At 36.4% G+C, this 72,089-nt stretch overlaps 2 protein-coding genes, 1 long non-coding RNA gene, 1 other non-coding gene and 2 pseudogenes across 5 annotated transcripts; 3 read left to right on the plus strand and 3 right to left on the minus strand.

Annotated features, from left to right (window-relative positions):
• Positions 1-12,586: 12,586 nt before the first annotated feature.
• On the plus strand, positions 12,587-14,865 carry LOC132642353 (actin-depolymerizing factor 10-like). Its single transcript, XM_060359585.1, has 3 exons — positions 12,587-12,735; positions 13,626-13,891; positions 14,532-14,865. Exons 1-3 carry the CDS (start codon positions 12,733-12,735, stop codon positions 14,680-14,682), a joined length of 420 nt encoding a protein of 139 aa, XP_060215568.1. The 5' UTR covers positions 12,587-12,732; the 3' UTR covers positions 14,683-14,865.
• A 620-nt stretch (positions 14,866-15,485) lies between these two features.
• Positions 15,486-16,171, minus strand: LOC132642352 (kiwellin-1-like). The gene has a single exon (XM_060359583.1). The coding sequence runs from the start codon at positions 16,165-16,167 to the stop codon at positions 15,583-15,585; it is 585 nt and encodes a 194-aa protein (XP_060215566.1). The 5' UTR covers positions 16,168-16,171; the 3' UTR covers positions 15,486-15,582.
• A 1,748-nt stretch (positions 16,172-17,919) lies between these two features.
• On the plus strand, positions 17,920-18,960 carry LOC132639272 (kiwellin-1-like; annotated as a pseudogene).
• Positions 18,961-20,244: 1,284 nt separating this feature from the next.
• Positions 20,245-49,772, minus strand: LOC132642354 (uncharacterized; annotated as a pseudogene).
• LOC132643032 (small nucleolar RNA R71) lies at positions 45,570-45,676 on the plus strand. The gene has a single exon (XR_009583489.1). It is a non-coding gene; the product is annotated as a small nucleolar RNA R71 (small nucleolar RNA).
• A 13,508-nt stretch (positions 49,773-63,280) lies between the features above and the next one.
• On the minus strand, positions 63,281-68,930 carry LOC132642355 (uncharacterized). Of its 2 annotated transcripts, none has more exons than XR_009583116.1 (5): positions 68,798-68,930; positions 68,078-68,143; positions 67,715-67,823; positions 67,474-67,560; positions 63,281-63,599 (listed from the first exon to the last, which is right to left on the minus strand). It is a non-coding gene; the product is annotated as an uncharacterized LOC132642355 (long non-coding RNA). The 2 variants fall into 2 exon arrangements; XR_009583117.1 differs by having other exon boundaries at positions 63,283-63,599; positions 67,780-67,823.
• Positions 68,931-72,089: the final 3,159 nt, after the last annotated feature.

Here is a 72,089-nt window from a genome sequence, read left to right on the forward strand (position 1 = left end):
CTAGGAGAACTTTTTTTTTTTAAAATCGGATAGGCTAATTGGACGTTATTTAAGTATAATATAGAAAATATTTTGATTCATTTCATGACCCTAAGAAGGCTTTTAATCGGATAAGTTAATTGGGACATTATTTCAGTATAATAATGGAAACGTTTTTTTAATTCATTTTGCAAAGTATTTTAGTGCATCTTTGAAAAGAAAAGTAAGTTTTCAATGTTGTGAAACCTTCATTTTCGCCAAGTGCTTAAATTTAACCAAGGAAAGAGTCTTCTTATCAAGTTATTCATTTATCTTACCTGATCACTCAATATATTTCTAAGTCGTTAAAATCAATTGGTACCTAGCCTATAATTTATATTTTTTTTAACTTATAACCAAAATCTTTTCTATAAACTACTGTTTTATTTTAAGTAGCATTCTTATATTTTCATAACACTTACAAACTATTTTCTTAAAATATTTAAAATGCTATATTTGTATGCTTTTTTAGTCTTAAATTAATTAATTGTAAGTCCGATCGGTTAACCATTGTTAATGGGTCTTAGAGGATGCCTAATACCTTCCCTTTAGACTAATTGAACCCTTACTTAGATCTTTTTGGTTTCGTAGACTTTAAAATAAAATCAACTTTAGATAATTATTTTAATTACCTTAGGTGCCCTAATTCACCATATAATTAGGTGGCGACTCCTTAACTTTAATTAACCCCGGAATTACCGGGATGTTATAAACTATTTTGACTTCGGGTAAAATAGGGTATAACAACGACCAAACGGGTCGTTACATGCGATTTAGAGCAGATATACCCCTCATTATAAAAGTGGTGTATATTATACCCCTGCCGTTATAAAATGGTGCAAATATACTCTTGTCGTTACAAAATGATGCAAATATACCCTTTTCGCTGACGGGAGTTCTTTTAAAAATCATTTAGATTATTTTTTATTTAAAAAAATGTCATGTGACTTTAAAAAAAGTCTACCTATTTTTTTTTAAGTAGATATATTTTTCTAAAGACATGATAATTTTTTTTATTGGTCTGTCGGGTATGGTTCGTTTAAAAAAATATCGCTGTAACTTTAAATAAAAATAAGTCTACCCATTCTTTTAAACGAACCAGACCTGACCCATCAGGAAATGTTTTTACTATGTGGCCATCTAATATAAATAAAAACATAGCACACTTAATGATTAGGATTTAAACCTAAAAACAAATATAGATTTAAGATCCATATTTGATTAGGATTAATACCTTCAGCAAAGAAATTATGATTATTTTATTGGCTCTGATACTAATATGGTAAGAAAATAGAACCTGACTTAGGTAATTTAACTCCAAAACATAGTTCATGAAGTAAGAGCCTAGTGGTGGTGGTAGTTCATGGCGGTGACCTGTAATTGTGGGGGATAATATTGTGATAGCAAATAATGGTGGTGAATGATATGGTCGTTAGCGAGATATAGTAGCTGATGTGATGTTGGTGATTGATGATAGTGATTGATGGTTGTGGTAATGTTGATTGGTGGCAATGATTGTAAATTGTGGTTAATGATGATTGCGGTTGAAAATGGTGGTTGTGGTTCGTGGATTATGATAGCTGATAATGGTAGGCTCAACGGAGGCGGTTAACGGTGAAAGTGGATGGAGTAGTGGTAAACATTTATTTTTGTAGAAATCCTTGAATATATACATTTTAATAATATTAAGATTTTATTATAGATATTAATCATTCAGATCTATTCAGACTCATTAAGTGGTTATTTAATATAAATAAAAATATAGTGCACTTAATGATTAGGATTTAAACCTAAAAACAAACATAGATTTAAGATCCAGATCTGATTAGGATTAATAGCTTCAGCAAAGAAACTAGGATTATTTTATTGGCTCTGATACTAATATGTTGAGAAAACAGAACCTGACTTAGTTAATTTAACTCCAAAACATAATTCATGAAGTAAGAGCCTAGTGGCGGTGGTAGTTCATGGCGGTGACCTGTAATTGTGGTGGATGCTATCGTGATAGCTAATGATGGTGGTGAATGATGATGATCATTAGCTAGATATAGTAATAGCTGATGTGATGTTGGTGATTGATGATAATGATTGATGGTTGTGGTAATGTTGATTGATGGCGATGATTGTAAATGGTGGTTAATGATGATTGCGGTTGAGAATGGTGGTTGTGGTTGGTGGACGATGATAGTTGATAATGATAGGCTCAAATGAGGCGGTTAACGATGAAAGTGGATGGAATAGTGGTAAACCTTTATTTTTGTAGAAATTTAGACTCATTAAGTGGCCATTAAATATAAATAAAAATATAGCGCACTTGATGATTAAGATCTGATATGATTAGGATTTAAACATAAAAACAAATATAGATTTAAGATCCAGATCTGATTAGGATTAATACCTTCAGCAAAAAATTAGAATTATTTTATTGGCTCTGATACTAATATGTTAAGAAAATAGAACTTGACTTAGTTAATTTAACTCCAAAACATAGTTCATGAAATAAGAATTATCCTAAACTATAACGGGGGTGGGGGAATCAGTCCCAAGGATAAGGATCGGTGACTTGGATGAGGAATGGTGAAATAAATATTCAACAAGTTCGCTCAAGTAATAATTTCACTGATATATTCACTAAGGAATTGAAAACTTTAACATTTGAGAAGATGATACACAAGATATGAATATGCCGTCTCCGAGACATAAATTGATGTTTTCATTAGGGGGAATAAAATACACGCTGCACTCTTTTTCCCTTAATCAAGGTTTCGTTCCACTGAATTTTTCTAGTAAGATTTTTAATGAGTGAACAAGTAATGCGTACTAGGAATAACTGTATATACTTTTTCTTTCATTATAATTTTTCTTTGTGAAAAGAACATGAATACTCCCTGCATGCAAACTATTTACACACTCATACCTCTTTACTTTTGATGTCACCCAAAATATTTACGTCTTCTGTGTTCCCATTTTCTATTCTCTTTTTCGGGTTGATGTCATCATGATGTCAGCGCTGCAGTAGTTGTCTTTTCACGTGTAGTGTTTTGCTCGTTGCTTTTTGTCATTTTTTTTTTCAAAAAAATCTTTATACCTCTTTGTTACTTTAACTTTTTGTTAATTCTTGTCCTTTCTTTTTTTTTTTTTGTCTTTTTTCTTTACTTTTTAAAAATAAAAATAAAAGATAAAAATAAATACACTAATAACTACTTTTAGACTAATAAAAATATAGAATAATTAAATAATTAAACTACAACAAGAAGTAATTAAGAAAAATACTAAAATCACCACCTTATTTATTAAACCTAAATTCATAGAAAATATATTTTTATATATCAAATATTTCTTTTTTCTCCTTTTCTAATTTCACTAATTCTTTTTAATTTTTTTTCTTTATTTCCTTTTTTCTATAATCTCATTCTACACATCTTTTGGCTTTACACACACACACACACAAATAATTGCTATGGTACATTTTTTAAAATATATCTTTCTAATATCTCAAAAAACAACTTATTTTAGCATATAGTATACCAAATCAGTAGCAGTTAAAGTATACTATTACAATATACTTTGATATTCACATGGTATATATTATACACAGACAAGGTAACATAGAAGATTCGGTCATTTATTCAGAAATTACTACTCAGTCCTCTATGATATCACATAATATATCATATACTGATAGAGTATCGTAGAGGGCTGCCAGTTCAATCCTTCAAAAAAGCATTCAGTCCTTTATGGTACCCACATGTTATATGCCATATACTGAAAAGGTATTACAAAGGATTGGTCCAAATTTTTTTAAAAAAATTCTCCAGTCTTTTATGATACCTACGTGACATATCATATACCGATAGAGTATCATAAAGGATGATAAGTTGGTATTTTACCAACTATAATCTTAGATTTTTGCTACGTTTGATTGGTAAAGTAGTGCATTTAATATCATTTTCTTCTATTTTACAGGTTTATGTGATTTAGAAGTGATCGGGAGAGAAAAACAAGTCAAAAGAGGCCAAAATTGAAGAAAACGAAAAAAATTGGGTTAGATTTGCAAAACTGAAAATTAGGGGCTTATTTTGTCATATTTTGACTTTAGAAAATTGGGGAATTATAAGAGGAAGACCTAGGGAAAATTTTCCACATCTTTGGCTAACTCTTCTAAGCTTGGAGCAAGAAACTCCAACCACACCTAGGGTTTTAAGATTTGGTGGCACACAATGAGAAATTCTTTACTCATTTCTTCAACTCTTGTTATGTATTGAATATATTAGTGTGTAGTATTCCATTTCAATACTTGAACCTTGTTTATGGAAGAATACATTGTTAAAGTTTGGATTGAATATCTTGTTTTGCTTATGTATTAAACGATTTTTATTTCTAATGAAGCAGGTTAATGTTTCTCTATTTACTCTTCAAGCTTTAATGTCATTTAGTGGTTGCAAACACTAAGGCTTCATTTGTTTGCATTTAATGGAGGTCTGAATCTTAATCATTCAGATCTCAGTCATTAAGTGCGTTTGTTTTTTAGGTCTGAATTTTAATAATTCAGATTCAGCCCATTAAAGTGCATTTGTTTTTTTTTTTCCTTTTTAAAAGCTCTTAATAGGTCTGAATGAATCAGATCTGTAACAAAGTCTGAACACAATTCAACTCTTAAAATAGATATGACTTTATTTCCGCCACATTTCATGCCTCATTGTCTTCTGCCTTGCAAAAGAATTTTACGCCTCCCTCTCCTCTCCAACTATCAATCAGCAACCAAACTTTTTTCCTCTTGAACTGATGAAATTCTAAACCTTTACAAAGTCAACCAGATTGTTTGGTTGATGTGTATCTACGACTATTACTTAGAGCCCGTTTGGATTGGCTTACAGCTTAAAGCTGTTTGCAGCTTATAAGCTGAAAAAAATAAGTTGGGGTAGCCCAACTTATTTTTTTTGGCTTATAAGCTGTTTTCAGCTTATAAGCTGCTTTAGATAAACTAAGTCAAATGGGTCCAATTATTTTTTTGAGCTTATTTTAAGCATAAAATGACTTTAAGCTGGCCAGCCAAACACTCAAAAAAGCTGAAAACAGCTTATAAGCCAACTTATAAGCCAATCCAAACGGGCTCTTAATTATATTGCCGCCATGTGTCTGAAAAGATCTTCATGCCATTTTATTCTTCATCTATTTTGCTTATGAATTGATTTCTTTGTTTCATTTTGGCTGAAGTACAGAGGAGAAAACACTACGATATATTATAATTTCTCAAAGTTAAGAGTATCCTTGTCAGTAGTCACTTTCATAAAATTTATTCTCTATTTGTATATATTCGAAATATTATTTCATATAAAAAATAATTTTATATTGCTAAAATGAGATATTTTATAATACTATATTGATATAATATTTAATTCCTAATTTTATTTGAATTTTATATAGATTATGTTTAAAAGAGAAATTATGCACATCCAGATATTGAAAACAAACAGTCTTAATCATTCAGTATTCAGATGTAGAGACAATATCTTAATATTCAGATGTGTATTCAGATTTAGACATCTTAATCTTAATGCACATCTTAATATTCAGACGTGTATTCAGATTCAGATATCTTAATCTTAATGAAAACAAATGAGGCCTAAGTGTGCCTTTTTGCCTTGGCTTTGCTTGGAAAAGAAAGTTAGGGTTAAGAAAAGAGTAAATAGCAAGGATTTGAGGCTTTAAACCTCATCTAATTACTTGAGCTAGAAATAGAATAGTTACCTTGAGGTTAAATTGATTGTGCTTAATATCACACTCTAAGGCTTGGAAAAGCTTAGAGTGAAATTCATTGATTTAGTTGGAAGACTTTCAATGAGATTTGAGAAATCATTATCTGTTAACATAAACTAGCTCTTAGTTGTTAGATTATAAAATACATTGGATCGTTACTTGAGAGTAATTTATCTTGTTTTCCTTTGCTTGTGACGTCATCGATCACTTTACCCGCTTTCTAGTTAGTTTTATCTTTGTTAGTATTTTTAAATAAAATATTGAAAAAGTATTTGACTTAGCTTAGTTGGTGATAATCCTTTACTGTCTTAATCGCCTTTATATTGTTCTTTGTGGATTCGACCCCGAATCATAGTTGGATAAATTATATTGCGACGACTGTGTGCACTTTCTCTTGAGCAGTGGATTTGGACATTATCAAATGACAAGTTCATTACTTCAAAAGAAAAAAGAATTTATAAGAAAATACAAACAAAATAGAGATTAAGCTTATTTTTGATATTTTAATTTTTATATCATTTTTAGCAAGTGTTACTTGTGAAAAAAAATTAAAAAAATAGAGTCAAATTTTAAATATAATTTTTTTTTTTTTTGTAAAAGAATAAAATTATAATACATTTTCTATTAGTTTAGGTTTTAATAAATAAGTTAGTGACTTTAGCATTTTTCTTACTTCATATTATAATTTAAATATTTAGTTTTTCTATAGTTTTATTGGTTTACAAATAGTTAGATACTATATTTAATTTTATATTTAACAAAACAAAAATAAACAAGAAAAGGACAAAAACTAGAAAAGAAAAGAATCATTTTACCTCTCACTCACAACTGCTTGGGTCACTCACATCATCATTAAGCTGCTTCGGTCAATGCAGGTGCACATCGGGTAAATATTTTGTCCCGTGCAGGTAGTAGCTATAATTAATTTTACGGTGGTAAATTTGTGTAAATATTTATCTTTTAATGGGTATTTGGTGTAGTTTTTTCCTTTTTCTTTTACATGGACATTCAAGGGGGAGCGTTGTGAATAGTTGACTAATGGATATCCATGTTGCCCATCTCTACAATCAGGAGCGAAGGGGGCCTAAAGCCAAAATCTAATGGGGGCCTTAACTTGAAAAAAATATATTTATTGATTTAAAATCTATTTTTTTAAATTCTGAGACGCAAAATAACTAATACTTTTTTATAATCAATATATATATATATATATTTTCAATTCACTGTATAGCTAATCTGTTTAATATCTCTTGAGATATTATTGATCTTAGGTAAGACTTATCAATTTCAATTTTGACAAACTTCTTTCGGTTAAGGTAACCGTAAAGGGAGTTGTCTAACATTATTCTATAACCAATATAGGCGTTTGAAAAAGAATCAAGTCGTTTTATCTGATTGTGTATATCAACTAGAGTATTAGCTTCTACTTTTACTATCTGCCTTAACACTTTCAATTAAGAAAATGAATCTAATCATCAATGTTAGAGTGATTATTATGCATTAAGGAATATTCACGATTAAAACAATGTTTTTTCATATTCTCATCACCTAATGATCTCAATTTTGACCACTAAATAGAAAATTAAAAATATTAAGATATTATCATACATACGTTTTGAATGGATCGAATCTATTTTGAAGTGAAAAAATAGCTTAATCAACTATTTATAAGAAATAATCAACTCTAAAAAGATTCTTTTAGAGACTTTGAGATTTCATTATCAACATTCTCGTCGAATTGTCAAGTTCTATATTCAACTCAACAATTTCCTTAGGAGAAAATATAACAACCCCTTCTTTACATATTTTTTTAGAAAAAGAAATCAAACTTAGTTGATTTATGACAATATCAATATGCATATCTTTTGATTGTAAATTTTTGCTAAATGAATTAGCAACGAACAATACACCCTGCCAAATAGTCATATCCAATAGAAATTCAAAATTTTCAAGTTGTTTCTAAACAGTTAGCTTCACTTTTAGTTTTTGGATCATCATTGATTTTCACTAATTTCAAAAAAGCATATCTTATTTGTGGAGTTTGAAATCATATCGCATTGATACTTTCAGTACAACTTTTCCAGCGTGTTTGTGATAATGCTTTAAGAGCTAGGGATTTAAGATACTTTTAGTGCGACTTTCCCCTACAAAATAGTGGCTGGTCAATTGATTTTGAGCCTACAAAAAATGAAGATTGAAGACTTGAGTTGGAAATTGAAGAAATAAAAATCAAAGAGAGCACTGAACGAGATAGGTTTTGTGTTTGATAAGTGATTAGTATTGAGAAAAAGTTAATAATGTAACGACCCGCTAGGTATTTTGAGCTTTTCGGTTGTTTTTCTCGGAAATATCCATCCCATTCTCTAAAATGATATTTGTGACTTGCGGGGATAGATGACGCGGTTATTTAATTGACGGATAATTTTTGAAATATATTTATTTAATAAGTATGATTAGTTTATTCATAGGAACATTATTTGCATTCATATAAGATATAAGTTGGTAAATAGAGTTTGGCGGAGTGAGTAAATTTTTAAAGTGCACAAAGTAGTTAAGTGAATTGGGAAAACTATTGTGATAAGTTATTGGGCTAGACTCACTTCTTATGACCCATACATCTTGGTGTCCTAGAGTTCTAAAATAATGCATTTACTTTTGCCATAAAAAAGAAAGGAAAGGAGAAACACTTTGGGACTGTCACGACCCAACCCCGTAGGCCGCGACTAGTGTCCGTGCTGGACACTCACACGTACCCAATAACCCAAACCGGCATATTAGCAGAATATATAGATATAAAAGTCAAATGGCGTCACTAACTATCACAGATGAACAGATATAGCAGTAGAAGCCGATAAGGTTATCACAGATCATATCAACCCAAAGCATATACAGAACCCACATGTACGTCTACAGACCTCTACAGAACACATCAGAATCATAAGACGGGACAGGGCCCCGTCGTACCCCTGAATAGCATATATATGTACACTGGCAAAAGACTGTACCAAAACGTAGGCTCCGAACAATAGAGCACTCCAAGATAGCAGAATATAGTCCTAAGCAGGCGGATCAGCAAATCTGTCGTCTGTACCTGCGCGGCATGAAAACGCAGCTCCCGAAGAAAGGGGGTCAGTACGGAATATGTACTGAATATGTAAAGCCTGAAGTACAGAAACGAAATCATAATCAAAACAGAACTTGCAGAAAATGAGCGTAATATCCAGATTATCAAATGCATATTTTCAAAACATAAAGAACGTATGCAGAAACATATGCCATATCATATCCGGCCCCCGTCAAGGGACACGGTGAACAAATCGTGGTCGCCACCCCTACAGTAGTGCCACAACACATCATGCTCCAGAATAGGGAATAACCCCGTAACATAGCATATCATATCAGATGGCCATATCATATCATATCATGTCATATCAGAATGTGTGTACATGGCACAACATACTCCACAACCCATGTACAAGTAAACCTGCCCCCTCACATCGAGGCACGGCGAACAATGCAGTGGAATACGCTTGACAACATATCCTGGCCCGGGCTCAGTGAGGGAAACATTGAGGCATCCACGAGTGGAGTAGTGAGAAAATAAATGCAATGTAAAACACCATACATTTCCAGAGACTCAATAAGACATATCGAATGACAAATCGAAACAATGAAATCGGTTAGAATCATAGTAAGTGTATTCCGGATGTCATAATAGATTTTGCGAAAATAACCTTCCTGAGTCGTTTCCATATCCCAAAATAGTGCACAAGGCTTAATATAACATTTAAAGTAGGAGTCATTTAGTAGTTAGAAGGGTAGTTAAGACGTTTCATTTTATATTGTTCAAAAATAAGACAATAATACAATAAAAGACAAGTCGGGGATAGTAGGCCCACCTCGGGTCAACTGAAGCGATAGGCGCAAATTACGTATATTAAGTCTATAGAGTCACCTATGGAGGTCCTAGGGACATTCCCTAACCTTCTAGGCAATTTGTGAAAGCTTACACAACTCTTTCAACAAAACATACAAATAGGATTCAATTCTATTGAATGGAAAAAAGACATTTTCAATCTCGAGTTTCTATGAACAGAATACTTTCCGAGGCTCAAATCCAACCCTAGTACACCTAGGACATGCCAAGAGAAGGAAAGGGACGACTTTACATACCTTTTTCGCCCTTTACGCTAGTCCAACTTCAAATCCCGTTTCGTCTAAACTCTTCAATTGGTCACATTTACCAAATATTAATCATAAGGCTTCAAGAATTCAATCTTAATTCATAGTTGCCTACAGAAATTTGGGCAGCATCTCCCCTATACATATAGCATCCCCGAGATTTAACTCGGCCCCAAACATCAACAACCAAACCAACAGCAATACCAACAACATCAATAATCGACGAGAAACGCATTCTAACATAAATAGTCTTCTTTTCCAATAATGCAACAACTTCCAATCCAATTTGCATTTTCAAGTCAATATCACATTTCCATATACATTAACAATCAAGATCACTCCAATTCCACTCGGGAGCATTTCCTCTCATTTAACACAATATTTACAAAATATACCAAAATTTCCATAAAACCATTCCTTCAAAATTTCAAACTTTCAACATAAACATTCCTAACACATTTTTGTCACCTTATTTCATTAACAATAATCATGATTTACACCTTAACACTTCATTTTCATATTATCATAAAATCATTCTAAAATGACATAACCTTCTACGATCAATTTCAATGCCAACTTAACCCATTTAACCTTCATTTACATTATAAAGATCACAACAACACAATTAACATATTAAACAAGATTAATTCAATCCCATTACCATCTCCACACCACACGGCCATGATCCCTACTTCCAACTTCAACTAAATTTATTCAACTTCCTTTTTCCAATATAAGGTCCACCACAACTACAACTAGAATACAACATAAAATTCAACTCATCATATGTATACAACATAGCATACACACGGCCACATACTTACATACACACCCACTTTGCAAACTTCCATATTTCCATAATTTCTACTCATTTCTACATACTACAACACAAACAAACCTTCATAATATAATAAAAAGGAATTGATTCTTACCTTTTCCTCCTATCTTCTTCACTTGACCAAGTTGTTATATTGAAGAAGCAAGCTCCCTATCTTCCAAAATAACTACACCAAGTTGTAAAGGACCCTTAAATTAGTGGGATTATCACAAGACAATAATTTTAGAAGCAAGATTTTTGAGGGGTGATTTCTTCAAGCTATGGCCGAATGGCCTTCAAGCTTTTGCTCTTCTTTTTGTTATTTTTCTCTTTCCTTGTTTCTTGAAACTTCTTATGGATAATTGATGAATACATGGTCCCTTTTATAAATTTTAGCACATGGCAATTTTTTTTAACTTTGTGGGCTTGGACCTATGTATGGCCGGCCACCCCTCTCTATTGGGCTTGAATTTCCATCCATTTTTTTTTATCCCAATGACTTATGGATCACATTTTGTAATTCCCGAAACTAATTTCCGAAATTCCAATTTTTCCCCTAGCCTTCCTCAACACTTCCATATTAATTTTCTTTCATAAACAACTCATGTGTTAAGTGAAATCAATTATTACCTTATTCCTTACAAGCCAAAATTATTTCCAATTTTCCCGAATACACGAAAATACGGGATATAACAGGGACAATCAAATTGGACGACAACTACTAAAGAAATCGTAGACTAAAATTGTTGGGGCACTATATATATATATATGATCTTTAGGAAAGTGAGGCCTTCAAAAAGTTGGGACCCCACACCATTAGTGCCCTAGTGGCCTACGCTGTGCATGCTTATCTTCGCAAGGTACTTCATACTATTGATGATTATAAATAACCTTGTATTTTAGATGGTATAACACGCTTAAAGAAAGAAAAATAAAGAAAAGTTTCACCTCTCTTTCTATTTTTCTTGCTTATATTTGCAACATTGCTTATATTTTATAATAATACCAACTTAATTGGATTATTCTAGCAACATCTTTTTATTTGGTATTAGAGCTCTAAAATTTCTTTCTCTTTTTTTATTTATCTTGAGTTCTCTTCTTAATTTGCTCTTCTAAAGTATGTGAAAGTCAATCGATCTTTTATTTATCAAGCATCAATCAAATACAAGCGACTTATTTTGAAATGTCTCATCCTAATCTATTTTGTGTGCAAACCAAAACATTTATTGAAGACAACTATTTTCAAGAAAAGGTGTGTATATGCTAATTGAATAGATTTTGTATGGTGTGAAAGTAGTTAAATACTATTTTCTAATTCTATTTTATTTGATAATATTTCTTTATTAATCCATTCCAAAAAGAAATACACATTTATTTATTTGGAAATAGTAACTTTAAATTAGCCATCTTTTGGAAAGTATCAACGTAAACCGTGAGTCATTTTTAATTTTAAAATAAAATGGAAAACTGGTGACAAAATTATCGATATCCTTAACAAGCATGAGAAACTAATGACGCAAAACCATTAATACTCTCTTCGGTTCAAAATAAATGAATTTGTGAAGTATATATGGCAAACCCCATAATAAAATTAATTAATAACACTAATAAAAAGGTTATTCGAGAATCTTGTTTAAAAACTCTAACACCGTAGATAAAGGATACTTTTGATTTAAAAAAAAATAAAAAAATCTAAAAGTTAAATAAACTAACATTATTGACGGAACAATATGATTCATCCAATTAATATTAAACTTGTTTTGTGCAAAACAAAAACTCCCTGAAAAAGCTCTCAGCCCTTTGAACATTTCTTAAGCACTTACCAAAACTTCAATTCATAATTCAACAATCCAAAATCAAGGATCTCTTTTCTCTTTCTGTTTCCTTGTCTTTCTTTTGCAAAGTTTGCTTTGTTTCTATCATTTTAGAAGCTTCATCGCTCGCCACTTACCCAAATGGTACGTTATGTGCAGTTCCTTTAATGCATGGATTTATGAGATATACATATTTGTTCATTTATTCTATTCTCCCTTCTTTTTCCTTCTTTTGTTTAATTAGTTGTGTGAGGGACATTTAGTGTCTTTTTTTTTTTTCAAACATATTGGTGTCAAGGCAGTTTGCGCACACCTCTATCTGGTAACTCCGACCACGGGCGGAGCTACCCTTGCCCGAGAGGGGTCAAGTGACACCCCTTCGTCGGAATAGGTGAAATTTTGGTTTTATAGGTATGTATACAAGTATTGACACCCTTGATACAAGTTGAAGGCTTAGTCAATGGCTAAGGAGTTACAAAAAGTTCCTAAGGTCATGTGTTCGAACCTGGGAAGGATTTTGTATAAGGGGATATTTTAAAAAAGAAATACTAAAATGTAATAGTAGGGATTCGAACTTGTGACCTAAAGCAATTTTTGGACGCCCTTTGTGACTATATCAGAATTATCTATGTCAAGGAAATTCAACAATTTATAAATTATCAAAAAAAAAAAAAATTAGTTTCACCCCATTTGGGAAGTTTAATCTGTTGACAAAAAGAATTTAATCGCCCTTGCCGGTAACTCTGCCCACCAAAGAGGCTTAGGTAGATGAAAACGTCACATAGTGTTTTTTGTCTCTACTGGGATTGGGGGGGGGGGGGGGGGGGCGGATAAAATATCCGCCCCGTTCATATTTAACACAGATAAGAAATGGGTCGGATTGGATTGTTACTAGTATTTGTTTTAACCATTTTGCCGAGGTACATTTCCGGTGCATATTGGACGTGAGTAGGGAGGCAAATATGTTCATACATTATACGTCTATAACATGAACTGAATTTTTTATTTTTTTCTCTTTTGTGGCATTTGCATAGGCGAATTCGGCGTCAGGGATAGCAGTGAGTGATGAATGCAAGCTGAAATTTTCAGAGTTGAAAGCGAAAAGGGATCACAGATATATAGTATTCAAGATTGATGATTCAATGTACCAAGTTGTGGTTGAGAAAGTTGGGAGACATGACGAAACTCATGAAGATTTTGCCAACAATTTACCTGCCGATGAGTGCCGCTATGCAGTTTTTGATTATGATTTCACCACAAATGAAAATGTCCAGAAAAGCAAGATCTTTTTTGTTGCTTGGTAACACTTTCTTACTTAATTCCATCTAGTTTTATGCTAATGATTTCATCATGTTGATCTCTATTCACATATATGTTCTTATGGCTCTGATTATTTCTTTGATATTGAGATCCCAAACTTTTCACATTTTGGAGGATAATACATTTAATTAGATTTTAATTGTTTAAGTTATGTATGCTGATAGCGTAAAGATTATTTTTACAGTATCAGTCTAGTTTAACTTGTGATAGTAGTTAGTTACCATTTTCACCGGTTTATTTCTAGCGATTCACCCCTTTCAACTATCTCAAATAGTGCACGATTTCTTTCACTTTATTCACTGTTAATATCAATCTATATTGAATGACTAACTCCATCGTTTGTTACGCCATCGGTTTGAGCCCGAGGCCAGCAATATTATTTTGCAAATTCTCCACCATTTTGAGATCTATGAACATATTCAAGGCAATGTAACAAGAAGGCTAATCACCTTCCTTATTGAGTCATCTGAACTGTCCAATGAAGATATATTGATCATTATCATATAAGTGACCTGATACGTAAATAGTTTTTGTTTTTACACTGTCAGCGCATAGAACTTAAGCTCTAATTTTGCATGGAGCTAAATCATGTTACTTTTAACATTGTATCGGGGATGTAGGGCACCAGAAACAGCAAGAGTAAGAAGCAAGATGTTGTATGCGAGCTCCAAAGACAGATTCAGGAGAGAATTAGATGGTGTCCAGGTTGAATTGCAGGCTACTGATGCAAGTGAGATGAGCTTGGATACGTTCATCGGAAGAGCTCGTTGAAATTAATATTACTCTTCCCTAATATTTTTGGCCTTTATTCATTGATAATTGTATTTCCTACAAGCCCTTGTCTTTTGTTGTTGCTGTGACTATGGTGTTCAATTTTGTCTATGTAGGCTACTAATATGATGATCTTGTGACCATTTAAGAATGTCCTCTATATATATATATATATATATATATATATGTTCATTTGAATTTTATACCTATTGTCCTCTTTTGCTATTTTGCTATCTTAAAATTCCTTTGCTGTTCCAAAACTATCAAAGAATTTTCAAGAAAACACAACCACTTTAACAAAAATTCAAGTTTAGCTGATCTACTTTCAAATTCACTAAACCAAGTAAATACAAATTGATAAAAATATTAGTAATAACATATGGAGATGCAAGTTTATTTTTTATCTACTCAATAGTAATGCACCAGGGTATGTTCCTCCAAGACCTACAAATAATAAAAGCGGAGCTTGAATTTTGAGTTTATGGGTTCTTAATTCTAGAAAACACAGCTTATTGTGTTTTTGATAAAATATTATGCATATTAAGTGGATTTTTAAATACTGACGTGGTTTAAGGTTCGGCGAAGCTCTAGCTCCACCCCTGCTTGCAATTATGAGGCAACTTCATGTTTTTGACTCATTTTATTTGAATAACTGGTTTTCTATGCTTACCGAAACATTTATGAGAAGATAATTTATTCAATTTTTATCCATGGACTCCGTTTATCATTCTCTGAAAGCCAAAGTACTCTTTACCTGATTTCTCTTTTGCCCCAATTACAAATTACAAATCACAACTGAAAACAGTTAACTCAGCAGGTAGCTTTTTATTTGCTTAGTTCCATAAGCTTTATTAACATTTAGATCTTGTTCATTAAACTGGAAAAAACATGAATTTAAAATTAAGCAGCAGCAGCATCAGACCAGAATATATCAAGTTGTCCCCATTGCTTCTTAGGCACTCCCAATGCCTTCCAAACAGCTTTGGACGCGTCGACAATGTTGTTATCACACGGTGGTTGATAATCATGAAGATCGTCGCATCCCATTGTGGAATCACACTCGTCCACAACAATAGCATCCGTTTGCCTTCCGTTCCCATAAATTGTTATATTCTTCATACACCTCTTTTCACCACTGAACCAACCTGTTGAGAGTGCAACCACCGGCTTGTTATTGGAATGGTATTTATTGTCACACTCAGATTTTCCACCACCATCACCGCCTTTTTGGAAACTATTTATAGTTAGAACAGCTTTCGTCTTGCCAGAAACAGGAGGCGAGCACTTGTAAGTGGTGTATGACTTTCCACTCTTGCAACATTCTGATTGATACCCTATTTTGCATTTCCCTGCTGGTGGTTTTATGCCTTTAATCTTCGCACTGGGGTTGCACGACGACTCTGCCATGGCACATGAAATAAGTGTACTCACAAGAATTATAGTGAGAAAGAGAATGGAAAATTTTGGACAAATGCCCTTCTTCATTTTCTAATAATGAATTCTCCTTTTCTTTTGTTTGTTCAGTTGTGTAAAGAAAGGGTAACAAGCAGAACTATTTATACTGTGAAAAATGTCCTATACAAGTGTTTACCAGCTGTGTATGGATTAATTACGATGGTTATTTCGTGATATCCCAAGAGAAATTAACTGTTTTATTGAAGATGCTTGGTTTTATCTAACAAGGTAACAGCAAAGCAAATATTTGTTGGGGAATCTAATTTGTTCATTTCAATTATAAATCTTGGAAGAAGAAAGCAAAACTAAAAACCAAACGTAACAAGAGCAGAAAAGCTGATATTTTGAACAGATTATGCAGAAGCAGACGGGAAACACATTTTAGGACAGTGAAATATAACCAAAAAGTATATGACTGATTCCAAATTTGGGAATGTTGTTCAAGAGAGCATTGTGATAGAGTAGCCGTTCCAGTGGCGGACAGCAGAAGACAACAGTCGCTAAATGCCGTGGCGTCTTAGTTAACCTGATGGAGACCATGCATCTTCGGTTCCAATTTTGTTTTTGGATCAAATTTTGTTGTCTTTTTGTCATGGGAAAATTCATGCAAATAGGAATCTTTGTACGGCAGAACAAAACTAGTCATGATGATGGAGACATCAACTTTATAAGGGCCTTTTTTTTTAACATACAAAAACTTAAAGAATATTGGAATTTGAACACAAGCTTGGAGTTTTATGTGACCAAACATTATATAGACTAATAAACCAGCTCTCGAGTACTATCCAATATCAAAGATCTCCTAATTAAGATTCACAGAGAGATATCATGAAGAACGTTAGGTACTTCATTCAGAGGCGAATCTAGTATTTCATGAGGATGGGTTGACCATTGCTTTGAGATAAGATATAAATTTTTATATGTGAACTAACATATGGACGGCTACTAGAGCTTGGTTGTCCAATGTACAACTTAGTCACGTATTTATCCATTTTGATTCCTACAAATTTAAATAACTATTCAACGTAGTCACAAATTTATCTCTTGCAAATTCATAATAAAATAGGGGAATCACACCCCTTTCACATTAAAATATAAGGGTATCGCACCCTTCCAAATTTGTATAATAACATAGAGGAATCACACCCCCTTCGCATTAAAAAATAATGGAATCACACCCCTTTCAAATTCAAAAATAAGGGAATCACACCCTTTCAAATTTATAATAAAATAGAGGAATCACACCCCTTTCGCATTCAAATATAAGGGAATCACACCCTTCCACATTTATAATAAATTAGAGGAATCACACCCCTTTCACATTCAAAATTATAGAGAAGTGTTCATTACTGTCTATCGAGCTCGAAATTTAGTGCAAATACGATCCAAGAGGTCCAAAACTTTACGGCCGCAATGCAAATGGTACTTCTCCTTCGAAACAAAATGATGACTCTAACCTAAAAATGAAAATTTGTCAAATTCCTTTAAAACCCATAAACCCCAAAATTCAAAAGAACCAAAGGAAATAAGCTTTCAAAAGTCAAAACCCATAAACCCCAAAATTCAAAAACTCAAAAAAACCAATAAAATTCAGAAACCCAAATTCAAAAATCAATAAAAAGACCAAAAGGGTGTTCGAAATTCGAATTCAAGACTTACTAGACACCTGGTTGTTCTGAGATATTTTGTTTTGGGATTAGAGAATAATATTATAATAGAGAATAAATATGGGAATGGAGAATAGATTTTACTTTTTGAAACTTGGGACTTTAATTTTACTTGATGGATTTTGGTGGGTTCATTGCTGGCTTGCAGCTTAGCTATCAACAATGGGTTTCTAAGTTTCTTGATTGTCATGACTCATGAGTTCATCGTGTGCAGCCATGGAGTTTTTTTTTTTTTTTAAATACTTTTTGGGACTTGGTATAATTAGAAATAAAGGAAAGAAAAGTATATGATGCAATATGAAGTAAAAACACTTTTTTACTTTTTTACTTGAGTAATAATATAAAAAGGAAGGTAAAAAGGTAGCTTTAGAAAATAACAGCAAAAATTAAAAAAGTTGCTCGAGCTGGGATTGGATACGTGACCTTGAGAATACAAAGATAACCTTTGATCAGTGCTCCACTCAGCCTATTATGACCATGTGTTTACTTAGCTAATATTAAATATATTTTTAGAATTATACACATAATATATCGAGATTAGTTGAGTGTCCATGTGTTCACGTGATCCAAAATTTACACACAAATTCGTCCCTGACTTCATTCCTTGTCGTGTTGCAAATTCTTTCTACTCTTTCTAGTTCCTCAGAGTCAAGATCGCAAATCTGCATGCCTAGCGGAAAGATAAAGGCCAAAAAGCCCGCCCACTGGGCATTGTAAGATCGAAGATGATGACATATGTTAGCATCAAAGATAAAATATACACTACTTTCAAATGTTCGCCTCCAGTGTCTAACAAGACGAAAGCGATTCTCACATTGAATAGTTTCTAAAAGGGTGGAGATCAGAAGATGTGTATGGACCATCAAAATGTTATAACAAGTATCATTCTGATGATACACATGTAGTAGCTCTTTCCACTGGTTGGTACAATGGTGGAATGAGGTGCCTTAGCAACATTACTATAAAAGCTAATGGAAGAAGTGTAAAGGCCATGGTTGTGGATGAATGTGATTCAACCATGGGTTGTGATAAGAAACATGATTATTTACCACCTTGTGCTAATAACCTTGTTATAGCTTCACAAGTAATTTGGAGAGCCTTACGTGTGCCCATGAACAAATGGGGCGAGTTAGACATAACTTGGTTCGATGAATAGATACCGAGGGGGGATTCGGAATTTGAAGTTTATTGACTTCTACAGCAGCCTCAAGTTAATATACAATATTCAGTGGATCCACAGTATAGATATCTAGTAAATTTCTTAATACATATACAAGATTTGGGTAAAAGCTACTGCATTCACTTGAACCGGTAAGTGGTATCTTTTGCAGTGTGAGATACTATATTGTCTATACAGTACTCTCTTGGTTTCAGCTTTCTTGTAATCGGATCTCTATCTACTACACATTCCTGAACAACAATACTAATTCAGAACTACATTTTAGAGATAACATTGAACAAGCAATTGAGCTTGACTTAAACTATTCATGTAAAAATATTCTAACAATATCACATTAAGTACTAAATTATTCATGACTAACAGTCAAATTACAAGTATTTGTTTTTACATTAATATTGAAGCTTGACTAAGAACTGCCCGCTTATGGGAAGATAAATTATTATATTTGCATCCATGTAATCTGTTTCTCATTTATTTTTGTAGTAGATTTCTCTTTTGACCCAAGATTCAGAAAGGAAGGAAGTGGTACTCCCAAAAAGTTTAAAGGTCTATTAACATCCAGAAAGTTTTCTAACGTGAAAGGATGCAACTTTTGTTGTTGTTGTTATGACAGAAGGAGAGCATTGCCCTATTCGTCTAATTCGAGCTTAATTAGAAATTGGGAGACTGAACCTAAAAATTTGTGGCATAACAAATTGATTATAAACAACTCCTGAAGAGATGCCACCAAGGGGTGTGTTGGATGATAGGGATCTATTCTATTACAGCACAAATTGTTGGCGGTTGGACTTGAAAAGGGGTTCGCTATGAAACTTGCTAGGAAAATCCCACATTGGAATGTTAAGAGCCAATATAAGGATGAGTTCAGGATTCAATTGTTGAGGCACTTTTTGGGTTAAAGCCCAAAGGGGCAAACCCGTGAGTCCCCAAAGATTGAGTTAAGAGCGAACAATACCTTGACATTTTAGTCTTGATCGTTACACATTCACCATTAATGACAAGGGTCTTGAGTTTGAATCTTGGGAATAAAAAACTTCTTGGTAGGGAGTATTTTATCCACTTAATAAGCATATCAGACTAGTGGATTTCGAATACCTAATAACTCATATAGGAAAAAACAAAAAAAAATCTTGAAGAGATAGCATTTGTAAACAAGAACACTAAAATCAAGATTCCTAGTTCTTACTCCATGACAAATAGAAGTTGAAGTTCTATGTGAAGAGCACTAAGATAATATTGTACATGAGAATACAAATAGCAAAGGCAATTCAAGAAAGGCCCTAGGTAGCTAGTGCTTCTTGTTTAGACCAATATTCATCCTCCCATGCCTCCACTTGCTTTGTGGCCTTAACTTTGTGTTCAACAAATTCCTTAAGTTCTTGAGGGTCATAAGGTGGTGGAAGGATGCAAGGATCAGTATAACTAGGAGATTTCTCCAAAGCTTCTTCCATGTTTTTTCTCCATAGACCATGTGAAGGACATGCCAATGACTCTGAACATATCTCAGTAGCATTTGGAGGAACAATTGGATCAAATTTCTACAACTTTGCATATTCATTCAGTAAGTGATACATGTAATCAAAGACATGTTCCATCTTCATATCTTCATGAATGAAATTGCTCCCTGCCTTCCCTATTGCTTCTGCCTGAAAATTCTCAGATTCAAATGAAGGTTGTTAAATTAAAGAAGCATTATGTTTTCTATGTTCCAATTTTATGTGAGTACTTTTCTTTTTGTTATGTCAAAAAAGAATGGCATACTTCCTTATTCAGAAACAATTTTAACTTTAACTTTTGAACTTTATCCTTAGGTGAGTAGTTAATTTATAGTCACACAAATGTTTGTAACTTATTATAGACCATAAATTTTAAAATTCTTTTCTTCTATCTTTCTTTCTTGAACTTATATGGTCGTGTGACTTGACAAAGAATGACCATATAAATTGGGACAGACAGAGTATATTATTAACTGAAAAGTCACCGTGAGCGTTATTTCTACATATTATATAGGTGTGGGAAATTGAAAGCATACTGTACCTTGTCAGTGTGATTGTTTCCCCATTGAACAGCAAATTTGAGAGATTTGCACTTATCAGTGTCTCTAATTGGCCAATAATGTTTCTGTGGTATCATTCCTCTTATGAAGAAATCATAGTAGTGAGGCGTTATGTATAATGTTGGTGAGTCGCATGCAAATATATACTTCTCACTTCCTGACCATGCCCATCCTTCTACATATATCTTGAACCTAACAATACAATTTTCATCCATTTTCAAATCTCAATCAGCCCCAAATGCATTTTTTTGAAATTTTTTTTTAGCAAAAACAAGAAGAGTAATTAAATATTTGGAATATATATATTAACCTGTGGGTGCATTGATCTTCGATATTTGAATCCTCGTACCCCTTTTTGGGTTGATCTTTCCAATCCTGACTCCTGAGATTGTCCCATTATTTTTTTTTAAAAAAAAAAAAAGAAGAGAAAACATCATGTTATCATGTACGAAGTAAGAAAAATTAAGAATAAATCATGATAATTCAGTTTAATCATGTCAATTGGTAAAATATGTAGTAGAATCAATAGTTAAATCTCCTCTTTTTTCTTGTTCTTCACTCACACACATAAATAAAATAAAATAAAAAAAAACAAAGAAAAGCTATTTCTCTCTTCTTCCAAAAAAGAATGAACAATTTGAAGTAGGCGAATTTAAAATTTTAATTTTTGTTGTAGAGGCGAGTTTGATTGTTACAAAACGATTCAAATGTCTAAAAAGACGCATAATTTAACAATATTATAACTCATAACTTTTCTTAACTTAAATATATGAAAAAGTCAAACTAAAGAAAATTTTGTTGATTTTTCAAATTATATGGCACCGTAACATCATTCACAAAGTATCACCAAGAGTGGTTATGGGATAAATATGATATCCTTCCACCATTAATCAGATATTTCGAGTTTATGCCTTATTCTGTGTGTCTCATGAGACGATGCATTTCTCCTTTATGGGCCTTATGCCGTGAGTCTCCAAACTAATCACAAATCAAAAGTGATTACCAGATATGGAGAAAAACACATCACCTAGAAAGTGAAGCAAGTAATGTAGTGGTGGTAGTGGTAGAAACAAATACCTGGATATATAAGAGAGTGTCCCAATTTTGTTTTATCAGTAACATTACATTTCATAAGTGTATACGGTAAAAATCGGATTTATGTTAGACCGGTGAGACCGGGAATCGAGGGAAGGAAGAAACAAACACGAGCATGAAAACTTTCTTTCGGACCGGAGGTATTGCACTAGAAGTGGTTGATCAGAAGAAAGCGGAGGAAATCGTTTGGTCCGGTTTCTCCATGGACGAGTTGATCGTGGCCGTTAGTCCGGTTTCTCCATGGCCGAGTTGATCGTGACCGTTAGTCCGGGTGATCAGTTACAAAATTGCCACGCGTCAAGACCGTTCAGCCACATTGTACTGCCAATCGTACGGGTGTCAGACCATACGGCCCAACCTTATAGGGTTTTCTTTATTCTAAAGGGGCTTTATGTTGTATGCAAGGCCCATAAGGCAAAAATATAAATAGAGGCATTTCCTTACTTTTAAGGGTTAGCTTTTTCAAGATCAAGAACATTGTAATAGAAATTATAGATTGAAGCTATCTCTCCTTTGGTCCGGATCAGTGGCATTTTAAGCTTATTCTTCCAATATAGTTGTCTTAATCATAAACATTTGTATCTTGATTCGAATCACTAACTCATATGTTCACATACACATGCTATAACACGCAAATCCATAATTATTTCCAATAAACCCAAAATAGATTAAAGTTCATCCACATATCATATACCTCACTTACAAATTCAATTGATTACCTAAATTCGGGGTAAACAGTTTGGCGCCCACCGTGGGGCTAGGATAATAGTGGTCTTTGATCTTGGCTCCTCTCTTACCCATTAAGATTGAAAAAATCTTTTGTTCGTCTCTGTGAAAACGAACCAAATGGCAAGCAGTGGACAATCTGGTCACGTCAACAAAAATGAGATTGTGGCCGAAAATGAGAATAGTGGGCTACGGGGCTTACCAGCAGAACCCATTGACCTAAACTCCGTTGATTCGAGGGAGGGCCTCAACCAACAAAAAACTGTGAACCAGGAGAATGCCGCCCCGCCTGCCACCGATCCCTTAAATACTCACAATTCAATTACTTTGTCCAGGGCTCAAGGCCAGAAAGTGCCGGATACCCCGGATGATATTAACTTACGTTTAATTTTTGAAATGTTGCAGAAACAGAGGGCAACTATTGCCGAACAAGGAGTTGCAATATCCCAGTTGCAAAGCAAAAATGATGAAACGGCCCCGGAGAGGACGAAAGGTGTTGCCGAACCCAGAAGGGACGAAACACGGATGGTCGAGAGCAATCCGGAGCTAGTTCATCCATCGAAGTTCTGAGAATGCTAAAAACATTGGAGAAGCGGGTAGACTCGACTGAGAAGAGGGTGAAACATATAACTCTCGGGTGGACCAGATCCCGGGGGCTCTGCCTATTCTGAAAGGACCGAATTCGAAGAGGTACATTCAGAGGCCTTTTTCTCCGAGTGCGGCTCCGAAATTGATCCCGAAGAGGTTCAAAATGTCAGATATCCAGAAATATGACGGCACAACGGACCCTCAGGAACACGTGACTTCATACACCTGTGCCATAAAAGGCAATGATGTTGAAGAGGATGAAATTGAATCCATGTTGTTGAAAACGTTTGGGGAAACTCTGTCGAAGGGAGCATTGACTTGGTACGACCATCTGCCCGAGCATTCAATCACTTCTTTCGAAATGCTCGCGGATGCGTTCATAAAAGCTCATGCCGGTGCCAAAAAGGTGCAGGCCCGTAAGGCGGATATTTTTCGTATAGCCCAAAGGGATGATGAGTTATTGTGTGAATTTGTCAACCGGTTCCAAAGGGAACGGATGGAGCTCCCTCCGGTTCCGGAGGAATGGGCTGTACAAGTTTTTACCAAATGGCTCAATCCTCGGAGCTCGACGGCCTCGTTCAAACTAAAGGAAAACTTGTTGGAATACGAGGCTGTGACCTGGACGGATGTCCATAACAGATACGAATCAAAGATTCGGGTTGAGGATGACCAACTCGAACTTCCACCGGGGCCCGTGAATATCAACAAAAGCTCTGAAAGATCGTAGAAAATTACGAGCCGGAGTCCAGGCCATCGAGAGAAAGGTATCGGCCATACTCTCATTCGGAAAAGCCAAGCTTCAGGTCGGAAAAATCAAGGGTTGGGCCGAGTCAATTCTCCGGTTGGGGTGATAAACGGACCGAGCGCCTGTTGAACAGTCGAGGTCTCTCATTTAGGAGCGATACCGGAAGCTCGGGCAGCAACAAAGACTTGCCAAATATATCGGAGTACAACTTCAATGTCAATACTTCAGACCTCATCTCGGCTATTGGCCGTATCGCAGAAGCGAGATGGCCTAGACCACTAAGATCGGACCAGGGTCAACGGGATCCGAGCGTGATGTGTGAATATCATGGAACCCATGGGCACAGAACTGAGGACTGTCGCCAACTAAGAGAGGAGGTGGCTCGGTTACTAAAGGATGGCCACCTTCGAGAATTCCTGAGTGAACGAGCTAGAAGCCACTACAAGGAAAGGGAATCTCACAAACGGGCCGAACTAGTGGAACCTCAGCATATAATCAACATGATAATCGGGGGTACTGATGCTCCTCAAGGGCTGGTGATGAAATGGACTAAGGTTTCCATTATACGTGAGAAGCGCAGCTGGGACTACGTACCCGAGGGTTCCATCTCTTTCAGCAACGAGGATGCAGAAGGCATCATTCAACCGCACAATGATGCGTTGGTAATTTCTATTCTTATTTTTAAATCGCAAGTTAAACATATTTTGATTGACCCAGGTAGCTCGGCCAACATCATCCGGTGGAGAGTGGTTGAACAGCTAAGGCTACTCGATCAGATCGTACCGGTAGCCCGAGTGCTCAGCAGGTTCAATATGGCGAATGAAACCACGAAGGGGGAGATTTCTTTGCCGGTCAACATTGACGGCACTATTCAGCAAATGGTGTTTTATGTAATCGAAGGAGATATGAAGTATAATGCATTGCTGGGTAGACAATGGGTACATAGCATGAGGTCCGTGCCATCGACATTACATCAGCTGCTGAAATTCCCGACCCCGGAGGGGATAAAACCAATTCGAGGTGAACAGCCCGCTGCAAGGGAGATGTTCGCAGTCGAAGAAGCGTCATCCCTTCCCAAAAAAATATGATAAAAAAGAAGATGAGTCAACCGGGGGCAAGGACTCTAAATAGCAACTAAAGTACACGGGTTCGACAATGGAGCAGAAGGGGTTGGACCCGGGGCATGAAGAGGATGATTTTGGTGTACCCAGATCATTCGTCTTGCCGGATGACTCGGATGCAACCAAGTCTACAGTAGAGGAGTTGGAGCAAGTCATCTTGTTTGAATATCTACCGGTTAGAAAGGTATACCTGGGCACGGGGTTAACCTCGGAGAAGCTAATGCCGATTGTTTCACATGGTCCCATATAGATATGACAGGTGTGCCACCGGAAGTAACAACTCACAAGCTCAGCCTCGACGGGAGATTTCCCCCGGTGAAGCAGAAGCGGAGGCCTATGGCAGAACCGAAGCACGCCTTCATAAAGGATGAGGTAACGAAGCTTTTGAAAATAGGCTCTATTCGGGAGGTAAAATACTCGGATTGGCTGTCTAACGTAGTGGTGGTGCCGAAAAAAGGTAATAAATTTAGAATGTGCGTTTATTATAAGTATTTAAACAAAGTATGCCCGAAGGATTCATTTCCGATGCCTCACATCGATAGAATGATCGATGCGACGGTCGGGCATGAGATGTTGAGTTTTCTCGACGCCTACTCCGGGTATAACCAAATCCGGATGCACCCGGAGGATCAAGAGAAAACATCCTTTATTACCCGGTACGGGACTTACTGTTACAATGTCATGCCCTTTGGATTAAAAAATGCCAGTGCAACTTACCAACGCCTAGTTAATGGGATGTTCGAAGAACAGATAGGAAAAACAATGGAAGTTTATTTTGATGACATGGTTATCAATTCCCTGAAAACAGATGACCATTTAAAACATTTGCAGGAAACCTTCGATGTGCTCCGAAAATACAACATGAAGCTTAACCTGGAGAAATGTGCCTTCGGTGTCCGGTCGGGAAAATTCTTGGGTTTTATGGTGTCCAACCGAGGGATCGAAATTACCCGGACAAGATCAAAGCAATCGAGGATATTGAGGTGGCAACTAACGTCAAAGGAGTGCAAAGACTCACCGGAAGGATAACAGCGCTGAGTCGGTTCATATCGAGGTCTTCAGATAAAAGCCACCGTTTCTTCTCCTTATTAAGGAAGAAGAATGACTTCGTTTGGACATCGGAATGCCAAAAAGCATTGCAAGAGTTGAAGGGGTACTTGTCCAGCCCACCTCTACTGCATACACCGAAAGCGGACGAACAATTGTTTCTCTATTTTGCCGTATCCGAGGTAGCACTAAGTGGTGTTTTGGTCCGAGAAGAATCAGGTACGCAATTCCCTATATATTATGTGAGTAGAACTTTAGGGGGTACAGAGACCCGTTATCCCCACCTTGAAAAGTTAGCATTGGCATTGGTAAGTGCTTTTAGAAAACTCAAACCCTACTTCCAATGCCATCCGATATGTGTAGTGACTACTTACCCTCTAAAGAACATCATACATAAATCGGAATTATCGGGTAGACTAACTAAATGGGCCGTAGAGATTAGCGGATATGATATCGAATACAAGCCTCGGACGGCCATCAAGTCCCAGATCTTGGCCGATTTTGTGGCAGACTTCACCCTGGCTATGGTCCTCGAGGTTGAGAAAGAACTTCTGCTAACTTCGGTAAAAGCTTCGGGTATTTGGTCGTTACACACGGACGAGGCCTCGAACCTCAAAGGTTCCGGGCTAGGAATCGTACTTAGAACTCCCGACGGGGATGCCGTTCAACAATCCATCAGAACTGTTAAATTGACTAACAATGAAGCCGAGTATGAGGCTATGATTGCAAGTTTGGAATTAGCTCGGAGTATGGGGGCCGAAATAATTGAAGCAAAATGCGATTCTCTCTTGGTCGTTAACCAGGTGAATGGCATCTTCGAGGTTAAGGACGAACGGATGCAAAGGTATCTGGAAAAAATTCAAGTGATACTACATCGATTTAAAGAATGGACCATGCAACATTTACCCAGGGAGCAGACTGGAGAAGCCGATATATTGACCAATTTGGGATCTTCAGTCGAAGGGGAAAAAATCGACCCCGGGACTATGGTGCACTTGATGAATTCGGCAATAGAAAACGGACATGCTGAAATAAACACAATGGGTTTAACTTGGGATTGGCGCAACAAATACATCGACTACTTGCAAGATGGAAAGCTCCCGAGTGACCTAAAAGAATCACGGTCACTAAGGACAAAAGCAGCGCGGTTCTGTTTGGTAGTCGGTCAATTGTATCGACGGTCTTTCTTCGGACCCCTGGCCAAGTGTTTGGGTCCCAGAAAAACCGAGTATGTGATGAAAGAAGTACACGAGGGGACCTGTGGCAATCACTCCGGTGCTGAAGCCTTAGTCCAAAAAATTATCAGAGCCGGTTACTACTGGAACCGGATGGAGGAAGATTCGAAGAATTTTGTTCGGAAATGTGATGGGTGTCAAAGACATGCCCCGATGATTCATCAGCCCGGGGAGTTGCTGCACTTGGTGATATCACCTTGGCCCTTCATGAAGTGGGGAATGAACATTGTTGGTCCATTGCCATGGGCACCAGGTAAGGCCCGTTTTATTTTGTTTATGACTGACTATTTCTCCAAATGGGTTGAAGTGCAGGCCTTCGAAAATATTAGAGAAAAGGAAGTTATTGACTTCATATGGGACCACATTATTTGTCGTTTCGGCATCCCGGCCGAGATAACTTGTGATAACGGTCCTCAGTTCGTTGGTGGCAAGGTCAATGATTTCCTCGAAGGGTTGAAAATCAAGAAAATCGTATCAACTCCGTATCACCCGAGTGCGAACAGACAGGCGGAATCCACGAATAAAACAATAATTCAAAATCTGAGAAAAAGACTTGAAACATCAAAGCATCACTGGAGGGAAGTACTACCGGAGGTATTGTGGGCTTACAGAACCACATCGAAATCAAGCACGGGAGAAACACCTTTCTTGTTGGTCTAAGGGGCCGAAGCCCTTATTCCGATAGAAGTTGGTAAACCGAGTCTCTGATTCAGGTACGCCACCGAGGAGTCAAACAAGGAGGCCATGGCCATAAAACTCGATCTCACGGATGAACTTCGCGAAAATGCGTTGGTCCATATTGCAGCCCAGAAGCAGAGAATGGAAAGGTACTACAACCGGAGGGCCAATTTTTGACATTTTCAAGTTGGGGACTTGGTGCTTCGGAAAGTTACCTTGAACACCAAGAATCTCAATGATGGAATACTGGGTCCGAACTGGGAAGGGCCGTACAAGATAACCGAGGTAACAGGCAAAGGATCGTATTAGCTGGAATCCATGGACGGGCAACGGTTGCGTAATAACTGGAATGTGGCTCATTTGAAGATATACTACTGCTAAGGTATGGACAATTGTGTTTATTTTTTAACGTTCTTTTTTTTTGCAGAAAGTCGAGTACCGGATGGAGTTAGGTGCTAGGTCTGAAAACACGTGTTGCACTCTTTTCCTTAGTACGGTTTTGTCCCAAAATGGGTTTTCCGACAAGGTTTTTAATGAGGCAACAAGTACAACGAGTTACTCGATAAAGACGAGGACAAATGCCCGAAAACTCGGGGCCACACCCTACGAGTGGGGACTTGATAATACTTACTCGATCTTGCAGCTCGGATAAGCACTAGGGGACTACTATACCCACAACGAGGTTTACCCCAGTTAGTTGAAAACGGAGGAGCTCAACAAAGCGAGCGAACGCTATCAGATGCTACCCCGAAAAAATCCTCGCTTGAAATTTCCCATCTTCGCTTAAAGTCGGACCTTCAGTATTAGGTTTCGATGTAAGGACCAAACGATCAGAACGAATCGTGTCCACTTAGTACTTGCTACGGCAAAAACAGAAGAGAACAGACAAAAGTCTCATATCATGTACGTACAAATACTTGAAATACAAAGTTTGTTGAAAATTCAGATTATTGCATTTCAGATATGTCTTGTTGTTAAACACCCTACCCGGGTGATTACCGCTGAATTTCGGCATCGCTTTATTCATATACCTTACTCCGGGCCCTACAGTCGAAATTCGACAAAGGCAACAAGATCACATTGAACCAAGCCAAAATCTTTAACACCCTTGAATGGGGACCGCTACATCAGAATTTGCTAAGGCTGGGATTCAGGTGTCCGAACCTAATCCATGATAAATGAACTGGCGAAAAAATATCGGCGCTAAAATGCCTAATATGATTCGGAGATGTCTGAATTCACAAAGCATAATAAGTCCCATGGGCAAACAACTTGATCCAATCCCCGGACAAAGTGAAAAGCCAATAACGAGGCATAACCCGAAAAAATATCTCCGAGCAAGTCATAATCAACACAGATCAAAGAATAAAGAAAGTCAACAATAAAAATGCACATTTCATACATGTAAGGTTTTTTACACCTGAAATTCCTACGAAGTTGAAAAACAAAAATCAAGCCAAAAAGGCAAAGACAAAATAAAGGCTAAGTACAGGCCCTGGTGTATCCGGTGTGGCTGGATCCAGAATGCTCGGATACTGTCCGCTCGGAATCTTCGAAGTCAGTATCGAGGGCTCTCTTAGCTTCTTCCTCGATCCTTTTAGCTTCGAGTATCAGGGTCGGGAGATCCGCAAAGCCATGCTCGGCTTGCTCAAGGGTGGCCCTCCGGGACATCCACCGTTCATACTCCACCGCAATCATGGTATGAGCCTCGGCAGCCTCCACACTCCTAAGGGATTCTGCCAAATCGGCCTCAGCCTGGGCCAGCTTGGTCACTAATTCATCTCTCTCTTCATTAAGGATTCTTTGGATTTGAGTGGCTGAATCGAGCTCGGCTTTGAGAAGGTCATTAGCCTCGGCCGTCTACTCGAGTTCGATTTTCAGCTCGTCGCATATCCGGGCCCTGTCCTCGGCTTTTTGCTCGAACACCCTCATCCTCTCCTTATACTTAGCACTCTCATATTCAAGAAGCTGATGCCTCTCGTCCATGTTCACGGCATCAGTCTTAACCGAGTCAAGCTCCCCCCGGGGCTGAGAGATAGTGGCTTCGAGTTCACCAAGCCTCGAAGAAAAACGAGCATTATCTTGGATAAGGCCGACCTTGTCTGCTTCCAGAAGCCAATTCTTCTCGACCATCCCGGCCAACTCATCCTTTAACCGAAAGTTTTCGGCCTTCGCTGCTTCGAGCTCTGGTTGAAGGTTGGAAAGGGCAGCAGCTCGGTTCAATTGATCCTCTTTCACTTGCGAAAGGTGCTGGAACTTCTTCATTTCCCGACCCTGGGCGTCCAGCTGGCCCCTAAGGTCGTCAACCTCTTGCTGAGCACGGATGAAGGCTTCATTGACGAGCACCACGCTCTGTGAAAGAAACGAGACATTAAACTTGGATAAAACGAGAAGGAAAAATTCACATCGAATTATGGAAAGATAGGCTGATAAGCTTACCCGGTTAGCCGCGTGCATGCCCTCGTTAATAAGACTCTGCCAGGGGACCCCGGTCATCTTCCGCTTATCTGAGTCCGAGACGAGGGGCCTTAGGTAGCTTGCAACCCCCACAGGACGCGATAAAAACTGCAGTCCTCGGGGACGGAAATCACGGCTGATCTTGTCCTTCTAGGTTCCACACTCGGGGCCGGGAAGATACGCACCAGGCTATCTCTTGCACTAGTTTCGGTGGGCTGGCTAGCTGCTCTCGTGAATCGAGAGATAGGGAGATGTCCGAAACCGGCAACTTCCCCGGTAGCTCGAGGAGTATCCGAGAACATATCATCAAAGTTATCCCACCTCGAAGCTGGAGTTGGAGAAGCTAGAGTTGGAGAAGTCGGATCAGCCTCAGCAGCCTCAGTAGAGGCAGGGACCTCGGAGGTTGCAGCAGTTTCGTCACCGGGCAGTGGACCAGCTTCCATTGGAGCCTCGGTCTCGGGGACCGGCTCAGCCTTCTAATCGGCTTCGGCAGCTGGTGCATGCCCGAACCTTCTGGTCCTTTGCAGGGGGGTCTCCTCGGATGAAGCATCACCTGAAATATCAACATATTCAATCGACCTTAGAGGAGTCAGGTAAAGAACTTCTTCCCCACTTGTGTGCAATGCCGGAGCTGGCGGTCCTTCCCCGGCTGAAGGAAGTGGTGGAATGGTGGTATCCTCCTCCGGAATAGAAGCAACGGAAGGGGTCACACCGATCCTCAGAACGAGGAAATCGGGCTCTGTTTCGTCTCTTAGAGTCCGAACGACGCTTCTTGCCCTCTTTTTCGGTTTCTGCCCTTTGTCTGAGGGGTTTCTCCTCTTGTTGGCAGCATCAATAATACGGGATGTACCCGCTGAATCAAATTTGGGTGCCGACGCAGCGGGTTCGGCTGCTGGCTCCGGTCTTGGGTCCACGGAGCCCTTGGGTAAACTTGAATACCGAAGAGGTTACAAAAAGGGGGGAAAGGAAAAGGTAGAAAATACGATAAATTCTGACCCAATCATAGTATTACCGTGGTTTTGAGAGACCCATCGGCCACGCGACAGGAGTCCCCATATCCGTGCTTCATGGGTGTGTTGACTAAGGAGAGCACCAACCTATTCGTTCATGTTCCGGATAGCCAGAGGTATCCATGCCACGACTGGTATAAAGAAGGGGACAAATTGTGATAATATGAAAGGACAAGCGTTTGACAAAGCATTCAAAGGTAACTATTAAAAGAACTGAGACACTTACGATTATCATTCCACCTCTCCGTAAAGGGCATATAGTTGGTCGGAATAATGTCCGCGGTCCTCACCCGGACGTAGCGCTCTAGCCAACCTCGGTCTCTATCTTCATCTATCTTCGAAAAGATTGGGTTCTGGCTTCGCTTGGCGAGCTTTATTACACCCCCTCAGAACAACCTCGGGGAATATAATCGGATGAAGTGAGCCATTGTAAACTCCTTCTTCAGGTTGTTGGCCTACAGCCGGAGGCAGGCCACGGTCCTCCAGACTATCGGACCAATCTGGGCCAAGGTTACATTATATGTCTGGCACATATCCAAAATAACCGGGTCGATTGGGGGGTCGAGCTTGAGTGTAAAAGGATAGGTGTAAACGTATAGGAAGCCCTCCCGATGATCGGTGATCGATTCATCAGGTCCGGGGGAAAACACTTGTACCGGACGGTTATCCCATCCATAATCAGCCCGGACTTGATCAAGTTTGTCCTCGGTAATGGACGACGGGTATCGCCTTACATCAAAACCTCTATCAGCAACCGGAGAAGGCTTCTCAACTTCAAACTCCTTGTTATAGTTGGGTTTGGACGGTACAATGTCCAAAGCAGTGGGCTCAACGACGATTTTTCCCTTGGGTTGTGAAGTTGGCTCGGTTCCTTGAGAAGAAACCGAGGGAACATCTTGGGAAGTGGTTTCGGTGTTGGCAGACATTTGAATTAGATAATGAAAAAGGAGATTCGGTGAACTTGATGAGGGAGAAGGAACAAGTTACAAAAAATAAGAGTGAAGAAGCAGTTGAGAGAAAACTTCAAAATGGCGAAGTGAGAGAAGAAGCAAAGTAGCACTTTCAGTTAAAAGAACGGCAGTAGAGAAGTTGACAAAGTTGGTCTTTTTATGATCGAAACAAATAGGAAGGGGGATGATCACAATCAAAGAAGAAAATTGGAGAGAAGGACGATCAGTGAGTGAAAGAAGTGAAGAAGGGGAAGTGAAAATGGTAAAAAGAGGGGGTTAAAGGCCTTATATAGGCATGGGGACCGAGACGGTTACAGATCCCAGCCAACCGGGGGATGCCACGTGTCCCACAATTAATGAGACGTGATTTGAAACGACGTGCATTACGGCGGTTGCCAAAGTTGGTCATTCGGGATGAGACACGTAGCTGACGGCTGAGGGACGTGACGCAACTGTTCCCGCCAAAACGAAAGGATAAGAACGGTCTTATGGAACCACCGGTTTCGTGACTCATGCACTTCCCGTTACTCCGGTAAAATACGGTCCGGAAAGTGTGGGGACTATTTGTATACGGTAAAAATCGGATTTATGCTAGATCGGTGAGACCGGGAATCGAGGAAAGAAAGAAACAAGCACGAACATAAAGACTTTCTTTCGGACTGGAGATATTGCACTAGAAGTGGTTGATCAGAAGATAGCGGAGGAAATCGTTTGGTCCAATTTCTCCATTGTCGAGTCGATCGTGGCCGTGATGCGCTCAAATTACACCTATTAATGGCGTAAAGCGGACGTTGTCAAATATAGTAACCCAACAAGGTTGGGGTCGAATCCCACAGGGAATATGGAGAGAAAAGAGTACTAATCGTATGCGATACCGGTCTTTAAATGCTTTAATCCTATTCCGGATAGTTTGAATTGATTGTTGAATAATGTAATTTAATACTTTGACTTAAAATGTAATTAATGTGAGAGAGAGAGAGACTAAGGTTGTGTTCCCCAATTTGATTAGATATTATGCTTCAGGTTTCAAAGTGATATACTTCTAATGGTTGTTCTAGAAATATGCACTTGGTCTCTTAAAGACTTCTTAATGTTTCCCAACAGTTAAGCAGTATTTCCTCTTTATGATTCTTCCGAATATAAAAGAGTTACAATCGAAGAGCGACCAATGATGCCAATTTAAACTTATTCTTATTCCTAAGTTAGTCTATTAAACGAGGGTTAACGCCTCGAGTCATTGTTATTCAATCTTACCAATATTGACTCTCTTTCCCAAGAAAAGTCAATATAATGGCTTCGGCTAATGCTTGCAATCATTACCCAACGTTACAACTCAAAGATAGAATAAATAACAACAACCATTATGCATATATCAATAATAGAAACCCATTCACATAATACCCATTCACATAATACCCATCATGGGATTCACAACCTTAGAATTGAAATTAGCTACTCATAATGTTTCTTGACAGAAAAAACTTAAAGATTAACATAATACACTTACAATACTAATACAAGATGGAATGAGAGTGAAGTTGTTGCCTTAAATGCTCCAACCACTTCAAGATTAAAAACCTAGGGTTTATGCCTCTAAAATAAAATCTCAATGATGAATTAAAACCCTACATTATGTATTTATAGAGCCAAAAATCGCGCCAAGTTTCTGGACAAAAATGCCCTTACGCCGTATTGTTACGGACCGTAACTTAGGTTACGGTCCGTCCTTCATTTCGTCATTTGACCACTTTGACGTTACGGCCACCATGCGACGGACCGTACCCTGTGTTACGGTCCGTCCTTCTGAAGCGTAAGTGGTGACAATTACTTGGCAACTCTCTGGAATTTTGGATGATGTTACGGTGAAGGGTTACGAACCGTAACATGAGTTACAGACCGTAACACCAAAACGTAACACTGAAGGTTTTATTGAAACTCTCTGGAAATTTAGCTCATGTTACGGTGACATGTTATGGACCGTAACATGAGTTACGGACCGTAACACTCCACCGTAACACTGATGGTTTCAATGAAAACTTTCTGGAAATTCAGGCCCTGTTACGGTTCAAAGGTACGGACCGTAACATGAGTTACGGACCATGTTACGGTCCGTAACATGAGTTACGGAGCGTCGCTTAGCTCCAATTTGTCCGTTTTTTCAGCATTACTTGTCATTTCCGATCCTTAGTTAATCAACCCTATAAAACACAAAAATAACATAAGAAACAATGTAAAAACACTTAAAATCAAGCAACATGTCTAGTTACAAAGGCATAAAATGTGCTAAAATTCACGGCACATCAACACCCCCAACTTAAGCTTTTGCTTGTCCTCAAGCAACTACAACAATACTCGCTACTAACACACGACATCTTAGCAAAATAAGAATGACTACGGTGGGTTTGGCATGTGTTTCTAGCACGGACTCTTCGATCCAAGAAAAATATTTAGGCTCTTATCCATCTCCTGTTTGTGACACAAAACGCACATTTCAGAAAAATTTCAATTAACTATGCAACCTCAATTAATGACACAATCATAGTACAGGGGTCTCTATGCACATGAATTTCAACTTCCGGAAAGCCAGTTACTTTGAAACCTACAATCCTTATGCCCTCACATAGACCAAAGAATGTCCCAACACACATTTACGACATAAATGGGACAGAAGACTAAAGAGACAGAAGAACACTCACACTCACAAAGAAATTTGCATACCATGCGTGCACAAACCATAGGCTTGCCTTTATTTTCCATGCATTCAACTCTGAGCAATTTGATCGTGATCACATTAGGACTTTTTGGGCTTGTAACGTTGGCTTAGGGACGGGTAGGATGAATTATTTGGGTATCGGTGACTCACTCTCCTCGACACTTCTTTTTGACTTCATTCATCATTCTTCCTAGCATTTCCTACCCTCCATCTTTAGCGTGGATTTATTTAGAACTTATATACCTATATATCTAAAAAAAAAATTTTTATATCCACGCTGAATTATGTCCCTTTATATTCGTGATCACCCCCAACAGGCCTTTGGCCTCATTTTTCGCATCTTGACTTATCACCCCCAACTTAGGCTTTTAGCCTCATTTTCCGCTCTTTTGACTTGTCACCCCCAACTTAGGCTTTTAGCCTCATTTGTCATTCTTCCGTGTCAAGGAAGGACTTGGTGCCAAATGGGTTTATTCACAGAAGGGAAATAGGTTAGTTCATGGTTAATCGAAGAAAAAGTCTATAGGCTCAAAAATGGGAGACTAAGGATCATTTTCTGTACGGGCCAGGCTCATTTAAGATACTTGGGGGTTAATACAAAGAAAGCCTAAGATCACTTCACAATCAAATTCTCCTTAGAATTCACGCACGACCAACCGGGCAAGTTCTAGATTGCAAGCATCATATGCAAATAGAAGCTAAAAACTCACCACACAATGGTATAAGGATTGTTTAAATATTCCGACTTCATTTCCGTTTGAAGATTTCATATGCATAAACACCCTTTCTTTGCAATGTCATTAAAAGAACCATACATGTCAATATCAACAACTCATTTTTGATGTATATCACAAATTATTTTTCGGAGGGATATCATTGAACTTGTAAAAACCATTTATATCTATGCTAGAAACACAGACCACTACCACTTAAGTCATCATTACTTTACTTCTATATTAAACATCCTAAACATGCTAGGTTTAACATACACATAGCATTCTTCGGGAATAAAAATACATAGCAAAGAACAGCCGAAGAACGTCCTAACACATACTTGCTAATAAAAATAATACCAACAAAACAAAACAATAACAATTGTCTTAAACACATGCTTATTATCACAATTTTGGGATAAAATACCCATCAAAACAAAAATACTAAAAACAATATCCAGTATACTAAAACAGCAATCCCAACAACCAATCAGTAAATACCACACCCCCAACTTAAAAGTATGCATTGCCCTCAAAGCATCAATATAACGCATTAAAAAATGGAGGGCCTCCCTGGAGCGCACTAGCCACTCGGATCTGTCGCAGCATCATGGAGTGGAGCAGTGGGTGGGGGAGAAATACGGTGAGCCGGCTCAATGGGCTGAGCTGAGCTAGAAGTAGCTCCTGCGGTGTCGGAACTTAATCGGGACTCCTGGCGGATTCTTTTCAAAGTACGCCGCTCCTCTTCCTCATTCTGTGGGCGCAACTCAGCATATGGATCAAGACTTTGGAGAATGGGCTCGAGATCTGGCGATGCTCTGCTTCGCTTCCCTTTGTCCACAGAGGGGATATCCTCCTCCAACTCCTCGTCGTGTTGTTCCTCAACCGTGTCTTCGTTGTCATCATCCCCTAGTAGGCTCTGAACCGGCTGGTATAGGCTCTGTACCAACTCCGTGTGTACTTTAGGAACCTGGTCTGTAGCCACAGCCACTTCCTGCGCCTTCAATTTCTGCACATCATCCTTGACAGACCGCAACTCACTCCGAATAGCGCCCAATTCCAATGTAGGGTGTGTCCTAGTCAGCTCAGTCACCCTGCCCTCAATACCATCTATTCGGGAGTGGATTTGTAGGTGGTCCGCAGCCATTTGTTCTTTTATCGGTCGCAGCGCTGCATCAATAGCCCTTTTTGTGTATAATTTTAGCTCAGTCATGATCTGCTTGACCTGCCTATCTGTGTGATCCGCTTGCAGGACCACTGCCCCAAAATTATCTCGGTTGAACATCATTTTTCTCGCAAGCTCGGGTGGGACTCCTGGTATTGCCTGCGGTGGTGCTGGGCTTGCTCCAGTGGAAGAGGTAGGACCACCCGAAGTAGGTGCGGCTGGAGGTGGCATAGGCTGTGTAGCATGATCAGCCGGTGGAGCCTCAGAATCTGTGGGATGATCCGCAGCAGCTCCCTCTTCACCCATGATAGCCAAGGGTATAACATCTGACCCCGTAGGCCCCTCCGGCACCTCAGAAACCGATGCAGAGGGCAATGAACCCTGGCTCAACACCTCATCTTTCCCCTTTGTGATGTCATAAATATGACTGGCAATCACATTGTGATCGATATGGGGTAGGGGTTCTGGTTCTGCACGCAAGCATAGTAGCGTAAGCAGGCATGGATGAATGAGGGAAGTGGCCGGCTGGGTGGCTCTCTCTCAGAGGTCTTCGGCTATCAGTCGTCCGAAGTTGATCTTATATCGCGACATTATGGAAGCCACAAGAACAGCCCTGTCTGGAGTCAAATAATTATCTGATTGGGTAGGATGGATGCGGAACAGAATAATTTGCCACCAAAACTTTACCTCTGGCGTTAGGGTGTTTTTCCAAATCCGCGTGGTGGCTGTCAACTTTGGCACTATGGCCCATTCAGGATCTGTTGTCCGTGCAATAACAGAAGCTATCCATTTTCGGACGGGGATTGTATCCTTCTGTTCAATTTTGTAGGCAAACTCCCCTTCTTCCGCTGCTGTAGGCTCTATATAATCTTCCCCGAATAGTGTTTTATTTATAGCCGATGGAGAGACATCTATCTTCTTTGTCCGGAATACAACCTCATTCATTACCGGTACTTGAGTTGCTCGTTGCCCTTTCTTCACTACTTTGAATACAGCTGCCCCATATGAAGCGTAGAATTCCCTAACAAAAACCGGTATGTAGGACCCAACGGGGTTTTTCAAAAACTCCAACTTGTGGAATCGGATAGTATCACTAATGCCGGGATATCCTTCTATTCCATCGAAGATGACATTCCGTTCCTCGAAAATACTCCGCCTTGGGTCCATTCCCTCACCTTTTACCAGCTCACACCCCTTGTTATACAAATCTTCAGATCCCTCCACATTAAACCGGAGGATCTTCTCAGTCATAGCTTGCAGTCGAATGTCAAGTTCCCTCCTTTCCTGTTCGCGCTCTTTTTCGCGCTCCTCTGCAGTAGGCTGTCTAATGGGTGGTTGAGGTCGGTGTGATAGCCCGCTGGGGTTCACTTTGGCTCGACGAACTCGACGAGCTCGACTCTCTCAACTCCTCAGTCGAGGAGGAACTTTCTGATTGTGGGTCTGGTTGGCTGGGTGCAACTGGTGGGGGTGGCTGCTAGGTGCGACCGGCCTCTTTTTAGGCCTGGCGTCCTTGATCAGATCGTCGTCGCGCAGCCGTGAGGTTACCTTGCTTGCAGCACGACCTTTTCCTTTTTGCGCGACCTTAGGTGAAGCCTTCTTTGATTGTCGTGGTTTACCCATACCTGTGGAAGGAAAAGTTAGATATGATGTACGAGAAGTTGTTTAAAAAAAAAATTATTAGACACCTTATGAATTTAAGCTAAGGACTTTAATTAGGCCAGGTACCGTAACCCAGTCGACGGACCGTCGATGGTGTTACGGGCCGTATCTTCAACCGTAACTCAAATGGTTCAATTAAGCAAAGGGACCGTAACACAGTCGACGGTCCGTATCGTAGGATACGGTTCGTAACGTCTCACCGTAACATGATCAAAATTTCCAGAAAAGTTACTGGAAATTTGAGAGGTATTACGGTATGATGTTACGGTCCGTCACTCGTGTTACGGTCCGTAACATCCCACCGTAACATCAGCCAAATTTCCAGAAAGTTTTCATGGACATTATCGGTGTTACGGAGCGATGTTACGGTCCGTAACGTACGTTACGGTCCGTAACACATAATGACGGGCAACGGATTAGCAAACAAATGACTTGGCCAAATTTTCTCGTTTTAAGCACGAGGCCAAGATTTTCGACTTAATGTCCCATGGGTATGTTGTAAAACAATATTATATCCCCTCACATGCCTCAGGTTACTCGGACTTCACCCGGTTTTATTAAAGTTTTCATTGGGGACTTTTATCGAACAGTTGGTGGGCAAACCGATTTAGTAATTTCACAAACGAAACCTTTAACCGGATTTTCCCTCCAATTCAGTGGGAAGCAATTGCTTGTGCCCACGAATCTTTTAAACAACACCAATACCAATCCCAACCCCCGACCATTGTCAAATCCCCCAGAACTTATCAATTGAAATTCAAACTCAATCAACACAGCCCCAAACACGAATTTTAACGCATATTATAGGAAATTACTCATGAGCATCATAGAACTCGCATTTATAGCTAAAAGAAAAGAGCAAAGACATGTAATACCTGATCGTTGGCGATTGTAAGGATGAAACTCAAACTTAAAACAGGGATTGTGATAAGAAGATAGTAAAGAGATTTTTTTAAGAAATATGGGGGAGAATGGAAAGATGAAGAGAGGAGGATGTGAAGAAGAGAAGAGAGGATTTATGAGGGAGAGAGAGTTGAAAAACGTTTTAAGAATCCTTTTAATTTGAAATGGGAACCGTCGGTAATGTATTTAAACATTTCCGACAATTACGTTACCTGTTACGGACCCTATCCTGAGATACGGACCGTATCTTGTGTTACGGTCCATCAAACGACCCCGTTTCAGTTATTCATTAATGACCTGGCAGTCCAATCGACGGACCGTAACTCGTGTTACGGTCCGTATCACCTGGCGTAACATGTTGAAAATTTCCAGTGAAGCCCAGATTTTGTATCAAAGTTACGACCCAGTGTTACGGTCCGTAACACGTACGACGGACCGTAACTTGTACCATAACACTCTTCCTCATCCTTCAGTGATTTTTTCTTTTTTTCTTTTTGCCTGTTACGCTTCATGATACGGACCTTAACATGAGTTACGGGCCGTAACATGGAGCGTCTCGCCTTGGATCACTCAGCAGTTATTTGGTCCCTTCAGTTCTCAAAATCTCACCACACTAGCACATCAACAACACAAAAGAATACAAGGAAAATACAAACTTTAAACTACTTACAAAGCAGTAAATGTGGGTTGCCTCCCACACAGCGCTTAGTTTAACGTCACAGCTCGACGTGGTACCTCATTTTCGAGTTCAGGAGCCATATTTCAAACGATACCTATCCACGACCTTACCATCATCAATACACCAATGGTAATGCTTCACTCTTTGTGCATTCACCTTAAAAGTCTGAGTGCCATCCTCGGATTTCACCTCAATGACGCTTCCATTTGGGGACACACTCACAATTTCAAAAGGACCAGACCAGGGACTTTAACTTGCCTGGAAAGAACTTCAGGCGTGAATTGTACAACAAGACCAAGTCTTTTGGCTGAAAATCCCTTTTTAGGATTTTCGTGTCATGATAGTATTTCATCTTTTCCTTGTACAGTGTTGCACTTTCATAGGCATTGTACCTAAATTCATCCATCTCGTTGATTTGAAACAACCGCGGCTTGGTTGCTTCATGCCAATCCATATTCAGCTTTTTCAATGCCCAAAGGGCTTTATGCTCAAGCTCAATAGGCAAATGACATGCCTTCCCAAATACCAACTTATACGGTGAAGTCCCTATAGGCGTTTTGAATGCCGTGCGATATGCCCATAAAGCATCATCCAACTTTTTAGACCAGTCAGTGCGATTCACATTGACCGTCTTTGCCAAGATGTTTTTTATTTCTCTGTTTGAGACCTCAACCTGACCACTCGTCTGAGGATGATATGGAGTGGCAACCCTGTGATGCACGCCATATTTTTCAAGAAGATCAACAAATGGTTTATTGCAAAAATGAGATCCACCATCGCTAATAATAGCTCTAGGAGTGCCAAATCTAGTAAAGATGTTCTTTTTGAGAAACGCATTGACTCTCCTACCATCATTGTTAGGCAAGGCCACCGCCTCCACCCATTTGGAGACATAATCCACTGCGACAAGAATGTATTTCAGGCCGTAGGAGCTCACGAAGGGCCCCATAAAATCAATTCCCCATGCATCAAATAGCTCCACCTCAAGAACAAAGTTCATCGGAGTTTCATGCCTCCGACCTATTGTGCCCTGGCGTTGGCATTTATCACAAGAGCGTGCCAACATATTTGCATCACGATAAATGGCTGGCCAGTAGTAGCCACACTCTAGCACCTTGGCTGCTGTTCGATTTCCACTGTGATGTCCACCAACTGGAGAATCATGGCACGCTTTCAAAATGTCCATCACCTCAGATTCCGCCACACATCTCCGGATCATATTGTCAACACACGTTCTGAATAAGTAAGGCTCATCCCAACAATACTGTCGGCAGTCTATCAAGAACTTCTTCTTTTGATATGTCTTCAACTCTTCAGGAACGATGCCAGTTACCAAATAATTGGCAATATCGGCATACCATGGTGCCACATCATTGGAAATGACCAAAACTCTTTCATCCGGGAAAGTGTCATCAATATCTAGCACATCACTCGGTCTCCCTGGTGCTTCAAGTCTGGAAAGATGGTCAGCTACTTGATTTTCTGACCCTTTCCGGTCTTTGACTTCAAAGTCAAATTCCTGTAGCAACAAAACCCATCTTATCAACCGAGGCTTAGCATCCTTCTTCGCCATCAAATAGCGCAATGCAGCATGGTCAGTGTGAACCACTACCTTGGCACCCAACAAATAAGCCCGGAACTTTTCAAAAGCATAAACAATGGCAAGTAATTCTTGCTCCGTTACTGTATAGTTCAGCTGAGCTCCATTCAATGTTTTGCTGGCATAATAAATTGGGTGCAGGATTTTGTTTAGCCGCTGACCAAGCACAGCTCCAATTGCAGGACCACTGGCGTCACACATTAATTCAAAGGGAAGTGACCAATCTGGGGACACCATAATCGGTGCGGAGGTTAATTTCAGCTTCAACTCGTCAAACGCCTTGATGCACTTCTCATCAAAATTGAATTTGGAATCTTTTTCCAAGAGTTTGCACATTGGATTTGCAATTTTTGAGAAGTCTTTGATAAACCTTCTATAGAATCCGGCGTGTCCCAAGAAACTCCGAACTCCTTTGACAGAAATGGGCGGCGGGAGTTGTGAAATCACATCTATTTTGGCTTGATCAACCTCAATCCCTTTTTCTGATATCTTATGGCCAAGGACAATGCCCTCCTTGACCATAAAATGACACTTTTCCCAGTTGAGCACAAGGTTGGTCTCCTCACACCGTTGCAACACCCGATCAAGATGAACTAAACATTCATCGAATGAATCTCCCACCACAAAGAAATCATCCATGAAGACTTCAAGAAAGTTTTCAACCATATCAGAGAATATGGACATCATGCATCGTTGGAATGTAGCTGGGGCATTACAAAGACCAAATGGCATTCGGCTGAAAGCGAATGTCCCATAGGGACACGTGAAAGTAGTCTTTTCTTGGTCTTCCAATGCGATATTTATCTGGTTGTACCCTGAGTACCCATCCAAGAAACAGTAATAAGATCTTCCAGCTAGCCGATCAAGCATTCGATCAATAAAAGGCATAGGGAAGTGATCCTTGCAGGAGGCGGTATTCAATTTTCGGTAGTCCATACACACTCTCCAACCAGTGACAGTCCTTGTTGGAATCAACTCATTTCTAGAGTTCGAGACAACAGTGATGCCTCCTTTCTTTGGCACACACTGGACTGGGCTTACCCATTGACTGTTGGCAATAGGGTAAACCACCCCAGCATCTAGCCACTTAATAATTTCCTTCTTCACCACCTCTTGCATCGGTGGGTTTAATCTTCGCTGATGTTCAACACTTGGTGAACTTTCCTCCTCCAACTGTATTCGGTGCTTACAAATTCCGGAAGGAATCCCCCGGATGTCTGCAATAGTCCATCCCAAAGCTCTTAAATGCTTTCTCAATACTTCGATGAGTCTTTGGATTTAGCCCTCATTCAGAAGTGATGACACAATAACTGGGAGGGTGGCATTCGTTTCAAGAAACACATATTTAAGATGAGCTGGAAGTTGCTTGAGATCCAACTTCGGTGGCTCAATAATTGATGGTTTTGCTGGAGGAGTTGTTCGTTTCTCTAGATCAAGAGATAGTTTCTTGGGCTCATAAGAGTAAGACCCCAGACCGATGAGTGCATTTATTGTCTCAGTATATCCCTCCATTTGTTCAGCATCAAAATTTACCAAGATGGCCGATAGTGCTTCACTCAAACATTCTTCCTCCATTTTGAATTCCACAGCATCATCCACCCCATCAACAGAATTGATGACTGAAATACTTTGATAAGGACTAGGTAATTTCATACCTCTGCTTGCGTGGAAAGTCACCTCCTCATCGTTCACCCGGAACTTTATTTCGTGCTTCTCGGAATCCATAAGAGCTCTCCCTGTGGCAAGGAAAGGTCTTCCCAGAATAATAGGAATTTCTTGATCAATAGCACAATCAAGAATCACGAAATCTGTCGGCAATAGGAATTTCCCGATTTGAACCAGCACATCATCAACTACCCCCACTGGCCTTTTTATCGATCTGTCAGCCATCTGCAATCTCATGGTGGTTGGCCTCGGCATCGCTAACCCTGATCTCATAAAAAATTCCAGGGGCATAAGATTTATGTTAGCCCCGTTATCATATAAAGCCCTAGCAAAATTTTGCTGCCCTATGGTGCATGGAATTGTGAATGCTCCAGGATCTTCCCTCTTTTGCACTGTGGTCTTGGAAAGAATGGCACTAACGCGGTGAGTGATGCCCACAGTGTCATGTTTCAATGGTTTTTTCTTCTTTGTTAAAAGGTCCTTCAAATACTTAGCAAAGCCAGGCATTTCTTGGACAGCATCCATGAACGGAAAATTCATCGTTAACTGCTTGAGTTGATCATAAAATCGCAAGCACTTCTCATCTTCTGTTTTTCTCACCAGCCTTTAAGGAAAAGGTGGTGAAGATTTGAACAATTGGCTCAAAGGGCGACGAGCACCGGAAAGTTTTGCCTCCCCCTTTTCCTGGTTTTCCACCGGTTCCTTTGGTTTATTAAGATTCAGCTCTTCTTCAACTACAATGGGGACTTCCTCCCCTGCTTCTTCCTCAACAATATCATCCAATACATTAGGCTGCGCTTCTTTTTCAACAATTGGTTCCTGATCAATTGGCTTTTTATTGTCACCCTGAAGTATTTTTTCACTTCTGGTGCTAATGGCAAGTACATTCTCCATAGAGTTCACTCCACTACCTTTTGGATTAGGAACTATATCACTCGGTAATTGTCCCCGTTGAGGAGTATGCACTTCTCGGGAAAGGTCTCTGAATTGCGCTTCAAGCTTCTGAATGGAAGCTGAATGCGATAGTTGGACCTGGGACATTCCCTTGATTGTGCTCTCTGTTCTGTCTTGATTCATCAGCATTTTCTGCATCATACTCTTCAGTTCTGCAGAATCATTAGACGTGTTGCCAGCAGAGTTAGTAGCTGAATTATCTCTCCATGGCTGGGAATTGGATGCTTTCCCCCTAGGTGGAATGTAGGGGTTAGAGCTCTTGTTGCCATAATTATAGTTATTGTAATTCCCTTGATTGGGATTACCCTGATCAGTTCTTCCATAATTATTTCCTTGGTAATTTTGTTGAGGCCTTTGCCATGGGTGATTACCGGGACCTTGGTAGTTTTGCCGTTGATAACCCCCTTGCGAGTTATTGACATAATTCGCATCCTCATATTGTGGCTGCCCCTCAAGATAAGTTTCGTCAGAAACTTGATACATTCCTGGAGCATGAGGTGGCATCTCATCGACAACATTTACACATTTGGCCTCTTTCTCCATAAGCCTTTTGGATAATAAATCCACGGTGGTTTGTAATTGAGCGAACGCATGATCTCGCTCATGATTTTCTTTGGCCACCGCGGCCACAGAAGGACTACCATATGATAGGATTTCGCTATCACTCGAATGCCAGGCTTGATTATGGGTAGTAAGCTTGTCGAGAAACCGGGTGATGTTGATAAAGGATTTGTCCATGAAGCATCCCCCAGCTGCAGTGTTGACAGCTATTTGATTCATTGTATCTAGCCCCTTGTAGAACTTCTCTGTGAGAATTGCATCTGGAAATCCATGAGTCGGAGATTGAGCTAGATAATATTTGAACCTCTCCCATGCAGCATATAGTTGTTCCCCTGGAAGTTGTTTAAACCCAAAAATCTTATCCCGAAGCTCAACCTTTTTGCTGGGTGGGAACCATTTTTTTAGAAAGATATTGGCCAGCTCATTCCAGGTATGAATAGTATTGCTCGGGAGCTTTTCATACCATTCCCTAGCTTGGCCAGCTAAGGAATATTTGAAAACCCGCAGTCGCAGTGCATCAGCAGGAACAACACCTTGAGATTGTTGGGAACATACATGCACGAAATTCTTTAGGTGTCGAAGTGGACAGTCCTCCGAAGAATTTCGGAAATAGCCTTCAAGTTTCAATAGCTGATAGATAGAACTATCAATTTTGAAATTAGCATTTCCTGCTCTCGGGGGAACTACAGCAGAAGCATAATCAGCTTCGTCGATGAATTCTGCAAATACATTCTCATCCTCCTCTTCTTCTGGTGCAGGATGGTTCACTTGGATCCCAACTTGGTTCCCTTGATTGCGATGGGGTCTTCCAGCCATGTTCACCTGGTTCACTAAAACAGCAAACGAGGTGTGATGGAATAGAAAAAGTTTTAAAGAATAGTACACAACAATTAGTAATTTCTGAACCGTACTCCCCGGCAGCGGCGCCAAAATTTGATACGCTCAAATTACACCTATTAATGGCGTAAAGCGGACGTTGTCAAATATAGTAACCCAACAAGGTTGGGGTCGAATCCCACAGGGAATATGGAGAGAAAAGAGTACTAATCGTATGCGATACCGGTCTTTAAATGCTTTAATCCTATTCCGGATAGTTTGAATTGATTGTTGAATAATGTAATTTAATACTTTGACTTAAAATGTAATTAATGTGAGAGAGAGAGACTAAGGTTGTGTTCCCCAATTTGATTAGATATTATGCTTCAGGTTTCAAAGTGATATACTTCTAATGGTTGTTCTATGAATATGCACTTGGTCTCTTAAAGACTTCTTAATGTTTCCCAACAGTTAAGCAGTATTTCCTCTTTATGATTCTTCCGAATATAAAAGAGTTACAATCGAAGAGCGACCAATGATGCCAATTTAGACTTATTCTTATTCCTAAGTTAGTCTATTAAACGAGGGTTAACGCCTCGAGTCATTGTTATTCAATCTTACCAATATTGACTCTCTTTCCCAAGAAAAGTTAATATAATGGCTTCGACTAATGCTTGCAATCATTACCCAACGTTACAACTCAAAGATAGAATAAATAACAACAACCATTATGCATATATCAATAATAGAAACCCATTCACATAATACCCATCATGGGATTCACAACCTTAGAATTGAAATTAGCTACTCATAATGTTTCTTGACAGAAAAAGCTTAAAGATTAACATAATACACTTACAATACTAATACAAGATGGAATGAGAGTGAAGTTGTTGCCTTAAATGCTCCAACCACTTCAAGATTAAAAACCTAGGGTTTATGCCTCTAAAATAAAATCTCAATGATGAATTAAAACCCTACATTATGTATTTATAGAGCCAAAAATCGCGCCAAGTTTCTGGACAAAAATGCCCTTACGCCGCATTGTTACGGACCGTAACTCAGGTTACGGTCCGTCCTTCATTTCGTCATTTGACCACTTTGACGTTACGGCCACCATGCGACGGACCGTACCCTGTGTTACGGTCCGTCCTTCTGAAGCGTAAGTGGTGACAATTACTTGGCAACTCTCTGGAATTTTGGATGATGTTACGGTGAAGGGTTACGGACCGTAACATGAGTTACAGACCGTAACACTAAACCGTAACACTGAAGGTTTTATTGAAACTCTCTGGAAATTTAGCTCATGTTACAGTGACATGTTACGGACCGTAACACTCCACCGTAACACTGATGGTTTCAATGAAAACTTTCTGGAAATTCAGGCCCTGTTACGGTTCAAAGGTATGGACCGTAACATGAGTTACGGACCGTAACATGAGTTACGGACCGTAACATGAGTTACGGAGCGTCGCTTAGCTCCAATTTGTCCGTTTTTTCAGCATTACTTCTCATTTCCGATCCTTAGTTAATCAACCCTATAAAACACAAAAATAACATAAGAAACAATGTAAAAACACTTAAAATCAAGCAACATGTCTAGTTACAAAGGCATAAAATGTGCTAAAATTCACGGCACATCAGGCCGTTAGTCCGGTTTCTCCATGGCCGAGTTGATCGTGGCCGTTAGTCCGGGTGATCAGTTACAAAATTGTCACGCGTCAAGACTGTTCAACCACATTGTACTGCCAATCACAGGTGTCAGACCGTACGGCCCAATCTTATCCTTTTAGGATTTTCTTTATTCTAAAGGGGCTTTATGTTGTATGCAAGGCCCATAAGACAAAACTATAAATAGGAGACATTTCCCTACTTTTAAGGGTTAGCTTTTTTAAGATCAAGAACATTGTAATAGAAATTATAGATTGAAGCTCTCTCTCCGTTGGTCCGGATCAGTGGCATTTTAAGCTTATTCTTCCAATATAGTTGGCTTAATCATAAACATTTGTATCTTGGTTCGAATCACTAACGCATATGCTCACATGCACATGCTATAACACGCAAATTCATAATTATTTCCTATAAACCCAAAATAGATTAAAGTTCATTCACATATCCTATACCTCACTTACAAATTCAATTGATTAACTAAATTCGGGGTAAACAATAAGGTCTTTTCTGATAGGAGAAACATTAGGATTTCCTCTCCAATAAGCAAAGGGCATCCTATCTTTCCAACTGCTTCTCTTATTCCCTTCTTTTATGTTCTTTGTCATACTTCTCCATGGTCTTATATTTAGCTCTGCCCTATAAACAATAAAACCAAAAATACAGTCATATATTACTAATTAAGTACTAGATTGAGCTCCAAAAACAGACATTTGAACCTAAGTCATATAATAAACAAGCTTCATCTTTTACTTTCTTTTGCAAAGATAAAATACAGTATTTAATATTTAAAGAGAAATAATAGGCATAGGAGACACACCACCGAGCTAGATTATGGCAGAATTTGTTAGTGAAAGTAATACATTTGGCCGCTCGATAAAAAATATTTATATTTGTTAGCCAATATATATATATATTAGATATTTATCGACTGTTTTTGCTGGTGAGCAGCTATGCAAGTTACTTCCCCAAAAAAATTAGCCGCACATATATTCACAGCAAACCAATAATTCGCTTCGTAGAAGCCGCACAACATTTTTATATTGATTTTCATATCTTAATTACAATTAAGTTAAATAAAATCTGTGAAAACTTTATAAATTAGAATAAAACATTATAAAATTCATAGCAAGGATTCGTACTAACTAAAACCACAAAAAATAATGTAAGATTTATGAGAACTTTAGAAATTATAAGAAAATATTATAAAATTCATAGCAAGGATTGGGGACTAACAAAAAAAAAAAAAAAAAAAAAAAAGAAGAATGTTATGGTAACCCAGAGATTGCCTTTTAATTATTTTCTTAAGAAAGATTTACACAGTAATTTTAAGAAGATTTATTTCCTTGACATTTTGACATATTAATAAGTAAATTGTTTTTCTCCACTTTGGTAATAAATAAAATGTTTATTTACCAAAAAAAAAAAAAAAGCAATTTGTTTAAATACTATTTCCTTTAAAAAAGGAAGAAGAGAATTTCAGGACTTTCTATATAAGATTGAAGTTAGATCTTTATTTTTACGTATAAGAGATATATATGAAATTAATAAACAAGAGATCTTTAAAGAGCCATTTTTTAATATTCAAATTGTAAAAGTTTGTGTTCACCGATTTACTCAAAATATATTAAGGGTGAGAGAGAGAGAGAGAAAATTACCAGCCTCAGTATGTCGAATCTAGAAAAACAATATCCATACTCTGCCAATCTGAACAATATCGAAACAACGGTGGTGGACCGGAATCAGGTTGCCGGAAGTCCTTGGCCGGGATAATCGGCCGGTCATCGGTATCAAACATGATCTCTAAATTAGGTAATTTCCCATGATACAACCTTAAAAGTTGTACAATCCCATACATAGTGGATACATGTCTAGTTTCAATTGCATGCTTTGCATAACGCTCAACGTAAATTTCTCCATGCTATATTATTAGTCTAAAATGTGCATGTTTTTTCGATTTCTCTAACATTTCTCGAGTGATTCCTGTGTTTTTCCAGTGCCTTAAATCTTCATAAATCCATCTAAAAATACTCGGGGCATGTTGAATTGTTAGGGTTTAAGGGTTTATAGGATGTTGGATAGGTTCTTGGGCATGTACTGGTTTTGTTCCATACATTACAATCCAATGGATATTCAAGAATTTGAGGTTTCATTGATAGGTTTGGTACTTTTCCATAGAAATGACCCGAGTACTTTGCCTGCACAAATTTTCACAAAAATAATAAAAAAAAAATTAATTGAACATGAAAAATAATCTACAACAGATTAAAAATAAACTTAAAACTTATGTAAATTATTTTTTTATCAGTATATAGTTAACTTATCGAGGTACAATTGTAATAACAAGGCTTTCCCTTTCCTTTTCCTACCCATGCCCACCCAATTGGCGAATAAATTTTTTGTTTTCAAAAGAAAAAAAAATGAAGTTTTATTTTTTATTTTTTATTTTATTTTATTTTTTTAAATGAAGTTTACTAAAAGAGAGAAACCAAGAAAATTAACACTTCCATAAATACTTAGCCTGGGCAAATCTTCCTCTTATGCGACTATTTAGTCCAACTATTTTGTGGTTCAACGTTTTAGACCCCAAGTTTTATAGTTTTTGGGTGGAATGATTATTATTTTATTTTTTTTGGTAAATAAGTATCCTTTATATACCAAGGGAAATATGTACAAGCAAAGCAAAACCCCTAGAAAGTTGGACATACCCCAACCTTCAAACAAACAGAAATCCATCCCAGTTACCTATCATACTTCCTTCTACATGTTTTCAACATTACACCTAATATTACTTCTACGGGTAGTGATTCATGTTCTTCAGCACACCAGCCAGTTTTGAAAACCTAGCACTCCGATAATGTATTTCCTGCACTATCATCTTGCATAGTACTTCATGAGGCCTAGCACTTTTCTGAAATATTCTATTATTTCTTTCCTGCCATATGAAGTAGAACCACAGCTTGCCAACACCATTCTGTACACCATAGTTCTAGCATTTTTCCCAGTCACAAACTTACCCGCCCATGCTAGTTTTGCATTCCAACCTAGGGCCTGTCGATACAGGTGGAATGATTATTTTTTATTCTATTTGTTCCCATATACTTGTCATGTCAAGTATATCAAAAATAGATTTTTTCCTTTTACTTATCTACTTCAAATCAAAATAGATCTAATTACTTTACTTCAATTTACCCTTATTGTTAAGTAAACACTTCTCAAACTTAGAGCATGTTTGACTTAGATAATTTAAAATAGCTGATAAGCATTAAGTGCTGATTAGCATTTTTGGGTGCTGAAGCTGATTTAATAAATAAACAGTTACGTTTTTGGATAATAGTGCTGAAACTGATGATAAGCAGCTGAAGTGCTTGGTAAAAAAAAGTGATGATAATCACCTTTTATGTTAAAATGACTTAAATGTCCTTAAAGTTGTTTGCACTAATAAAGATATGATTTTTACAAGGTTTTAGATTCCAAATTAATTTATGTTTCATTTTACTTTTAATATAAAGTTGATTAGATAAGATTATTTTATAAATATAAATTATTTTATAATTAATAAAGAATATAATCTTAAGCTATAAAATCACAAATCAAACTCCACTGGTGTCAAGTTGGAGATGAAGGAAATTGGCAGCAACTTGTATGCAGATGAAGAAAACTAACAGCTCGGCCGTGGAACTTGAAATACTAAAAAATATTAGATGGAACTGTAATCAAGTAATCTTAATTAAAATGTGAACCTAGTTGGGGTTAGTTGTCTCTAGCACGTAGTAAGATCGAACAAAAATATTTAACAAGATACCATAATGTACACTGCAACACAAGATCATCATAACAAAATTCAACGCATGGAAGTTCATGACAAAAAAAGTATGACTTACCACTGCTGCAAATTATATACAAGTACAAAAAAAAAAAAAAAAAAAAAAAAAAAAAAAAAAAAAAAACCGAACACAAGTACAAGTAAATGAGTTGATTTTCTATTACATGAAAAATCTATAGAATTGTCGTTAACGTTGGAGAGGCTGAAGGAAATTTTAGGTATGGAAGAACAAGCGAGAAATTATGAAAAGGATTAGGGGTTTTGTTTCAAGAAATGGTATTTTAAGGATTACATAAAAATATCAGAGATAAAATCGTAAAAAGCTTGGTCAAACTAAAGTGCTTATAAGCTGTAAAATTATAAGTTGGGAGAGACCAACTTATAGCTTATGACTTATTTTGGCTTATAAACACTTGACTTATAAGAACTTTTAATATTTACCAAATGCATAGATAAGTTAAAAAGTACTTATAAGCTGGTAAGCTGATTTACCAGCTTAGCCAAACACCCTCTACATTTGTTTGTTCTTTTTTTTTTTTTTTTAAAACCAAAAACCGCATTACAATGGTAAAAAGGTTACAGGGACCATATATATCTTTCTGTCCATCATGTTTTGGGATAAAACGTTTGCTCTCTCATTACTAATAAGTTATCATCTAATATGTTCTTGAGAAGTGATAGACAGAAATTTAATGAATACTTATTAAAATTTCATCTAATTGAGTAATCCTTGACCATCTACATATGTTTGAAACCAATTGATAATCTCATAATTGACATAATTATATTGTTTTGAGTTAATCACACTAAATGGTTATTAATTTATCCCTGATGTTAAACCATCTACATATGTTTGAAACCAATTGATAGTTTTAAAATTGACATAATTATATTATTTTGAGTTAATTACACTAAATACTCTTGTAATATGATTTAGTTTCGAATACACCCCTGTGTTCTAAAATCTATTATTCACATCTCCTATCCTATGAAAATCCTATACTTACATCTCCTACATATGAGGTATATATTTATTAGCAAGTGTATTAAAATATAAATCAAAACTTTCATTATTTTAAAATTTCAAAAGAGGATAAACATTTTTGTTGAAAAGTTTTGTCCACACCTTTGATTTAAAAACAGAACAAATATTTGAAATTTGTATCTTCAGAAACTTTTAAATAGGAAATGAAAAAAAAAATCTTAATAAGATGACTACAACTTTTTTGTATTTGCAAATATTTTTATCTTTTGAAACTCTTAAATATATTGTTGTATCCCTATTTTTCTAAGAATAAAAATGTTTACCTTCTTTCTTAAATTTCATAAAAGTAAAAACTTTGAAACTTTTTTATTTACAATTTTAATAACATGTTTTAATATACTCGGTTATGAATATACCTCAGGAGGGATGTATATCTAGAATGTAAATGCTCGATTTTAAATCACAGAGGTATATCCAAAATTGAATCATATTACACAAGTTTAGTGTAACTAACCTTTTTTTTCTTTAACACTGTTAATGCATAAAACTTTAACTCATTCTGGGAGATGTCTTTTGATTAGCTGATGCAATGATTATACAATGCATAGGAAAGTGATGATAATGAAAGAAAGTACATCCTATGTCCCAATTTATGTGGCACAATTTGGATTTCGAAAGTCAAACAGTTTAATTTTGATCGTGACTATGGGCATGGAATCAAATTTTTTGAATAAAATTTACATATTTGGAAACTACATAAAAAGTATTATAAGTCACAATGATTGACAATTCAAAATATTTAAAAGATATATGAAAAAATTACGGTTAAAGAAATAATTAACTTACAAGATTAATCCATCCAGCAAACGACAAGATCGAAACTATGAGGAGAAACAAGAAAACCAACGATGTAACACAGGTTGTTGCTGTTGAGATCTTCAAATATTTGCACTTCTCATCACTGAAATAATGTTCTTCTGTAACACATTATTAATGCTCCTAACCAAAAATACATTCAACAACTTCTCCTTCCTCTCTTTCATGTTTCCACCTATAAAATTCAACTAACAAATCAAACTTGAGTTTAAGAAATTTGGAAAAGTCTCCTTTTCTAATTTAATTTTTTTCCAAGAAAATAAAAAAGGTTTAAGAAAACCTCAATTTCCACATTTTTCATTAAAGGAAAGAAAAGGAAAAACAGAAATGTATTTTATAGTAAAAAAGTAACATACCAAATTGATGGCACTATGTATTAAGGACTGGATCCAATAGCAGTTGTAGTTGAAGTTGAAACTGATTGGCAAAAAAACATAAGTGTTGTGAAACTATATATTGTTGTGAAAATCATAAGAAATTTTAACTTCTAAGTTGATCTCCATAATCTGATGCCCCTTTAGGTAAGTGTTTAATTTTTCTTGAAAAACACAATGCCACGCGGCTAGCTAAACTTTTGCATTATAGACTCTGAATGGCATGATTTTGAAGCTTAAAGACTAAAATGGAATGTCAATTTTTTTACATACCAAGTTGGGTTGTTCGTTGGTTAATCTACTAACTGTTACTTCTTTTGACGGCAACGCTAAAATTAATTTTATTACAGTTCGTTCATTAAACCACGAACTATAATTTATTTTTTACAGTTCGTTGATGTATGGGCGAGTTGCAGTTTTTTTTTTCACAGTTCGTCCATTGGCCGAACTGCAACAGAAATATTTAATTTTTTTTATTAGAGTTCATATAATGACTTGCGAATTACAATAAAACGAAAAAAAATGTTGTTTACTTTCGGACAGTGTACTTCTTATTCCCAATTTTTTTTTTTTTACTCTTCGTCTTCTTCGTGAAGTCTAGCCCAACAAACTTGTTCTTCCCAAAATTTCCTCTCCCCTATAACCCTTAATATCTCAAAAGGTCACTCAAGTATGTAGAATTATCTAGTAAAGTCATTTAACTTAGTTTTGTATCAATAAAATCACTTAACTTATGAATTTTCTTTTTCAAAGTCACTTAACTTAGTTTTGTATCAATAAAATCACTCAACTTATAGATTTTTATCTTACAAAGTCACTTGACTTAATTTTGTATCAATAAAATCACTCAACTTATAGATTTTTATCTTACAAAGTCTCTTAAGTTAGATTGATTTTCCCACAAAGTCATTATAACCAAAAACAATAAAAGAGATAATTACATAAACATCCCCTCAAGTTTGGTTATGTAATACTTAATTTCTTCCTTTGTGATTACAATATTACGATTACCTCTCTCATTTTAATTCTCCATAATAATTTTCTTAACTTAATTATTGTTAATATAAAATATTGTGATTTAACTATATTTCCTTTATCATATATTATTTTGCTTAATTAATTTTGTTAAAATTGATTATTTTAGGTCATCAAAAAAAAAAATGACTTGACAAAGTAGAATAATTTTTTATGCCAGGTAGACATGAATTCGATGCTAAATAATAATACGGAAAAAGGGATAGATTTGCCCCTGTACTCTTTAAAACAAGTTATATTTGCCCTTTGTTATACTTTTTAGATATATTTGTCCGACCATTGATATATTTGTCCGACCATTCAACTTTGGGCACATATTTACCCTGAATCGTTAATTACTCTTGTCGCCACTTTTATTATTGTAACAGCCCAGTATTTTTCCAAGTGTCTTGAATTACTTTCTTATTCATAGTTTATTTAATTTTAGCGGTCTTGTACCAAAGTAGATAATTATGAAATATATTCATATAATATATATATATATATATATGTAGATATATTTAGTTGTATATAATTTATAGGATATATTTTATGAAAAGACAGTTAAGTGAATAAGTGGGTTAGGCCATTACTTTGGTTGCTGGCCACGTTAATAGTAGTGAAGACAAGAAAAGTTTAGATGTGAGTTAATAATTCCCCAATGGTTAGAGGGACTCACGGTTATGATTAGTGGTAGATTGATTGATGGTGGGATTTTAAATAAGACAAGATAGGGTTTAAGTGAGAAAAAACAAAGTGGGGCAAGCCCACTCCCTTTTTCTTCTACCACGTCTTAGACTGTTACTAGGTATTAGTATAATATTCTGATATTGAGGGGAATAACATAAAACATCAGATGAGAGGTTTTGCTGTGAAAGTGAGGAAGATTAGAATTTCCAATCGTTAAGTTCAGGTACTGCACTTAGTTCCTTCTATATCCATGTTTCATGAATTGAATTAGGATCTGTAGCACAATTTGTTCTTTATGAGATAATGACAAGAATTCATCTTTGGGACGTAATGATTATGGGTGTCATGATTGTGTTCATTAGGCTTTGGGAGTAGAAATATTATTTAATAATAAACAATACCTTTTTAGATCTTATTTCAACATTGTACAGAGGAATTTGCACCAAAATTTTCAACCCACAAAGTATATGCTTCTGTTAACCTTTTTTTCTTTCCTTGATCAGATAAAGAATTGCCATTTAGTTCTACTCTCTTCTAGTTTTAATGATAAGAGAAGATTTATAAATTATAACATTAACAGCATAGTGGAAACGTTTTTCAACCAATTGAGTTGTGGAACATAACGGTGATTAAAGGGATTAGTCTACTAATAGCGTGATAGTTATTGGACTTTGACCCAGGGTTGTCTAAAATTATGGAATCAGTTCCTTAAACTAATTTGAACCCATTATTTATGTTATTAAATAGATTGAGGCTATTGGAGATCGTTTGAAGAGAATTTGGCGTTTCAAGAGAGGTTTGCATTCCGGTTATAAGGCAAGTGAGGCTTAAACTCTTAGTTTACTTGCTTTTCATAAAAAACATATGGTTTGTGTTGTATGTATGCATTTAAACCATTTAGTTCGTGTGAGTGGGCAAGCATGTTCTAAATTAGATAATTTTCAAGTTTTTAAAGTAATGACCGTATGAGTCCTTTAGCGTCATTTCGCTTAAATATATACTATTTATATAAATGTAAAGTTTAGAAGTGGTATTGAATGGATGTATGTTCCACTTATCATATCTTCATAGGGGCATACTTCCACAGGTCCCATTGATGTTCGGTGAGATATAGATGCTAGAATTTTAAGTAACCCGGGTAAGATGGGGGTAAATCATGTCCTCTCCGGAAGACGGGGTAAGACATAGACAAATACGTACTATGTCCCGTGAGCATATGTTCAGATTCAGTGTATTTCATGTATTGCTCGTCCGGGTAAGATGGGGGTAAATAATGCCCTCTCCGGAAAGCGGGGTAAGACATAGATAAATACGTACTATGTCCCGTGAGCATAGATTCAGATTTAGAGTATTTCATGTTCTGCTTGGTTGTGCTTCATGATTTTAGCTTTAGCTTTAGTGTTTGTATATATTTAATATACTTGTACTGTGTAATTGCTTTTATGCATTATCAGGGATTTCAAAGACTTGCCCCAGGGGTAAGCTGAGAGTGTCGATGATCTTGCTGGGTCTTTTAGACTCACACTTGTTGATGTTGTATGTGTGTAGGTGTGGTTAACGGTGACCAGGTAGTCGATACTTGATTCATTCCAGCTTTGTTCAGTCCAGTTCAGTAGAGGTGAGCCACCATTAGATCATGGCGGCCTCTTCTTCTTTAGTTGACTTAGTAGTATTCCGAGTTTCGTCTCGTACTTTTCTATTCAGACTAGTAGTTCCATGACTTAGACATTTTATGGGGTTTATGGGTAAGACTCAGTATTTGTATTTCGCTTCCGCACTTTTCGTTATATTATGAGACTTTGCGTATTATTCATTTTATTCGTTAATTTTCGCATGATTAGCTTAGAGGGTTCGCCTTATGGGTAGAAGCTCGTCAGGTGCCCGGTCACGGCCTGAGTGTCAGATTTGGGTCGTGACAATTATCCTACATGGCACGTACGTGAGTATTATTTTTTCCCAATTTAAATCCAATCAAATTAAACTAGACTCATCCATTAAACCGATCCACTTTGCAAAATAAACACTTCCCAAAGATTACCAAAGACCCTATCCTACTAATCAAGCGGGCTTCAGATTGGAGAACCAATATCAGATCTTTTTATTAAATTACGAGATTGAAATGTGATATCTTGAAGAGATTGGCTTCCGTTCTTTAGTTGTTTGCACCATATATACTCGGGGATAGAAATGAGGGAATATCTACGACTGATCTTTATACATTTGACATTTCATTCATGATGACAAAGATGGTACATGTTCTTTCCCTAAACCAAAGACTCCAACATTTTGGTGTCAATATAAAAGCAGATGCAAGACATTAAGCAAGTGAATATATATATAATACCATTACTAGGGGTGTACAAAGTAAACCGACAAACCGCACTAAACCGATAAATCGAGAAAAAAACTTAACTAGTGGTTTGGTTTGACTTGGTTTGGTGTTGAGAAAAAAACCCGATCATAATTGGTTTGGTTTGGTTTTAACTAAAAAAAGTCAAACCGAACCAAACCAACCCGACATTACATGTATTAAATTTTTAAAATATTTTATACATAAAAATATTTATTTGTAATGGAATTTATAAATATTTCTTTTATTTTTTCGTAGTTTTTTTTTTATCTATTATCATATTATTCAAGCTTGAACTTAGAATTTTGAATGTCAATAAGTTTTATATCCTATGGATATTTGTAACTCAAATAAAGTTCAAACCAAAACCAGCTCAACACTAACAAAAGAAATTCAATTTACCACTAGGAATGACAATAATGTTGGATATCTATTATTTAGTTTTGCATAATTAGTTTAGAGAGTGAAAATACATAACTTAAGTTTTTTTCTTTGTCATGTAATTAATACTTATTAGCCGTGCTTATTTTAGCATGACTTAGTATTTTTAGATAATGGTCATTTTCTTTATGGCTTGTTAATTAGCAATATTTATTTTAACCGATTTTATTAGTTTTTGTTGAATATTTTAATACAATGTCATCACTCTTTTCACATTTTGTGTTATTTTCTTAAGAAACACCTTAGTTATATAGTTGTATCTTACTAGGACTAAAGAAATATTTGAAGTAAAAGTTATACGTATTGTATCAATACTATTCTAAAAAAAAAAATCCGAAGAACCCGAGATTGAAACCCCGAATTTTATTGGTTGGGTTTGGTTTGGTGTATAAATTTAAAAACCCGACGCAATTGGTTTGATATGATATTTAAAAAATCCAAATCAACCCGGTCCATGTACACCCCTAACCATTACTCCTTTGTGACAATAAATGCAAACTTTTACATACCCGTTATCAACAAGCTACACTTGAGGCTGAATCGATAACTCCTTTACCAAACCTAATTACCGCAAAAAGTCCATAAGAGTAAAGATGGGTTGTTTTCTCACGCAAAAATGCAAACACCTGATATACAAAGCAACTCATCAAAGTCGAGCCTGTGCACAAATCGGTTCGGTTCGATTTTGGCCATCACCGAGTTGAGATTTCGAATTTCGGCTTTCTAAAATTCTCAACCAAACTCGATCCATTCTAGGTACAATTTGATTCGTTTTTTATTGTTTCGGTTCGGTTACACAAATCGATTTGTTCGGTTTATTCGAAATTTAAACAAGCAACTATTTCATTTCAATTTTAGAGTAAACATAACAAAAAATAATGAGATCCTAAACTTGCAGCCTTATAACCAAGACATTAACCAAGAAAAAACCATAAACTTGCAAGCATAATATCATAAAAATAGCAAAACAAGAGCTTGACAACTTGTGCAAGCATACAAATCCGCCAACGTAACACCACATTACATATACCAAATTAGTCATATTAGTCACTAGTGGCATACAAATTCGGTTTGTTCAGATCGGTTCGGTTGATAATTGAAGCAAACCGTATCCGAACCGTTAAACCGTAATATTTTACAATTGCATTTGTAAATCAAAATCGAATTGTATTATCCAAATTGATTCGAATCGGTTCGGAAATTCGGATTGAACCGATTAGTGCACAGGCCTATCAAAGTCAACACCACCATCACCCTTAAATCCGCCACCAATTTCCCAAATCTGATATACAAAACTGTTTGGCTGACATGGAAATAATATACAATTAATTAGGCAAAATAATATAAGATAAAGGACAGATTGGTTAAATTAAATTTTATTTATATTAATAATAATTAAATTAAAAGAATTATTACCCAAAAAAATTAAAATAAGAGAGGTAAGCATAATATTATAAACCACAGAGGAAGTAAGTATTACATAACCAAACTCGAGGGGAGGTTTATGTAAACTTTGTAAGAAAAAATTCATAAGTTGAATGACTTTATTGATACAAAACTAAGTTAAGTGACTTTACTAGATAATTTCACATATTTGAGTGACTTTTTGAGATATTTACTCTAAAACTATTCGTTTTTCCAAAATTTTGATAGAGACGGGCCAAAATACAAGTTTTTTCTGCAATTTTGACGTCAATCTTCCTCCGATTTTTTATTTTTTTTTGCATTAATAATTTAAGTTATTCATTTTAGATCTACAATATTTGATTAGTCATTGTAGATGTACAATATTTGATATTTTTATATATTTTTTTTAATTGTACGTAGTTACTGATACAAAAGTGCATGACTTAGTTTAATATGACATGTTGTTAACTAAAAAACAAGGGAGAAAAAAGTAGATTCATCCTTTCCATAATCAGGAGCGCTCAACGAAATTAGTGGCCTAAAGCCAAATCATAATAAGATGCCTTAAGTTTATTAATAAAATAATTTTTTTCATTAACAATTTTGTACATATCTTGATTTTTCGATAGACTATATGCTAGCTGCCACCGTAACTTTACTTACAAATGCTTGTTTACTATTTTCTTTTAAAGAAAAATACTATTTCTTTATATAATCCGCTTACTCTAATAATAGCAATTCATTTATCATTAAGGATATGTCAACATAATTTAATACATTTTTAATAGTTGTCCATTTAATTTGAAGTGAATAGTGACTTCAAATTAAAATAATCAATTCTAAAAAAATACTACAATTTCTTTTGAAAAAAAAAAACTCTTTTATCCAATATGGTCATCAAATTAGTCATTTTATACATACGTATTTGTTATGAAATTTGAGTTGTTTATCTGAAAATCATCTATCACATTAAAAAATTATAATATCTTTTTTATTAATAATATTTTATGATATATAAATAATATATAAAACAATAAATTTTGGGGCCCTCAGTTTTGGGGGGCCTAAGGCAGTTATCGTAGTTGCCTCCCCATTGAGACGGCACTGCCCATGATAATATACTTTTAACATAAGAATTCGCCTTGCAATAGCGACATCTAGTAAGGATATAGCAAGACACACAAACAACACATTTGAAATAGAAAGCCAAACTAAAAAACACAATGACCCACAAATAACAAAAGGATACCAAAAAAGAACATAAAAGAATCAAAAGACAAATTCTTGAAAAAATAAATTAACGAGAAGAAAACCCCACCAAAGACTCAGTGAACTATGAGCAATGAAGAAAAAGCAGAGGCGTTTGTACTGAATTAAGCAAAAGCAAATAGGATTAAAGACAAGAAAATGAGGTTTACATGCAAGTAAGCAGTGGTTAAGGAACCACTGAGATTAGTTGTAAATTTTAGGAGGAAAAAAGCTTTCCCTTTTTGTCTGTCTTGCAATTTATTCAAGTAACGTTAGAATTGCCGTTCGCTGAGCATATTTTGAGCTGTCATTTCAATTAATAAAGTATTGTTAAAATCGATTAACTAAAAAAACTTAACTAACTGCACCATATTATAGGTATGGATCGTTCAAGAGTGACTATACCTCCCGGTCCAGAAGAGTAAGATGTGCTAATACTCCAGCAGAACCATCGATCCCAGGGTGTGTGGGAGGGACCTTGACTGGATAGGAAACGTGTGTAACTCCATGCCGAACAGATTTTGAATTCTGACATTACGTGAGGCAGCACCCTTTGCACAGTGGCGGAGCCAGAATTTTTACTAAGGGGTGTCAAAATATAAAAAAATAAATTCACGAAGAAGCCAAGGAGTGTCAATATGTAATAAATATGCATAAAAATAAAAAATTTACCTAGCTACATAGTGTAATTTTCCGACGAAGGGGTGTCAACCGACACCCCTCAGCTACATGTGGCTCCGCCACTGCCTTTGCATACCCCATCCTCAATTACTTTGGGAGATGTGGATTTAGGAGAGTTTTAGAGGTAGGATATGTGCAATTTGATGAAGGAATCATCACTGCACTTATTGAGAGATGGCCCCTAGAGACGCATACATTCCATATGCGCGCAGGCGAATGTACCATTATATTTTAGGATGTCGAGGTCTTATTTGGCATGGTCGTAGATGGTGACCCGTTTTTGCAGAATGGTGCTAGACTAAAAAAAACCAGGGTGGCAGCAGTTGATGTACGAGCTTACTAGTTGGCTACCCGAAGAGAGATTCATTAAAGGTAATACTTGTTTAAAGTAAAAGCATTAATTAATTACATGGATAACTTGGATCATATTACAAACGATACCGATGAGATTGTGGTGCAATGGAGGGTCGGGTTATACCTGCTATGGCTGTTTGGTGGCACAATATTCCCTGATAATTCAGGTGCAAGGCTTAGCTTAGACTTTTTGCTTGACATGGTGGACCTTGATGCAATGGGTAGGCAAGCTTGAGGAGCAGTGTCATTATCATACTTGTACAATTCTCTATGTCGTGCTTCAATAACGAATGTCTGTGATGTTTGTGAATTTGTTTCCTTGTTGTATGTACGTGACTTTCAATATTAAGTTGTTCTATTTTTATCATCTGTCATATCTGATAGTTACAATCTTATTATATTTTAATTTACTTAATACAGGTATGGGCTTGGGAGCGACCTATCCCAATGCAGCCATCACTATGTCCTCCAAGAGTAACGAGCGAGATACGGTATTTGCATAAAAGTGAACTCGGCGTGGAAACAACGAAAATGAGGCGCGAAATGTGCTAGCACTTTGTAGGAATTGTTAGACGACCTAATTGATGATCAGCTATTTCCCTTGTAAAATTTGTGAAGCTGTAATTTGATAAGAAATTTACAAATAATAATAATAATAATAATAATAACAACAATAATAATAATAATAATGATGATTCTATTTATTGCCTCTGCGATAGAATTACTGTTGTGCAGGGGCAGACCTAGTAAGCAGCCAGGGGGTTCATCCGAACCCCCTTCGGCGAAAAATTGCACTGTATATACAAGGTAAAAATTATTTTTTATGTATATATAGTAGATGTTGAACCCCCTTAGCTTCTTCATTTATGGTTTCTTTATATTTTTGAACCCCCTTGGCATAAATCCTGGCTCCGCCACTGCTGTCGTGAATTGTACATAGTTTACGTAGGACTCCATTTATATATAAGGACTTAGTAATTATTAGACTACTAGATAGCCTGTGCTCGTGCTGAGCACGGGCCTACGCCCCAGAACTTGTTAATGCCCATCTTCAAGATTACCAAATGATCCAACGAAAATAATACTATAATACTTGTTCTATTGTTTAGCAGGATTACTAAAAAGAAAAATAATGTTATAAGTAATACTTATCAATCTAATGAAATATGTATTGACACATTAGAGTTTCATACTATGTGCATTGATTTGAGGAACAACATTAGACATATATGGGATATGCATTTACTACACAATAAGTTTAAATACTCCCAATTTAAGTGTCTTAGTTTGACTGGACACAACGTTTAATGAATAAAAAGAGACTCTTGAATCTTATGGTCCTAAATTAAAGATGTGTGTAATGTACTAAAATGTCCTTTGAATCCAGTGGTTTTAAACTTGCCACATATGATATTTGAATCGTCAACTTACTAAATATAGATACAGGCAATCTAGACCAAAAAAGAAAGTAAGACACTCAAATTGGGATGAAGTATATACTATTTACATATTGATTAGTCATCTTGCGTGCAAGTTTCCATTTGTAGAGGCATCTGGAAATAATCCTGTAGGAAGTAAGAAAACAAATTTTAACCATCAAGACAAAAACGGAAAATAACCCACATAAATCCAATTTCAATTAAACAGTGCTTCTAGCTTTAAGTGTAGATTTTTCTGCCAAGTGAAAGCTTCTTTCGAGGAATGAATTCAATTACTTAAAACGAACTACTCCGTTCCATTTAATGTTGTATTGAGATACCAAATGATATCATATCAGTACATAAATACTATGCTAGAACCTCACAGAAAGAGGTACCAAGGGTGGGAAAATAAAGATAAGTATGCAAGGATCAGAGAAATGCCCTTAGCAATCAAAACATGTACAGTAACATATATAATGAAGGGAACAGGTTACTAAATAGTACAACATGGTGAATGTACAATAAATGTATTAATTAAGCTAACAATATTGTCCTACAAGTAATATGTATTTTGAAATACATTCAGCGATTCCTCTCCGTTCAAAAGTAATAGAAATTAATGATTTTGAATCATTCAAACATTTTTAATTCTATTGCAGTTTTCCCTTAAACTGCACTTATGGGTGAAAATGCTCTTTAACATCTGTCTTTACTTCTACTCTACTGCATTCAACTAATGTTTATTTTGTTGAGAAATTTGTCATTTTCAAGTCACAAAGCAGCTATAACAGGCCTTAAGAATCCTTCCATGACAATATAATCAAAGGCAAAGTATGCTCATGGACACCAAAGGAAAGCTACTAAGCACCACTATTCTGAAAACAACAGAGTCGCCTTTTATATAAAGTTTTAAGTATCCATGTAGGTGTTTCATATGGATATCAAAAGGAATCTTTGTAAGTGAGCATTTTATGTGAATCATATTAGACAGGGCAGGCAACTTATTGCACAAGACAAATATTATGGGGAAAGATACGAGCAAAAGATTCAATTACCACATTAATTGGATGTTTTTCCCAAAAACATTTCTCCATTGTCTGTTTGTCCATGTTAAATACTTCTCTCATAAGGCCTTTAAGGTCCCACGAATGAGCAGTTAGGCGATAGAAGCTAGCACATAGACACTAAACCTAAATTAGGTAAAGAGCAAGTTAGATCAAGTAAAGTGTCTACTGTCCGGACAGGCTATAGTGCAAAGAGAAATCGGAGCCAAAATGGCATATTTTTACAGCAATTAGACCAAAATAGGTTGTCTTTTTTTTTTTATACCCAAATGGGTATTTCGTTGATCATTCAACGAAATACCCTAGTTACTGTTCATAGCAGCAACTCTTTTTTTTTTTTTTTGCTATTTCGTGGATTGTTCCACGAAATAGTTTTTTTTTTTTTTTTTTAATTTCGTGAAAACAATGATTTTTTTTTTACATATCATGACACAATCCACGAAATAGATGTTTTTTTATTTTATTTCGTGAATAAAAAAAGAAATAGGAAATTATAATTTTTTTTTTTTGTTTTTGCATTTCGTGTATTAAAAAACGAAATAGGATAAATTTTTTTCTAATTTCGTTCGTATAAAAAGGAAATTGGAAAATATATATATATATTTTGCATTTCGTGTATTAAAAAACGAAATAGGAAAATAAAAAATAGGAATATATATATATATATATATATATATATATATTTCATTCATGTACCAATGAAATATTTCGTGGATTGTTCCACGAAATGCAAAATAAAAAATAAAAAAAAAACATATTTCGTGGATTGTTCCACGAAATGCAAAAAAAAAAAACAGTTTTATTTATATTAACGAAACTGTTTTATTTTTTAATTTAAAACTGTTTTTTTATTTATTTATTTTGCATTTCGTGGAACAATCCACGAAATATAAAAAAAAACAGTTTTTTTATATATTTTTGAAATTGATCATATATATATATATATTCCAAATTGATTAAAAGCCATTTTTAAATTTTTTTAAAATATATTTTTCAAAAAACTTAGTGTTTAACTGTAAGGTTATTTTAGTCAACTTTATATATCGAGAAAATTAGTCAGCTTTATTTTCAAAAATTGAAACCGCAGAAGTGAAATTGACATTCACAGATACATTATCCCTGGATTTTTACGTTGAAATCTATTGCGTATCATCATCTTATAAGTAAATAAAACTGAAAATTTCATGCCAATTTGGGGGAAAATTGAAATTGAATGTGATAAAAGGCGTTTTTTTAAAAATCGGCTCGGCCAAACCGCCTTGCGGCTATTTGTGTGCATAGATCTCGGAAAAATACCCAAAATCAAAAAAAAAATCGCGTAAATCGGACGTCCGAGCGCAAAGTTATGACCATCTAAAGTTTGACGACTTTACAACTAGTTTTTCTCCCTATATTTTTTAGAATTATATTTATATTTAAAATAAAGTTATGTCTTGACTTTACAACTATTTTTTTTTTCGTTTATTAAAAAACGAAATAAGATTTTTTTTTATTTCGTGAATATATAAATGTTTTTATAAATGAAACACAAATATATATATATATATATATATTCATCCTATTTCATTGGTACATGAATGAAATATATATATATATATATATATATATATATATATATATATATATATATATATATATATATATATATATATATATATATATATATATATATATATATTCCTATTTTTTATTTTCCTATTTCGTTTTTTAATACACGAAATGCAAAATATATATATATATATATATGTATATAATTTCCTATTTCGTTTTTTTATTCACTAAATACAAAAAAAAAAAAAAAAAAACCTATTTCGTTCATTAGATTACGAAATGCAAAAAAAATAAAAAAAATAAATCAATTTCCTTCATTAATACACGAAATTATATATATATATATATATATATATATATATATATATATATATATATATATATATATATATATATATATATATATATATATATATATATATTCCAATTTCCTTTTTATACGAACGAAATTAGAAAACAATTTATCCTATTTCGTTTTTTAATACACGAAATGCAAAAACAAAAAAAAAATTATAATTTCCTATTTCTTTTTTTATTCACGAAATAAAATAAAAAAACATCTATTTCGTGGATTGTGTCATGATATGTAAAAAAAAAATCATTTTTTTCACGAAATTAAAAAAAAAAAAAAAAAAACTATTTCGTGGATTGTTCCACGAAATGCAAAAAAAAATTAAAAAAAAAAACTATTTCGTGGAACAATCCACGAAATAGCAAAAAAAAAAAAAAGAGTTGCTGCTATGAACAGTAACTGGGGTATTTCGTTGAATGATCAACGAAATACCCATTTGGGTATAAAAAAAAAAAGACAGTCTATTTTGGTCTAATTGCTGTAAAAATATGTCATTTTGGCTCCGGACTCAGTGCAAAGATGTTATTACTTGCAAGGATCGCTCCAACTGATGGCAAGGGCCAAAGACTAATGAGAGATTTTCAATATTCTTTTTCTTGAAAATGTCAATTGGCGTCTGTAGACAAATGTTACTAATATTGGCATAGTCATGATTATGAGAGCTTGCTAGCATCACAAAATTCATCTACAGATTTAATGGTTCCTTCCCTCAGAAAATGTTACTTTACTATTTTAAACTGACTGATAAGTCAAGTTGAGGTTTCGGTTTCTTCATGTGCTTTTACCGGATAAAGCATTTAGCTAGACTCCCTAAAGAATTTTAGGGTAGTCTTTGATATTTGAGAACCTTATAAACGATCAATACCTAATCATATTGATAAATACATTCATATTCCCTCGCATAATCACTATATGCTTTTGGGAAGCTATCAATCAATCAAACTTGTCGACAATGAAAGGAAATTCTTTACTTACAAACTCTTTAACAGGAAAACTCAAAATACTCAATATATTACATTGGAAAATGTGAACGAGAAGAGCATCTTATTACCTGAACAACAAAACAATGATTTTTCTGACGAAGTTCTCTCAAGTTACATTGTTGTTTCTTGCAGCCACTTCCGCACGAATAATATACCTATGTGCCCAAAACCAACAGGAAACGTCTACCCTTTTTATATACTATCAATATCGAAATCCCAGTAAATGAAATATCATGATCATTAATATCAAAATTAAAGTCATTGAAAAAACTATTACAGTTTATTGGGGAAGCAAAAAGATTATGTAACCTATTAATATGAGCTGTGTGCAGTTCACTATCAAACAGACCATGCATTTGAACCACACTGATTACCTCCGTGCTGCATAAACTACAGTGAGTCCATCTCCTGCATTGACCTATGACAAGAGAACCTATTTTTAGAGGTCACATGTCATCAAGAAAAATTCAAAACACAAACATAATATTTCATTTATAAAAGAAAATAGGAAGGCAATTAAGGAGTTCAGATATCACAACTACATCATTTAAACACTATTAGTTTCACAAACGCATCCGAAGAATTGTCCAGATACACATTTCTCCACATATTTCTATATATCTAGATATCAAATAAAAGAAGGAAAAATCAATGAAAGTTAATCATGTATACCTTAGTGTCTAGATAGATACTCCACACATAGAGATAGAACGAAAGCTTTCTGCTAATAATGAATTCCTGGCAAAATGTAATTACTAATTGTAGCACAATCAAAATGTAGAGCACCATAAAAGAATTATCCTTTAGTCATTTTCTTTCATGAAAAAGATTCATTCTTTTAGAAAAAAAAAATGAATTTGCAAATACATCCTAATAAGGGAAGTATTTTAAGAAAAAATGAATTTGCAAATAAATCCCAAATAAGGGATAAGAAACATATTTCACTATCATACTATTAGTTGCCAAAAAATCTTTTAAATGACCTATATTTGTGCTATCCAAAGTTCTGGCCATGCAAAAGGATAGAGATTTATGTTAAAATCACCTAAAAAGAAATGGAATACAATATTATTTCAGTTGTTTCAGGCATATCATCAAACACCTAAACCGCACCAAGATTCTTCCCTTTTAATTAGAATTTTTTTGTCCAGATGGCAACTCAATTATGCTTAGTGCTAGGAGCATTCGAGCAATAACAACCACATGCACAGTATCTACCCAATTGTTTTTAACGACCAAAAAAAAAAAAAACGAGTTGCTTATAAACCACTAATCCACATATACATTGAATTAAGAAAAAATGAAGCACAGACGGAAAACGAGCTTTATAGGAAAATGAAGATTCTAAATGCGTAAGTTTATAAAAAATAAAAAAAAGAATTAAAGCTCTACCTTCTCGCCAAGAAAGTAAAGAATGCAAAAGATCAGCTGGAAAGAAAGTCGCGTGGTGCGTTGTACACGTTACACCTGGAAAGTTAAAAGACTCAATTTAAGGCCAAACACAAAATGACAGGATTACCCTTCGTCGTCCAACAAGCTTCACTTATTAATAGTTTAAAAATTAAAAAATTTAACAGTTCGACACTAAATCGATTTCACAATCAATGTATATTTATGACTCTTATGTTTGAATTCAATTGATTTAAAACACCTAAATATTAGCGAAAAATTTAAATGACGAATTTTCCCAAGTATTTTTTAATTGCATATATAATATACTTGCTAATTATATTGTCTATGCATGTAGTCTTGTTCTTTATCACCATATAAGCATGTCTTTAAATATACATGTAAATAACATCTTTAGTTTTGTGAAAACCCATAATTTAATTTTAAATTCTCAATTAATTGACAGTATAATATTTTTGATATCATAGTTTGTGTGGGAGCCTTATACAGAGGCCATCAATAATGAACTTCCAGAGTGGTGCCAACGTGGTCAAGACATTTGGAGGGTGCATGTGCCACTCATTTGTGGGATCTACTGTGAGGCACATGGTGGGTCGGGTCCTCATACAATTTGATAGGAAGCAGCATATTTTGGGACCCTTTCCCCCACATGAACCATTTCATTTTGAGCTGGACAAATGGTTTAAGGTAACACATCAGCAGTTGGACTATTTCCAGAGCACGGCTCATACTTGGACAAATCATCAGAGACATTCGTCGTCATACCCCCCACCTACGACCACTGTTCTTATACATTGTCCATTTCTTCTCCAAAAGATTTATTAACCACAAATGTGCTAGAGGTGACAACGTTTTGATTTGTTCCATCCTTATTTTGTACTTCTTCTTCTCGTGCTCTATAGCCATGAACCACAAAATCTATGGAGTGTGACGGGTGGCTGTAACCATTCATGTGTTTGGATAGATTGCAAGATGTCTTGATGACGGTTAGAAATAAGTCCAATTCCTTGTCTATCACAAATAACATGTCTCCACAACAACCTGAGAAACCATGTCGATGACTCAAAGCTCTCACATGCAACTACATCATATGCAAGTGGAAAAATATTGACGTTCATATCAATTCCAACAGCAATCAACAACTTCATCTTATACTTACCATAGACATGAGAGCTGTCTATTGAGATGACCGAACTGCAACTTTTGAATCCATTGATGTTTAGTTTAAAGTCCTAGAAACGATACTTAAAGATGTGTTCGCAAACAGAGGTTGGAAAAGGAAAAATGCTTCTTTCTCTCTCTTCTCCTATGCAAACCTTAACCCTAGTGTAGCCTCTCATGGCGACTGGCCAGTCATCAAATCCTAACTACCAATCACATTTCCCAGCCTTACCTCCACCACCAAAAATACAAACATCTTCTTCTTCTTTTACGCCTACACTTCCTATAAACCCTAACCCTAATAGCTTTGCTCAAACCATGCTGCATGGAATGGAGCCAACTTCACTTTTGCAATGTGAACCTATACCACAGAAGAAAGTAATGTATGTTAATGGTATTCTATACGTGAAATGGATGACGAAGGAAATAACTTGCATGGAACAGATAGAAAACTTGCAATATGCCATTGTTGGTAAGTTTTCTTATGGTTGGCCTGAACTAGAAGAATTGAGAACCATAATTCCTACGCAATGTGGTGTAAGGGGTAAATGCACAGTAGGGTTTTTTCGAAATAGACATGTTTTGATTTGTTGTACGTTAATGGAAGATTTCATTACCATTTCTTCCAAAAGTTCCTTTTAGTTGAAGTCGAAGGATAGATATATCTACCAGTTGAGGCCTCTCATTTATGATTCTAATTTCAAAATAGATGAGGAAACAACCATAGCCATGGCTTGGATTTCGTTTCCAAATCTTTTGCCTACCTACTTTGTGAGAGAGTCGTTATTTACCTTGGCATCTGCTGTTGGAAAGCCCTTGCAATTGGATTTGGCTACGATTAATAAAACCAGGCCCAATTGTGCAAGGGTTAAGGTTCAGGTAGATCTACTTGCTGATATGCTAAAGTTTGTGATGATGGAGATTGAAGATGAGGACACGAAGGCAGTTGGGGAAGTTAAAGTAAAGATCCAATATGACTTCTTGCCTCAATATTATACTGAATGCATGCTACAAGGACACTCGAATGCATATTGTGGAGTGTTACATCCAGAACTAATGCGAGAGAATATTGTATAGTCAACCACGAATAACACAATGGGGAAACTTGATAATGAGAAGCAATAGGTGGTTGACCAAGGACAAGGTGTGTTAGAAAGGCAAAATCACAAGAATAGAGGAAGAATTGTGTAGAGATTTGTACCAAAAGTTCTATCTAGTGGGATTGTGGTGACATATCAAGGGGAACAAAGCTACTAAGAACCAAAAGGAGAAGAATAAGTCTATTGTGAGGGAGCACAAGCAAGATGAATCCCTTAAGCATGATGAAGGTGTTGCTAAACAAAATAAGTTTGATATATTAGCAAATTTAGTTGAAGAAGGAGAAATCGGTCATGAATTAGTTGTTCAGGTGGAAAATAATAATAGTGATGACTCTGCTGTGAAAAATACAAAGGAATAGGTGATGGACAAATTTGTTGCTAGAAATAATTCTAATGTAAAACAAGCCTCAAAGGTGGTGGAGAGCACTGCTAACAATGCAGAAGGTGCAAACAAGGTTATATAAGACATTGTAGTAGAAGTTTCCAATGAAGCAAAAGAAAGTGTTGTGGATAGTATGCCAAATCCAATTGCTGTTGATGTTCCAAAGGATAGCAATATGGAGAGTTCTGAAGATGTCATGCACAAACTAGAGGTAGTGGTTAACACTATCAATAATGTGGAGAATGTAAGCAAAATACCAGATGACAAGGTGTTAGATGCGTGCAAAGGGAATAAAGAGGATAATACATCTGTTAATTCTGATGTTTTGTCTGAAAATGTGGATCTTTGTCATACAATTGTTAATAATAGAGATACCTCAGAAGGTGTGAATGTTCTTGATGGTTCTGAACTAAATACAGAGGAAGCTTGTGGGGATGAAGTACAGGTTCCAAGATTGGAGATAGTAGATGTGTATAATGAAAAGAGGGATAAGTTTGGCTATGAAGATGATGCTGAAGATTCTGAGCCTGCAAGGATCAGTAATGAGAAGATGGTTAATGAAGCTGACTTGAATCATATCCAACCCTCAGATTCAGTTAATCTGAAGGAGGGACTTGGTGATGATTAGAAG

Source organism: Lycium barbarum, chromosome 5, assembly GCF_019175385.1.
Source record: "Lycium barbarum isolate Lr01 chromosome 5, ASM1917538v2, whole genome shotgun sequence".
Lineage (NCBI taxonomy): Eukaryota > Viridiplantae > Streptophyta > Magnoliopsida > Solanales > Solanaceae > Lycium > Lycium barbarum.

Excerpts from the sequence above, each read along its gene's own strand:
- LOC132642352 (XM_060359583.1), bottom strand. The coding sequence starts at position 16,167 with ATGAAGAAGGGCATTTGTCCAAAATTTTCCATTCTCTTTCTCACTATA.
- LOC132642353 (XM_060359585.1), top strand. Across the intron at positions 13,892-14,531 it reads AAGATCTTTTTTGTTGCTTG|GGCACCAGAAACAGCAAGAG; the intron begins GTAACACTTTCT and ends TCGGGGATGTAG.